Source organism: Pteronotus mesoamericanus, unplaced genomic scaffold, assembly GCF_021234165.1.
Source record: "Pteronotus mesoamericanus isolate MK-2021 breed Mesoamerican mustached bat unplaced genomic scaffold, CSHL_Meso_final contig_182, whole genome shotgun sequence".
Classification (NCBI taxonomy): Eukaryota; Metazoa; Chordata; class Mammalia; order Chiroptera; family Mormoopidae; genus Pteronotus; species Pteronotus mesoamericanus.
The window spans coordinates 33,422,300-33,494,388 of NW_026555078.1; positions in this window are offsets into that span (position 1 = coordinate 33,422,300).

A 72,089-nucleotide genomic window follows, 5' to 3' on the forward strand; every position below is an offset into this window, starting at 1 on the left:
GGCATATCTGAATTGCCACATCACTTCTCTTGTGTTTTTGGTCCATTATTGAATAAAATAAGGGTCACTGGGACTCAAGCACTGTGATACCACAACAGTCAGTCTGATAACCTAGACAACTACCAAGTGACTAACAGGTGGAGAGCATATACAATGTGGGTACAGCCGGACAAAGGGAAGATTCATGTCCAGGCAAGGTGAAGTGGGACAGAGCAAAATTCCATAACACTACTCAACATGGCACGCATTTTCAACTTATAAATTGTTTATTTATGGAATTTCCATTGAATATTTTTGGTCCACAGTTGACCACAAGCAACTGAAGCCACAGAAAGCGAAACCACACACGAGGGTGGACTACTGATCCTAGTAGTTAACAATGCATTTGACCCCTTTTACTCTATAACCTGGACTTTCTCCTGTGAAATGATTTTCTAAATGAGCATCCCCCAACATTTTCGACCTTGAAAAAACTTAATGTGAATTACAGCATAATGTAATTCGTATCTATTTTTTTATATTTTATGGGTCTGTATCAGCAACTATGTATGCTTAGAATAAGAATATGTTTAAGTGGGGACTTTAATGCTTTTTATTGAAAAGAATGAAGATGTATGTTTGGTAATTTGAAATAGTGCAATGATAATGCCATTTACTGAACACATTCTAGGTTCCAATAACCACATTAAATTACATTATTGCACTGAAATCATATAATAATCCTATGAAGCAGGAGCTATTATTACCCATGTTTTATAGATGAGTAAACCAAGAACTTAAAAACAATTGCCAAAAATGACACAACTAGTAACGGTGGAATTAAGATTCGATCCAAAGTCTGGATGGCACCAAAACTTTCTGAACCCACAAAAGGAACAAAAGTTCTCCAGGTGGTGGTACCTTACATGCAATCACCTGCCCTGAACTACATAATCAATCCTCAGATTTTCACCTTTGGAAAATAATCAGAGCGACACATATGTTTCCCTGTTATCTGTCAAGCATTAACCTCTAGAATCCAAGCAGAGAGTCAGAGAGACCCCTCCACAAAATGATTCATATATCAGAAAATCCACTTGCTCAGAAAATTACATAGTTCAGTATAGCATTTGGGGCAGGGGGGCGGTATGTAAAAGGTGTGGTCTCTTAATGAAAATCTTGGGTGGCTTAGGAATTCCGTTCTAAATTTGAAAGCAGTCTTTAAAGGTCGGTTCCCTGATATACAATACGTATGAAAGCCAAAATCTCTGGTTTCCCTCATCAGCTGTTGCAAATCTTGTACTTGCAATGCAGAGTTAGAAAGTACACAGGGTTCACTTTGCTAATATCTGCCCTGGCTCTGAGGGCTGTTGATAGAACACATGACAATTAAGCCACCAGCAAAGGGTGTTTGTTTTAGCCATTTACAATTTTACAAAGAATGTGAGCAGACTGGAATGCAAAGGGCTCTAGAGTACACAGCCATGCACACACTGTGCCATCTGTAGGCAGAGCCCGGTAATCTCAGCAAACACCTGAGACACAGGAAGAGACCTGATTTTTCACCAGAAATGAGTGAATGAGCCAGGAAATCAGTGGGGCCATTGAGACAATGGCACAAGGTCAAGGGTCAGTCTGGGGGGTAGGGGGGAGTGGACAAGGGACAAATCTACCACACACTACCTATGGCTTCTCAGGGCTGCTACCAAAAAGTCAAACCTGTACTTCAACATTCCATGTTTTAAGATCTAAAATATTCTAATGTGATACATTTAAGGTCAACGTATTGAGGTATACTCTCAATGTGGGGGCAAAGTGGGGATGTTTTGATCTTCCTTCAATTTTCACTCTACCTTTCTAAGAAGTAGCTTAAGTTAGCTGTAACTGGCTTTACCAATCCATTGATCATTTTCAATATTTAGTTTCTTTCCTTAAAATATTTAAAATATTTAGTTTCTTTTCCTTAAAAGGGAAATTGTGGATGTATCAATTCAATAGCCACAAGCCACATGTAGCCACTCAAGTTTAAATTAATTAAAAATAAATAAAACTTAAAATTCAGCTTTTCAGTCATAAAAGCCCTCCTTCAAGTGCTCAATAGCCATGTGTGACTAGTGGCTTCCATAGAAAGTTCTGTCGAATAGTGCTGGTCTCTAGTCATCATCATCAGTGTAAGAGATTCCACTGCTAAGAAGTTAAAGTTGTGTATTAAAATAGTAACTGCAAAAAATAACACCTAACTGCCTGACTATATCTGAGTTATACTTTCATGGATTCACAGTTATCTATGAGCTAGTTATTCACTTCACCCATAACTCTCTGCTAGCTACACATAGCTAGAATTGAATTCATTTGCATGTCACAAAAACACAAATTAATAGTAGCTTAAACACATGGTTTTCTATTACATCAAAGCTCCACAGGTCATAAGAACAAAGCTGGTACAGTAATTGAATGAATTCATTAGGAACTTAGGTTCCATCCCACTTCTTTTTGGTTCACCCCCCAGGAAATGGATTTCACTGGCCTGGTCCAAAATAGTGTCTAGAGCTTCAGTCTTCATATCTGCCTTCCAGCCAACTGGAAGGAGAAAAGGGAAGAAGATGAATAGGTGCTCTCCTGTAAGGATATTTTCTTAAGTTGCAAACAGCATTCTTGTGTGCATCCTATTGTCCAAAATATAAATACATAGTCACTCCCAGTTGCACAAGAAGCAGGAGGATATGATATTTATTCTGGTGACCATAAAAGTAGGGGTTTTATTACTATGGAAGAAAAAAAAGAATGACTATTAAAAAGCAACCAGGAGTTTCTGCCAAAATGGAGAAAAGTGGTAAAATGGAGAAATAAAAAGAGATTAAAGAAAATTAGTTTCCCTAAGTGAAAGCAATATTGGTAAAAAGTTGAAGAAAAATTTAAAAGTATTAAAATATGAAAATCTGAGTTTCATTTTCAATGATCTATATATTCTTGGTGTGTACCTAAGGGCTGCGATTTAAGGAAGACCCCTCCACTCCTAAACTCTTCTCCACGGTGCCCAGAATTACGCATTTAATTTTGTCAGATGGCTTGAAATGCCATCAGCTATAGATTTATGTCCATTAATAAGACCTTTACAAAATGCAGACATCCTGGGGATAGTAAGAATATCCATTCCCAATTTATTATGAATTACCAAATCCAACTTATGATCTCCATAGATAGAGGCATTGACTGAATTGGAATTTTGTGGGGAATAAGGAAGGAGGAAGTGATTTTGCAACTTTTTGATTGGGGAGACTTAAGAGGAAAGCATGCTGGGTGTTTTGTAGAGTGGCTGGGGGAAGCTAAAGAGCAGAACCAGATTATTGGGAACTTGGGAGGAAGCAGAAGGAAGGTCAGGGAAGGAAAGAGAAAGGAAAGAGGGTGAAGGGCACCGATATAGAAGTGAGATCTGCGAAAACATCCAAGATAAATTTTATCATCTTGAAATTTTGCCTGGAGTTAACCATGAATAATTACAGTATTTATGTGGTTTCTTAGCAAAATACGCAAGGGTACAAACCCTTTTTTTACTATTAAGAAATTAAAAGGCATATAGGAGGTTAAACTGCAATGCTCACTGAAGCTTACATTTTGTTTACACTCAACAGAAGCAAAATAAGTACTATAACCCGAACTAAAAAGCCTCTCTCTTACCGTTTTGAAATTGTGTTAACTCATTCCCTTTTGATTTTAATTTAGCTGCCATTTTTTAGAGATCCTGCCTAATAACAATAGTAACAATGAAAGCCTTTAACAAGAACGTTGAGGAAAGCACTATCCTAAGTGTTTTATCTCTATTATTCCATTTTCTCTTCACAGTATCTCTTTCAGGGAAATATACCCATTTAACAGAGAAGAAAGCTGAGGCTCAGAAGTGTTAAGTGACTTGCCTGATGAAACATAAATAACAGTGATAGAGTCAGGCTCCAGGCCTGTAAAGCCAAGCTTAAGATTCCGTGCTCTGTCAAAAATATCAATAACACACATTTGGATCAAAAGTGACACCTGAACAGACTATATGCTGTACTTTGCTCAGTAAGGCATTCTTCACCAGAGTGACGTGACAGCTGACTGTTGATCATCCATTACGGAGATGAACTGCCACTTTTTCACACAACTTTCTTCATTGTCCTTCTCCCACCTTCCCTGCCTCAAGCTCCCGCCATCATCAACACCTCCCCAGAGCAACCAAGGTGTTTCTGTCAATGGTGTCATCTAGTGGTCAGAAAGAGGAACTCATAGATTTAATGGCCCTTCTCTATGCCCTATCCTATTTTCCTCTTCAAGGTTTTTTATTTGTTAAGTTTGTTTTATGACAGAACATATTTATCTCTTTAAAGTTATTACTCACAGGTCATTCAATTTTACCCTAAATATTCTTTTTCATTCATATACATTCATCCCCTTTAACTTCTTTCTTCTCCTCTCTCTCTCTCTCCCTCTCTCCCTCTCTGTCTCTCTCTCTCTCTCTCTCCCTCTCTCTCTCTCTCTGAAGGAAGATGTCTGCTCTGCTCATCATTTATTTTCCAAGCCAAAAAGTCAGCTTAATTGTCAGAGGATAGTGGGCTCTGGAGTGAGTCAGAACGGAATTTGAATTTTGGATCCATCATTTATTGATGGTGAGATCTTGAGCAAATTACATAACCTCTCTAAATCTCAGTTTTCAAATCTATAACATGGAGATGAATTACCTACATCAAAGAGTTGTAGCAGGCATGAGATCAATTAAGAAAGGCACTAATGCTTCTCTGTCACATAGTAGGTATTTAGTGGATATTACTCATTTTGATGCCATCATAAGTAAGACATAATAATCATGCCATTGAATCAAAAAAAAGGAAAAGCCATACTTTTTAGCCTAATTCTTTCTACTAGAGAACCAGTGTCTATAATACCTAAGATGACAAATTATGCTTGAAGATGCTCAGTGCTTTTAGAGCAGGCTGAATTTTAACATTTTTCTACAGTGTATCAGCAAACAGATTTCACTCTTTTTTGTGAGCAGACCCACTTAGAAGTTCTGGCCTCCATTAGGGGAAAAAGAAAAAACAAAAAAAAGAACATACTCTCTTTACCTTTCAGTTCATTTACTTTTAAACTTTTCAAAATTTCAAAACCCAAATTAGGACAAATTACCAATTTATAGTTCTTTGAATTTTAGAATGCATTTTTGCATAGAAATAGTGCTTGTTAATGATGGTTTCATACCCAGGCTATCCCATAAATATCTGACTCAGCTATAATGAAGAAGAAATACCAGATACTGATAATAAGGAAAAGGACCAGCAAGTACAGGGAGGCTTATAGAGATCTGATGGGAATTTATTTAAAAGGTTTTAATATGTTGTGTGCCAATTATATCTCATTTAATAAACAATATTCATTATTTGATCTTATTATAATTACATTGCAAGAAAGGATAGAATAGTACAAAATGAGAAATTTCATAAGTTCATATTTCATTATGCAGTCAGTTTATACAGGGCTTTAGAAGGGACTTCACTACAAAAAAAATTAGATACTTGCCTAATGAAGGACAAAAATATGTGAAGATCTCTCAAAATGCAATAACAAAAGCAAACAATCCAATTAAAAAATTGGACAAAAGATTTAAACACTTTGCCAAGAAAGATATACAAACACCAAATAAGCACATTCAAAGATGCTCAGCATCATTAGTCATTGGGTAAATGTCAATTAAAGCCATAATTAAATACCACTACACATCTATGAAACTGTCAAAAAGCTGACAATACCAAATGCTGATGTGAATGCAGAGCAATTAGAATGCCCATGTATTGCTGATAGAAATAAGAAATGGTTAACCCATTTTGGAAAACTCTTTGGCAGTTTCTTAGAAAGTTATATATATATTTGCTACATGATTGGGCAACCCTCTCCTAAATATAACAGAAATAAAACATATGTTCAATGAAAACCTAAAAGCAAATACTTACAGTGCCTTTATTCATAATCATCAAAACTAGAAACAAGTCAAATATCATCTACTTGTAAAAGGATCAACAAACCATGGGGCATCCAAACAATGGAACAACACTCAGCAACAAAAAGAACAAAGTGCTGGAAGCCACAGCAACTGGATGACTGCACTGGGCTGAGTGGAAGATGCCAGACTCAGAAGACTACATAGTCCATTACACTGTGGAAAAGGAAAAACGACAGGGACAGATAAAAGATCGGAGGTGCCAGGATCCGGGAGTCAGGTGCAAGTCAATGACAAATGGACATGACAGAATATTTTCCACTGATAAAAATGCTCTATATCTTGATTTTTGTGGCTGTTACATGACTATATGTTTTTTTAAAAAAGTGCATAAAAAGGGTGAATTTTACTGTTTATAAAGTACAACAATAAAAAATTAATAATGTAAGTGAGGGTATTCAAGTTTAATGTTTCCTTTCAGTAAGTAGATAAAATAAATATTAAAACATCTCTAATTGTGCAAATGTAAAGTATCATAGTTGTTAAATGGTATGCAAAACTATTTTCAATATGTTATTAAGTAAGCAGCAGGTCATAAAACAGCATGTATAGTATATTATGAGTTGCACTGGGAAAAAATATGCAGAGAAAAAGATTATACTCAAAACATTAACAATGGTTATCATTGGGTAGTAAAATTATAGATTTTCTTTTTTCCTTATCTTTATTTTCTAATTCTCATACAATGAACATATGCAATAAGAACAAAGATAGAGCCCTGGCTGGTGTGGCTCAATGGATTCAGTGCCGGCCTGCAAACCAAAGGGTCGTCAGTTTGGTTCTCAGTCATGGCACATGCCTGGGTTGCAGGGTGTGAGAGACAACCACATACTACTATTTCTATCCTTCCCTTCCCCTCTCTGGAAATAAATGAATGAAGTCTTTTTAAAAAAATAGAAATTCTTTCTTACCAATATCAGTGGTCTTGATGTATAAATAAAGAATTTTAGTGTAGGGAGTTAGATTAGATTTACTGGCTGACAAAAATAAACCTCATGAGGTCAAATGACTTCTCTGAATTACACAAGGAAGCAATTGGAATAATTAAAAGGCAAACCAAATTTTCATACAAATATTTTTACATAACAATAACTAGGAAGAATCAATACAAGAGCTAACAGTTATTATCTTAAAAATTATGTCCAAACATTTCCTTTCCAGCCTGATATTGGAGATATAATTCTAGAAAAGATGCTGTCTAGCCATGAAATCTACCTCTGCTTCTTCCTACCCCTGCCACAGTGATAACTTAGACACCACACCTTGGCAAGAATTATCAAAGCAAGAAGTCAACATGCATTCTTGTTGCTTCCACTTGACAAAGGAAACTTTCATTCTTTTGCAAATATGAAAATGATGCTGAAACAATTTTGAAAGCTATTTTCAAAGCATTTTTAAATACACTAAATATGCAATTTTATAGTGCATATTTAATACATTCTAATAATTGAGTATGCATTAAGAAATAATTTTAAAATGATTTATGCTTACCAGCCTTAAGTTCCACACAAACAAAGTAAAGAAAATCAAAATCGAACAGGTGTAACTGCCTGGATTACAGAATTTACATGGATAAGTAAAAAGAGTTATTGACTCAGAATATTAGAGTTGGTAGGAAGTCTAAGACAATTACTCATCAACTCCTATACATTCCTTCATTTAAAAACAAAACAAAACGGAACAAAAGACATAGCCCAAAGGAATTAAGTGCTTTGTCTCAAATTTCATACCACAGTAGGGCCACTAGACTGAAGGCCTCCTGATTCCCACTTAGGGCCCCTTCCAGTGCACCATGGGAGAGGGAAGAAACCACAAGGTAGAACGGAAGAATGAGTTGTGTCTTAGAGAGCTGGATGGCACTTTCTACTTCCTATGTGCTAGTTGAAAGAACAAGGTTATTTCATTAATGTTGACATTAGCTGACTCATGTTTTTTGAACTAGAAGAGAGAAATCTTGGCTTCTAAAAAATCACAGAATATGATGGTGTTTTTGGAGGGTAGCTTTGGTAGATTATATTTTTGTAGCTTTGGTAGATTATATTTTACTATTGAGTAAGCACACTGTTACTTCTGGAACATTCCAGAAGTGCTAGTGTTGATAAATTATACTGCTGTGCTTTAGACACTTTCTAGCCATATTTGCAGTCAACAAGTTGGCTCACATAATAAGAGAAATGGGAGTGGGTGGGAGAAGGAGAGATATACAACTAATCCTAAACCCTAAATGTGTCAAGAATCTTTTGGGATTTATTAGGGTCAAAAAGTTGCCTTAAGGATCCATTTAAGATAATTTCAAAGATAAATGGAGCACAGATAGCCATGCCTCAGAGATTGTTCTTGAATTGCATCAGCAAAATTTGGTGCTGGCCTCAAGATATTCAGCATAATTTTCTAATGAAAATAATTTTTTGATGTAGAAGTAACATATGACAAAAGTAACTAATGTTTTTATAACAAGAAAATAATTTGAAGAGTATTTAGAAAAAAGAAAATAAAAATAATACATAATCTCATCATGCCAAGATAACCACAGTTAAACTTTTGATATATTTCCTTCCAGAATATTTTCTGCATATGTAGGTATGTATATTTGTGTGTTAATTTGTTAATATTTACTTAAATACAAATTAACACATATTTCTCTTTTGTAATTATGCTTTTTTACAAAACAATAGGATCATAGAAACTAATTTTCATATCAATAAACAATAGATTCACATCATTTTTAATCTTAATTAAACCTTTGTAGATGGCTATTTGGGTCAATAACATACTTTTATAATCAAAAACATTATCTGATAAATACATGATTTATATTATTAGAAGCTTGATAATGATTTCCTTTGCAAAAAAAAATCTGAAAGTGAAATAGCTAGATTAAAAAACATGTACCATTTTAAAGATTTTTTTATTTACATGTAAACTGCCCTCTAGAAAGAGTGTGTCAACTTATGCTACCATTAGCAATATATAAAACTGTTTTTCTACTCCCTTCTCAGAAGTAGATATTATTTTTTTTTAAATAAATATTTTTATATTGGGAATGAGAACATGATAGCGTTTTTATTTGTGTTTTTTTAATTATTAGTGAAACTAAGTATTTTTCATACATTTATTGGCCACTGTAGTTTTTCCTTTGCAACTTGACTTTGCCCTATATGAGTGTTGATTTTATATGTATATGAGAGTTTTTTCACAATAAGTAATACAGAGGAATTCTTACTGATACTAAGATAATGACAACTATCTGGATCTGAATCTCTTTACACATCCTCTCCAAAATCATAATTTAAAAAGGAGAACAAATAATCCATAAACATCCCAAGAGAGAATACTTCAAATTACTTAAAAGTGGAGAAATAAATACCAAATTCCAATATAGACACTGCTAGACCTCCTGCTGCCACTACAAGCCTATTAGGGGGGAGCAGCGGGGAGGCAGTCTTAAGACACTCCGTGGAAAAGAGATGCCTAGAGGACGTGGCTGAAAAACAAAAACAAAATCACTCCCTTAAAAAGAATGTCCAACACTAAGCTCTAAAATAGTAAACACAAACTTGGAATTTGATGAATCACAGCACCAGTTGCACAGAATTCAGCAAAACTAGAGGTACTACTCCTGAAAAAGGATTGCTTGTGGAAAGAAACAAAAAAATTAATGGAAGAGCAGAAAGTACCCTTTTGATATGCAGAAGTGAAAGAAAAAAAGTAAGAAGAGAAAAGTAATGATTCTGCATAAGTAAAACAGAATGACAAGACAAGCCAACAGCTCCACTTCCCAACCACCATCATAATGTCATTCATTTATGAAAGCATTAAGAAGTAAAAATTACCAGTTATAAGAAATCAATGGAATGTAAAGCAAAGGAAATACAGTCAATAATATTGTAATAACTATGTGTGGTGTCATATGGGTACTAGATTTATTGGGGTGATCACTTCATAAGTTATATAAATGTCTAATCATTATGTTGTGCACCTGACCAATGTAACATTATATGTCAACTATAATTGAAAATGTTTTTAAATTATAAACAAATAAATTAATTAAAATTGTACTTTGCTGTACTGGCCTTGAACTAGGAACACTATATTAAATACTTAAAAATTGGAGAAATCAGAAAAAAAAATGTTTAAAGCCACAAAATAATAAGAAAACATTTCACCTGATGAACATCCTCCCCAAAAAACTACAAAGTTGAATAAAATTGTAACACAACACTCTAAATGGAACTAAATATTCTCAAACATTCATTTGTAATAAAAAAAAAAAAAGCTAGCCTCCAAAATCTGAAAACAATGAATAGAAAAGTATGAAAAAGGAAAGAAATGGACCAAGAGTTCATTGAATCCTAGAAAAAAGTTAAAGAAAAAAAAAAAACTCCCTCAAAAATGAAGAATAAATTACAAGATTCCCAAAGAAGAATATTTTCAAACGAATAAAGGCAGGGGGTAGGAAAGGATAAAAATGAGATAAAGAGAAGTAAAAATGTTCAGAGAGAAAGTGATCAAAATAGAAGACTGACAAATAAGATCCATCATATGTATAATTGAAGCCCCTAAGGGAGAAAAACAATACTTTCTAGAAATAAAAAGAAAATATAAATAGGCATATTGTATGAGTCCATCATTTACCTGGGAAATTTGATTCAAATTGGTTAATTCTGAGAACACTGACCCTTATTTTGAAAGGGAGTAAAAGTAATTAACTTAATAATTGTTAAGTATGGAGTGAAAAGGAGATGGAGAGAAGGCTTCAATGCAAAAAAGGCTATGAAGAGGGAAACAGAAGCAGAATACACCAAAAGGTTAATACAGATCCAAAAGCATAATAAGATTTAGAAATAACTTCCAAATATATCAGTAATCACAATAGATATAAATGTACTAAATACTCCAATTAAAAATACAAGGATGAGCAAACACCAAAAATTTTTAATACTAAGCTATTTACATAATGCTTTTATAATATAAATTATTAGAAATGTTCAAATAGTTTGACAAGATACTGAATTTAAATATATATAATTAATTGCAATTTTATTCACCAGCAACAATCAATTAGAAAATGTAAATTTTGAAAGCTACCATGCTCAATAGCTACAAAACACAAAAATATTAAATGTTTAGGGATAAATCTAACATAAGATGTTCCTTTAAGAAAAAAAACTCCTTAAAAGACATTAAATGATTGGACAGATAAAACATATGTAATAGCAATTTCATTGTTTGCCAAATCTATTCACATTTTCAATGAAATCCCAATCAAATTCTCAACAGGGTTTTTTATGAAACTTGAAAAGTTAATTTTAAAATTTATATGAAAGAACAAAGAACCAAAAAAATACAAAGACACTCCTGAAAAATAACAAAACAGATGATTTTACATTATCATATACCAAGACAATATAAAGCCATACTCATTAAGAGAGAAAGATGTTGTTACAAGTATAGCAAGTAGACCAATGTAATGTTTTTTAAAATAATAAGAATTCCATTTATGCTTAAGCATTGCACAGCAATAGAGGAAAAAATGGACTATTATTTGCTATTTATACAGGGAAACATAAATTTGATTATCCCTCACAACCGAAGAATTTAATCCAAGTGGATTAAAGTCTTATAGATGATTAACAAAACTATAAGTTTTTTTTTAAGTTAATAAGGAAAAATTCTTGTAATCTTGGGTTAGGGAAAGACTACAAAACAAAACAAACACAAAACACCAAATGTATAAAGATACAAAAGAAAAATGACTTATGAAATTAAAATTCTTAATTCATCACAAGACACCATAGAAAGGTAAAAAGAGAAGCTATATACTAGAAGATATATATAGCACATATTACTAAGAAAAGGCTAGTATTTTGCTATATAAAGAAATCCTACAAAGACAACTCCATGGAAAAATAAATCAAATACATAAACAAGAAGAGGAAACCCAAATGCCTCATAAACCTTAAGAACAAAGAAACAAAAATGGTAGAGAGAGAAAAAAAAATGTCAACCACATTAGGAATCAGGCAAAGGCAATCTAAAACTACAATGAAATATCATTCCATACTCACCGGGTTGGCAAACATTTTTAAGTTGGTTAATATCAAACAACCATGTGGGAAAACAGTTTGTCATTTTATAGTAAAAGAGAGCACATATATTTCAATGAGTCAGCAACTCCAAATAAAACACTTAAACATATGCAACAGGAGACAAAAATGTTCAGAGCACCATTGTCTCAAATGGCAAAATATCCATTAACAATAGAATAAATGAATGTAACATTGTGTATTCAGACAATAGATTTCTACATATTAGTAAAACAAAATGAAGAAACTACAGCTACCACCATCAACATTGATGAATTTTACATCAATGTTAAGCAAAAGAAATGTCTCGGAAGAATATATTCAGTGTTTTTTCAGTGAACTTACTTAAAGCTCATAAATAGAAAAAAATTGAGTGATACATTGTTTAGGGTTACATAAATAGGTGATAAAACAATCAAGAAAAGCAAGAGAATAGTTAACACAAAGTGGAGGATAGTCGTTACCTCTCAGTAGAGAAAGTGGGAAGTGTTTTTGGCAAGGGGCACATGGTAAGCTTCTAAGTTACTGGTAATATTCCAAGCCTTTATCTAGGTGTTGGGTACACTGTTTATTTTAAATTGTACACACATGCTTTAAACACTTGCATATGTGATATCTACTACAATTAAAATCAAAAGTAGAGTAAAGTAGTGGAAGCTTCACTTGGGGCTGCCTTCTCCTGGAATGTTAGCCGGATGAAATTTTGAACATTTTAAACTTATATCTCTTGGAAATCAAACCCAAAGCAGTTAGTCTCTAAGCCTCAGATTTCAAACTAGCTGGATGAATGATTTTGCACATGCTATCTGCTTTCGTTATTTAAGTGACAGATTTTCTTTATTTGCCACAAGTAATTCATTTATGAAGCCTAAAGACAGAAAGTTTCATTTGACTCATAAAGTGCCGTGTGTGTCTCATCTTTTCCTTCTCTGGTTATTAGCTGTAATTGTACAAGTCCTGGGAGGACAGCTGTCACTACCACCTGCGTGCATCAGCACACGTATTTATTGCATTTTAGTGGGGTGTTTATTTATATCAGACTCCTGAGTAACTCCACCAAGCAGAAGAATGTGGGTGTATGCATCTGTGTGTGTCCTGTTCATACACAGTAGACAAATTGTGGGCAAATAGTGAAGAAATAGGAAGATATATACAAAAGCAAATGGGAGCGAGGAGAGAATATGCCTATTCTGATGGAATTTTGATGTGTATCTTCATGTTAACTCTAAGTATCCAATAGCCCAACTTAAAATCAATGTAATTTGAATATTGGATGCAACCATCTCTGAAGCAGGGCTCTGTCCAAGGGCCATTCAGTAACATGAGTTTAAAAAAATGTTCCTTATTTTCCTACTGTTTCTAACTTTGGAAGGGTGGGTTTTTTATATTTAGAAAGTCCTTATTATAGTACAGTATCACTAAAGGCCATTGGATACAGTGTGACACAGCAAAAGCTTTGTGGAATGCAACACGCTAGCTTCAGAGGCCTGAAAGAGTCACAGAAACATTTTTTTTTCAGAGAACATCGAATTTGCAGCAATCTGGGCACTGAGCAATTGGTGAGTGTGTGCAGCAGACATATACATTTAATGAGGAAAGGACAGCCAGATTTAAAATCACACTCCTCAGCCCCTCATTTAGAGAAATCTTTCAATATTTGTACATGTAATATCTTCACTGCCAAATCAATAAAACATGAGTTTAATGTGAATCCGTGTAGAAAAGATTATTTCTCATGTACCCTTCTTTGAACCGATCAGCGGATCCACCCTGAAAATGAGAAACCCAAATAGAGAATGTGGGACCTCCTCCTTCCCTCCATGTTTTCTGAAGAGAATAGAAAACAGCTCCACCTAAGGAATGAAAACTTAAAATGCCTCTGAAACAAGAGCTCGCTGAGATTGGCGAAGAGAGAGGAGGGAGAGGTATTAGGTTTGGCCAAGACTTTCAATTAATGTAATCCAGATGTTGGTCTAAAATCCAGATAAGATTGTCTTGAAACCCCTATTCCATCATTTATGGAAAGTCCAATGATGTTCCCCAAATTTCTGTGAATCCCTGGGTTCCTTATGTTCTCAAGGTCACTGGCAGAATTGCTTCCAGTTTTGAATCATCTTCTCATCTTCTAATCAAGATAGGCTTATCAGCCACTTCTCATAATTTCCATACCAAACAAACAAGCAAAGCAAAAACACTCACAAAAGGCTTTGTGAGTGTGACAGTCTGTAAGCCTAAAATGTACATAGTTGTTCTTTGAAGTCCTTCATCACTGCCCTGAGTCGCTCCCCCTTCTCCCTGTTCCTCACCCCATCTCCTTGGCCATGGCCCCTTTCAGTTCAAGTACAGAGCCAACCATCTGTCTCTTTAGTTGCCTTGTCCACAGCTAACCTGCACATTTCAGTATTTACCCCCGAGGATTTATCAAATGTGTTCCTACACAAAGCAACCAACATGAATTTTTTATTTTGATTCAAGTGTTAGTAGAATAAGGTTTGTCATCACAATATGTGAAAACCAAAGAGGGTGGAAGTGTCCTCCTAGGACAGCATTTTCTCTGTGTCTCCAATCAATGGCATGTTTTCTAAAGAGGTGGAGGCCTTCTGCTCTGGGGACTTGAGTTGTGGCGAGTGCACCAGGGGAGGGCAAACAGGGAGGGTGCCCGGGCCAGGGGGGCTGGAGCAGAGGAGTGCTAGACACTCAAGACACCCCGAAGACAGAGAGCCCCTGTCTCTTCTTAGGGACTAAGAGTGATAATCAAGTTCCTTAGACTTTGTGAACCTCTCTGTCTCCCTACGCAATAAGGCCTAGGCTTATTGATCTTATTTTCTATTCATTAAATCTTTTTCGAAAACGTCATTTGGGGCTGATGGTGGAAGGAAAGGGGGAGAGATAGCTTAAGGTGACCACATATTTATACATACGTTTAAAAGGACATATTTATTATCTCCAACAGCCCTCATCTCACCCTTAAATTCATATGCCCAAAGACAGCAAAAGAAAAAAACTTAGAGTTGTAATTAAAGCTATCTCAACCTCTTTTGGTCTCATTCAGTCTCTAGTGACTTAAATATTCATTTAGTTCAAAGTTTAAACTCTCCAGCAGGGCTGATTATTTCTCCTCAGAATATATTCCTTTATCCTCCTTCTTTCAAGGTTGTGTCTGTGCAGGAAAAGCTCTGTAACTTTGTTGGGCAGGGGGGTGGTGGCGTGGCAGGGACAGTTGGGAGGAGAACCTCAAGGCTGTGGATCTCCTCCACAAAGAAGTGGCTCCTCTTGTGCCTAAAGGTGCAGGTGGTTCCACATGGTCCTTTGAGCACCCGCCTGGCACCCTTTGCTGAAGTCCTTGGTCCCTGTCTCAGACCCTAGCTGAAGTCTCTGCTATGTACAATCTCTTAATCCTAGTTCTTCTGCTCTCAAAACTTTTGCATCTCACCAAGGCAGGCAAGAACATCGAGGTCCTTTCCATGCCCTTTCCACTCTGCAGGACAAAGAAAACTAAGAGGCCCTGACTCATCAAGTCCCTTCCTGAACACCCCAAGCTGCAGTGGCTGTACTGACCTGAGAGACCCAGGAAGACAGTCTTCTCACTGAGTTCTAAACAGGAAGTAAGAAGCTAACTCCTTCTTCATTTTTACCTCAACCTGCGTGAAGCATTGCATCTCTTTGCCACTCTTCCCTTCCCACCTCCAAAGCCCCAGCTGAGACCCATAGGAATGCATGGTGGGCATCAGATAATTAGCTTAGGAGAACTCTTAGGGAGAGTTTTTCGTTCAACTCTTCTTTTTATTGAAAACCGACTCTATGCCAGGCATGCTTCTAGCAGCAGACAAAACTCTCTGAGTTCTTGGTCTCTTGGAGTTTAAATTCTAATGTTGGTGGACACTTAAGAAACACATATACACAATATACCACAGTCAATTTGGTGTAAGCACCAGGAAGAAAAGGTCAAGCAAAAATGGGTATAGAGAGCAATAGAGGTATACTCTAGTCAGGATGGTCCCCAGCAAATAGTTATAATGCAGACAGAACTATAGACTTCTCCAATGTCCCCTAGTGAGTGTGAGTGAGTGAGTGAGTGAGTGAGTGAGTGAGTGAATGAGTGTGTGTGTGTTGTGGAGGGAGTGCTGAGGGGGAAGGGAGTCTGGAGTCTGGAAACCTAACACCTCTCCAGTGAAGAAAAATGATGAAGGGGTATCTATCAAATTTTGCAACAGATATAGTTAGTATACATCTCATGAAAAGACAGGGGAATAGAGGAAAATATCTCTGAAGCTACCAACCCAATGGGCCATCTGTTTAAAAAAGGCAAAGAAGAAGCACAGCTGGCACAGGCAGTGGCATGAGTCCCCCCAAGCCAGCTGTGCTCAACAGGCAGAGCTCTGGAAGCGCAGGAGCCAGCATGTTCAAGCATCCCACATTCCAGTGGTGTGCTGGAATGAACAGTTTCTCCCAATCCTCATTCAAACCAGTGCCAGGCGGCCACCAGCTGGAGGGCCTGCTCACCAGGACCAGACAGTGCTAAGCCCACCAAGGAGAGACACAAGTTGGCCCAACGGTTTCTCCACCCAAAAATCCAGAATCGGTATGAAGTCAAGTGTCCCTAAAAGCTTAAAAGAGTCAAAGGGACTAGGAAACGTTAAATATCAGAAATGACCTCAGAAACCACCCAGCAGAAATATCTCATTTCAAATATCTTTTTCTGGGATAACAAAGGAGAGAAAAGGGAGAAAGGTAGTCCTAGGAAGAGTCAAAGAAGAGGAAGCATTAGAACTCACTCTTAAAGGATAAATAAGCATTTGCTAGATGAACAAGAAGGAGATAGGCAGGTGAAAACATCACAACAATAATATCAAAATAGTACCTTCTTGGATCTGCTCTACCCTAGCCTACCAGACTCTGAGTCCATCAACCTATTCTGAGAAAGTCAAGAGAACTCTTACCATCCCCCTTCACCAAGTCTTTTGGCTGTGCAGTGCCCATCCCTACTGTGTTGCATAAACAGGACACTACACATTTAAAAAAAATAAAAAGGCCCTTGCTGCTGTGGCTCAGTGGATTGAGTGCCAACCTATAGACCAAGAGGTCACCAGTTTGATTCCCAGTCAGGGCACATGCCTGGTGCGCAGGCCAGGTTCCCAGTTTGGGGCGTGAGAGAGGCAACTGATTGCTGTTTCTTTCACACATCATGTTTCTCTTCCTCTCTCCCTCGCCTTCCCTCTCTCTAAAAATAAATACATAAAATCTTTTGGGAAAAAAAAGGAAACCACAATATTTATCAACAATGTCAGGTAATAGTATGAGATTTGTAGTGACTAAACTCCAAATGAGCAGTGATACGTTCAGAGAAAGGAGAAGTCACCTCCCTTCTGCCACCTCCCTAGCTCTGACCTGAGTAAGGGACCCCCTGCTCCTGGCTTCCATATGCCAGTTCACCACAGAGGTCCTGGCTACCGATTTCTTCACCACCTCTTAGCTCTCCTTACCAGACCAGAGAGGTGCTGAACATTGCACCATCAAAAAGGTGCAATTTCTTAATGACCATGGAATTTTCAAGTGTGAAGCTTCTTTAGAAAACACCTCAAATAAGTTTTAAGAACAAGAAAAAAAGCACCAAACAAGGAAATACCTAAAGATGTAGAACTGTAAGCCCACAGACATAAATGCTAGTAGCAACTCTAATCCAACTAACTAAGTGATTTGGGGCCACTCCCTCACCCTTTCTGCTGTTTGGTGTGCACATCTGTAAAATAACAAGATTAGCTGATGAACTCTGAGGTCTCTCCAGGTGTATAGTCGGGAGGTTTTGTGTTTCTATTACAAAAAAATACTAAAAGTACTAACAACTTTGTCACCACCTAACGAACATTGGATTTAATATTATTTTGTGTAATTCCAAGCTACTGGAATGCCAAAGCAACATTTAATCATCTGAAATGACTGGCCCCTCTTATTTCTTTTCACCAAGTCTTAGGACAAGCAAAATCCAAAGCAACACAGTCATTTAAAACAGTTTTGACCTTTTGTCAGAAAATATCCTAATTGTAAGCGTACAGTGTGAGCACGATGCTTTTCCCATGTTGTCCTTACCTGGGGCACCTCCCATAATTCAAGCTAGCAAAATACTTTGAAAATATACATATGTTGGAATTTGACTCAAAATAACTGCCTTTTATGGTTTACAGAGACTACAAAGGGAGTTAACTGGTAAGATGCACGTGTTTTTGGGTGCTCTCTGTGTACTTTTACAAGTGTTTTTTCTCTTTGATGATTTAAACCATATGTTGAGGTATTTAGAGGATTATTTTATCAGGAATCCTCTAGTTAGAAAGGAATACCAGGGCAGAGCCCACAAGTTTATGCAAGATGCGTATGCACACATGCACATGTACACATACGCGTACACACATGCGCATGTGCAGTTGGATGTAAATCGTTCTTTGTCCTCCAGCAGTTGGGCTGCCATATTGATAAATAGGACCTGTCACATTAATTTAATCCCAAATTGCTCTGAAACATAGTTTTGGTACAAATATAAATTCTGTAGAGTAATGGAATGTGTTAAGCCTTTAACAAATGAATGTTTAATGACTGTGAAAAAACATAAATAATGAGAAACAAAAGTTACAGCATTTAGTAAATTTATCCTCTAAGTTTACAAAGTTTGTAAAATATTTAGAGGCAGCAATGTCATGTCATACTTCAAATAATGCCCTTCAAAAGCATTTCTGGTGCTAGACTATGCCAAGGTCCTGATGGAGCTACTGAATAAATTCCAAATAATCAGTGACTCTAAGATACGCAGAACATACTCTCCCAATGATGCATCATTAACAACTGTTATGTAATTTAACACAAGTGTCTGAAGTGGCAATAGGTTTCATCTCTTTCGCCGGTTCTGATAAACAAAGAGTAAGTTTAAGAATGCTGTGTACAGAAGGATCTGAAGCTGCATCTGGAATCTGAGTCCTGACTGACTGTTGAGCTCTGCAGAGGGAAAGGGAGGCTGGGCTGGCTTCCTATGCGCTGCACATCTTCACTCAGCTCCATGGGCATCCAATCCTGAACCACCGTGTGTGGTGATAGAAGCCCAGTCTGCATTTTCACTGTGTCACTAAACTCTTCCAGAATTTAAAGTAGCTCCAGGTTGCATTTCAGATCAACTTTAAGCATTATGTAAAGTTTTGTATCAATTGATTACAATTGCTAACTACCCTACTTACTCCCTTTCTCACCTTGCCAATTAGGTCCTCAATTTCTTTTCTATTGCTGCCTACTACACAACTCCTCCACGTGGCTCATTAGCTCTCCATGGTGTTCCTCTAGTGTCCTTAACTATTCCCGCCTCCTTTTGTAGAAGGCATATTTCTGATGCCTATTTTTAGCCCTACTTCCTCAGTCTTATGCTACAAATTCTATATCGAGTTGTCATACTTTTATTTTGATGTTGATTTATAATTATTCTTTGATTATTTCAAGATTTTCTTTCTCTCTTCTGTTAAAGTGGATGTACTGTAATGATAGATATCATATCTTCTAATTTTCCACACCCACAACTAATGCTTCTCACCTGAATAAATACTATGTCATCTTATTACTGTTATGATATACCAAGTCACACTTTATTTTGAAATATTCTATTTTTCCCTGCATTATATGGAAAAGAAAAGAACTAAGAATAGTATTTTCTCTGTGCTTTCTCTGCCCAGGTCTTATTTGTACTCTCTCATTGAATGCTTACAACAGCACTACGAGGAAGACATTTCTATCATTGATCCACATTTTCTAGGTGAGAAAATTAAGGCTCACAGGGAGTAAGAGACATGCTCAAGGTAACATAGCTAATATAACAGTCTTTCTGCCATCCCTCGCTGTCTCCCCTTTGACAAGATGCAAAGAAGGTAAATGCCTTCTATTACAGAGGAAAGAAATTAGTTCACCTAGAGAGGTCCAAGATGTTGAAAAATGCAAATATTCTGGAATCCTAAGATAAGTAAGAATTTCCTTTTTTTATATAAACAAGAGAAGAAAATATGTCATTATATTACTTTATTGTAACCTCAATAGAGAAGAAGAAAATACTATTGGGTGGACATTGCAAAAATTAGGCATCTAGTTTTTTACACAGGTGAAAGCAGGCACAATGAATTTTTTGCATCCATATGCTTCTCATATTGATATCACTCTTCTCAACTCTCTTGTAAAGTTTTTTAAATCCCCTTTTTGTTGCCTTTCTTATGCTCTCCTGTCACCCAAAACAAAAACAGTTAAGAAATGAATATGGCTCTGACCAGCATTGCTCAGTGGGTTGAACATCATTCCGTAAGGCCAAAGGTCGCTGGTTCTATCCCAGGTCAGGGCACTTGCCTGGGTTGCCAGTTCAGTTCACGGTTGGGGCATGTGTGAGAGGCAACAGATGGATGTTTCTCTCACATTGATGTCTCTCTCTCTCTCTCTCTCTCTTTCTCCCTCCTTCCCCTATCTTTGAAAAATAAATAAAATCTTTTTAAAAAAGAAACAAATATGAACATACCACAAGCAAAAGAAGAAGCAGAGATTTATATTAGTTTTCCTCGATGAAACTAAAGAGCTTCCAATACTGCATGCTTTTATTTATATAAGATTTATTTTGGAAATGAAAGCCTATAGGAAGAGAGATCAGGTCAGTGGTTGCCAGGGGCTGGGAGGAGGCAGAGGGGATAGACTGCACAGGAACATGAGGGAACTTCATGGGTTGATGGAAATGTCCTCTCTCCGCTGTGGAGGAGGTTATACAACCGTTTTCACCCGTCAAAACTCATTGAACTGTGTACCTAGAACAGATGAAATTCCCTTATGTAATTATACCTCACTAAAACTGAATTAAAAATAAAATAAAAAGCTTTGAATAATCTGAAACATAAAATCTGACTACCAAGAGACTACAGGTAATGCTTGTATGTGGATATACATAATTTGCTATTATAATGTACTTAAGTCCAGATAGCAATCTGGTATATGGCTATGGTTACTTTCCTCAAAGCATTGAAGAATGGCCAGAGCATTTATGTTAGACTAACACAAGTTTTTATCGAGTTAAGGGTTTTTCTCTCAAAGTCAAGATCACACAGCCTGAAACTTTTCTGCTGAAATAAAACCATGAGTTGGAATGTCAGTAAAAATGCTGGTGTGATAGATCGATCCTTCTTAGAAGAGTTGGTCTCTGCCAACACCTCTTCCAGTTGCAGTACATTTTGTAATAACAAGACAGATAAATTCTCTCAACCTAGATTTCCAAGTCCCAGGAGACAATGTATCCAGGAGTCAAGAGTCCTTTAAAATATCCCTGAAAAAATTACAAACACAATAGCCCACTTAAAATCATTAAACTTCTAATCCATCAAAATAAAGAAATAAAGGAACAAATATTGCAAACTATCATTAGTGCATTACATATCAGAAACAGATTATTTAGTTAATGTAGTTTATTAACAGTATCATACTACAATATTATAGTTTACAGTGGTTGTATTTCACAGAATGTTCAGAAAGAGAAAATTGGATCAAACCTTTTGTTTTCTTCACTTCCACTGAGATTTTAAAATTGCATATATATTCAAAATGTGTATATTATAAATAATAATAACTCATTATAACTACTAATGAATTTTATGGCAGCATACTTAATCTTTCAGTATATTTTTGGACAAATCCCTCCTTTAGGCTTTCATTATCTTTATTGTAAACTTAATTATATCTATCTACTTAGTAACTATAAAACTGTGACTAAGTTTTATTAACCTATCTGTATTTTATGGTAGGAAAATTTTAAATGTTGTAGGCTATAAACTGCTTGTGAAGAACAGAAAAAAACTGTGATCATTACCTAATTAAAGGAGCTCCTTGCCAAATGCAGAATGATCTGACTTCGTAGTTTTCTTGGGGTGGGGGGGTAGATTTTTTTGTTTCATTGGTTTTTTTATGATCTTTTTTTTAATATGATTAGTTTTTGTTTTGTTTTGTTTTTAAAATGCCACCTATAAGAGAGATGATATGATATTTGTCTTTCTCTGTGTGATTTACTTCACTTAGTATAACACCCTCAAGGCCCACACACATTGTCATAGGTGGCAAAATTCCATTCTTTTTTATGGCTGTATAACATTCCATTATACATATTCAAGTTCTGTCCAGAAGTTACCCAGCCATGTAATATGAAAAATCAGGATACTTATTGAAGAAGATACAAGATACAAGAAATATTGTACATAGGACAATGAGACCTCAGTCCTCTTCAAAGTATACACCTTGAGACCTCATACAGTTCTCCCAATCACCATCAGCTGCCCTGTTGTATTTTCCTGAATCTCATCAATAGTCTGAAATCTCTTCTTTTTCAAAGGTGATTTTAGTTTTGAGAAAAGCCAGAAGTCACAGGGCACCAAATCTGGGCTATAGGGGTTCTGAGTCACCTGGGTGATTTGATGTTTCACAAAAAAATTCTGCATGAGGTGTAACGCATGAGCAATCATGTTGTCATGATGAAGCTGCCAATCACCAGTTGCCATAGCTGTGGCCTTCTGAATCCTCCAAATGGTTGCCGTGGAAGAATGGTCAAGTTTAATACAAAATTCAATGGAGATTCATTGCTCTACTCACTCAGTCATTTTGAATGTGGCCGCCACACAGTGCACATGCTCACTCAATGGTGTCTACCACCCCCACTAATGGGTACAGTGAAGTTGGCATTGCTCGTGCATGTGCATTCCAGTCCACTCTCCTTGGCTGGCAGGTTACATTGATGTCACGGGAACTGTTCTCATTATATTAACAATGGCTGGACTTTTTCTGGACAGACCTCATATGATTATAATTATACACAATTATAATTCATGTATACATATATCACATCTTTTTTATCCATTCATCCATTTGATGGATGCTTAGATTGTTTCCATATGTTGACTATTGTAAATAATGTTGCAATGAACACAGGTGTACATAGCTTTTTAAGTAGTGTTTTTGTTTTCTTTGGGTAAACAACCAGAAGTGAAATTGCTGGATCATATAGTAATCCTACTTTTAATTTTTGAGGTATCTCCTTACTATTATCTATAGTGGCTGCACCAATTTACATTTTCACCAACAGTGTGCAAGAGTTTCCTTTCCTCCACATCCTCACCAACTTGTCTCATCTTTTTGATAAAAGCCACTCTAACAGCTGTAAGGTGATATTCCATTGTGGTTTTGCTTTGCATTTCCCTGATGAATAATGATGTAGAATATCTTTTCATGTACCTGTTGGCCAGGTGTATGTCTCATTTGGAAAAATGTCTATTCAAAAGCTCCTGCCCACTTTTTAATTGAATTGTTTAAGTGGGGAGGGTGGTGGCTATTGAGTTTATGAATTCTATATATATTTTGGATATAAGCCCTTTATCAATATATGATTTGAAAATATTTTCTGCCATTTAGTAGGTGTCTTTTTATTTTGTTGATGGTTTTCTTTGTTGTGCAAAAGCTTTTTAGTTTGGTATAGTTCCACTTGATTATTCTTGTTTCTGTTGCTTTAGCTTTTGGTGTCAGATTCAAAAAGTCACTGTGAAGACCTATGTCAGGGAAGTTCTGACTGTTTTCTTCTAGGAGTTTTATGGTTCCAGGTCTTACATTCAATCTTCAATCCATTTTGAGTTAGTTTTTGTATATGGTATGAAGTAGTGGTCCAGTTTCATTCTTTTGCATGTGGCTGTCCAATTTTCCTAATACAATTTATTGGAAAACTTTCTTTCCCCATTTAGTCATATATTAATTGACCATATATGTGTAGGTTTATTTCCAGGCTTTTTGTTCTGTTCCATTGATCTATTGACCTGTTTATATGTCAATATCATACTGTTTTAATTATTATACCTTTGTAATATAGTTTGAAATCAGGGCACATGATGCCTCCAGCATTATTCTTTTTTCTCAAGATTGCTTTGGCTATTCAGGGTCTTTAATTGTTCCATACAAATTTTAGGATGGTTTGTTCCATTTCTGTGAAAAATGTCATTGGAATTTTGATATGGATTGCACTGAATCTATATATTGCTTTAGGTAGTATAGACATTTTAGCAATATTAATTCTTATAATCTATAAACACAGAATATTTTTTCATTTGTGTCTTCTTCTATTTCTTTCACTAATACCTTGAGGTTTTCAATATACAGGTCTTTCACTACCTTGGTTAAATTTACTCCTAGGTTTTTATTCTTTTTGATGATATTATAAATGGCATTTTTTTTAATTTCCATGAGCAAAATGATTACAACTAAGGAAAATGAATCAGTAATCAAAAACTTTCCAACAAACAAAAGTCTAGGACCGGATGGCTTCACTGGTAAATTCTACCAAATATTTAAAGAAGAATTAATAGCAATTTTTATCAAACTCTTCCAAAAAAAAATAGAACTTATCTGAATTTTATAGTAAGAAATTTTAAATGTTTCAGACTCTAAATTGATTCTTAAGAACAGAAAGAAATTCATCATTACCTAATTAAAGTAGCTTCTTGCCAAATGCATAATGGTCTGACTCTGTAAATGTGTTTTTAATTCTATTTCAACAGAAAATAAAATATTAAAAAAATGCAACTACTTAAAAGGCCTATGACTTCACTTTTAAACCAGGTTTGGTTTTTTGGGTTTTTTGTTTTTTTAGTAACAAAAGAAACAGATAAAAGCACTGGTCCATAGTTTAAATGTCATTTGTGTATAATAATGAGCATAAAAATTTTAAATTATTTTCAAATGTAATATCACTCAAGAGTAACTTTTTTGCCTCTCCTCAAAATTCTAAACAAATTCTTTAATAACAATTAGCTTCAGATATTGTTACATTTTACAAAGACAAATAATGTACTTCTTAGAAAGAGACACTTTACCAAAGGAATATAGAAATTGAGGTTGAAACACATCCACAAATGTTAAAATATCAGTCTACTCAAAGAGAATGAACTGAAATCTAATGGGCTGAGCAAAGGGAGAAAACTGAGAATCTCCTTGAGTTTCTGAGTCTTGCTAATAAGGACCACTTCTAATATGTTTCATTACACTGTTTTAAATAAAGACTTTGGGTATCAGTATAGTATAGTGCTTTTGATACTATGCTGCACTATGGGGCAAGCAACTATGTGCAAAGTTCTTTTAAACTCTTTGTGCTTTATCTATAAAATGAAGTCAGTGGATATCCCATAAAATTGTTATAAGGATTAAATGAGATAACACATATAAATCTCTTAGAGCAGTACTTAAAATATAGTGAGCACTCTGAAAGTGTTAGCTATTGTTATTGTTGCTGTTGCTGTTGTTGTACTAGTAGCTATAGTTCTTGGAGCATCTACCATTTCCTAAACACTAACATATCTTAATTTTCTTAAAATCTGCAAAGTAGTATGTTAACTCCACTTTACAGATGGGAAAACTGACCCTTGAAGTTTAAATAACTTGTCCAAGAACACGTCAATCTAGACAAGGCCTGAATTCATACCAAGATCTAACATTGGAGTCTGTGCTCCGTCTGCTTTGCCACTCCAACAGAATGATGCTTTGTCCTTCATCCTCACACATTTAAGAGCAGAATTATGATGTTGTCTACTTAAAATATTAAAATGAAGCATGGTTATGAAAAAAGTACCACCTAAAGTCTTAGAACACAGTCCATATATCCCACTAAGAATATTCATACTTATTCTCCTAAGTCAGATACTTAATCTTGAAATATCTCTAATAAAAGCATGTGTTCGCCTGAGGTGAATTTTTAAAGCTTTTTTCGATAAAATGAATGTTAAAACCTAATTAAAAGTATGCCCTAGTCAATTAGCCCAATAATTAACCATAAGCATTGTAACTTAGCTGCCACATAAGCAGCCAGCCAGAGGCATTCTATTCTGAAGGGGAGAATAAGGTTCCCCTAATTCTCTCCCCATCTGGGCAGTGGCAGTTTGCCATTAACCTTTCTTGTAAGACTCTCAAGGAGAACACATACTGCTTGTAAGCTATTCTTGCTGTTCTCACAGTATTTATTTCCGATACTACAAACAGAGCATGGCTTATATTTTTATTTTTCTTGAATTACTTTTTTTGTTTACATATGTTATTTTCTCAATGAGTGAAGCAATAGGCAGACTATCATATTCTTTTCTTTTTTTCCCCCTTAAATTAGATCTCAGAGCACATTTTTCAAGTGCAACTGAAATTAACCAGATTCTAAATAGAGGATGGTCCTAATCACATCACTGTGTTTATGACTATTGTCCAGTAAAGTGCAAAGTAGGACAGAGAAGCAGAGTTTAATGTGCTATGATGGACCCATTGAACAACTCTCAAAAGACATAAAGATGGGGTAAAATTGTTCAATACTGACCAAAAAGGTTGGATTCTTTTTTTCTTGCTAGCCAATACAGGACGGGACAAAAGTAGGTTTATAGTTGTGAGGACACAAAAAACAAGAGTTTATTCTTTTATCATTGTTTATTAATTATTGTATTATTTTCCATACAAACAACTGTAAATCTACTTTTGCCCCACCTTACATACCCAATATGATTTTTCCAAAATGAAGAAAAGAGCACTGTGCAGAGTAAAAACAGTTTGTCACCAGGATAATTTCTCATTCTCAATTGTCTAAGTTTTCCAAGTCAACCAGTGAAATAGAAAGTCCTTTAATGGCTATAATTCATGCAATAACCTGGGTAATTTATGGTTTGTAGTCCAAGAGTTCAAAATGGGAAGGGTAAGCAACTATAGTTCCCAGCCAAATTGTGTGTGGGGCTGGGGAGTGGAGGCGAGCCGGCATCTGCACGGCCAATGTGGCTACGGCCAGGCATCAACATGGTGTGAGATGTGCACATTTCCAGTTAGCGTACAATGTTAAAGGTGCAAATTCTTGAATGTAGCCAGTGTGGGAATCTGAGCTCCGATCTGACACATTAGCAAGCAGTTGGTGTATCTCCAGTCTGTATAGTTTCTTACCCTGACATCTTTCATCACTCTCATTAAGGAAGAAGAGGAGAGTACATGTGGTCACCAGATTCCTTTTTGTTTCTGAAAGAAAGCCGCATCCTTTAATTACCCTTTACCATCTTATTGCTCCAATTATTACTGTAACTTTGAAAAAATTCTTATTTGACATAGGCTTTTTAATCAAGAATAAACAAGACCACACACCCTTCTGATTGATACATTAAAAACATATGTCTATTATGATAAAAACCCTCACAAGGAAAAAAAAGTTCAATGAAAGTCCAAAAGCCTAACTAAGTGATGGAACCAGACTTACCTGTAGAACATTTATCACTTTTTCCAAGGTTGCGCCTCTTCAGACTATCAAACCCTTAACGTGCTCAACAGGACATTGAAGTGTGTGCTTTCTATCAGAATATCTCAGTTTGGCCTAGAAGGTTCAGGGTATGATTCTGATTTCAACTTTGCCATACTCCAGGAGTGAAAGTCATAGAACCAAGGAGAAGAGAAATTGAGTTGTGACATAAAACTTGTAAAATTTAGGACCTGACAAACAAGTCTTCAGCTCTGTATCACTGACATTTTAAATTTTCCCACCTGAAATTTTCCAAGCTTAACCAAATGGTATTGAAGAAGAGTTGAATATTTTTTTAAAAGCACTAATTATTGATTGAAGAATTGTAATACCTGGCATTAAATTATCAACTTGTGAAATATGTGTAAAATAATAGGAAGATTGACATAGTCCATACATGTATTTGTACAAAAGCACATAAGAGAGTGCAATGTGAGACCCAGCAGCACAGAATAATGACACAAAAGAATCTAAAATGCAAGAAGCGAGAAGAAAGAGGAAAATCAACAAAAGAGAAAAGAAAATAATAGAAGACAGAAAAATAGCAGGACTAAGAGGGAATTCAGTAAAGATATGAGAGAAAATATAGATCAATCAGTAGCTTTGAAAACAATATTTTATTTTGTGAACCTAACATGGTTGCAGAGTTTTGAGCAGAGCTTTGGTTGGGGATTTGTGTTTTTTATCTCATATATTATTGAAGATTAAAGAAATTCCAGGCTTCTAGGCTAAGAAACTGAAAATTAATGAGGCTACTATTGGAATGGAGAAACCAAATTGTGAGAGAGTCAGTTAGAAGGGAAAGAAGAGCCTTAATATCTCAAAGTGACAAGGTTGGTGGCCAAGGGGAGTGTGTAATTCCTCTGTGTCAGAGCTGGAGGCATAGTGTGGAGGCATAAATCCTCACAGAGAGAGGATTTTTGTGGATATGAGAATTAATAAGTGCACCAAACATAGTCCAAGTGCAATAAATATTTGTTACAATAAACTGAATGAAAAGGAGTGGGTAAAAAATAAAAAGGGGAAGGAGCTAAGAACAGACCCTTCAAAATGTCCTCAGCTATGAAAATAAGTCAACCAAAGAGACCAAGAAACAACTGCAAAAAAAAAAAAAAAAAGGAAGAAAGTGAAAAGGGAAAGCATGGTGTCAAGAAAGTTCATATTAGGGAATATGTTAAAAACATGATTCACGGACACAGACAACAATATGGTGATTGCCAGAGGGATGGGGTTGGGGGAGGTAGAAGAAGGTAATGGGGGGAAAATGGTGATGGAAGGAGACTTGACTTAGGGTGGTGAACTCATGATACAATATACAGATGATGTGTTGTAGAATAGTATACTTAAAACCTGTGTAATCCAATGTCACCTCAGTATATTCAATAAAGTGCTAAAAAATACATAAAAACACATGATCACAGTGTCAAATGAAAAAAAGCAATATAAGGAAACATGGTTACATATTTCAGGGGAGAAATGTGATTCAAAATGTTCTCTGAAAAGAATGTGATCCTTAAAATTTTCTGAAAACTTTGTTGCTGGAAGCAATTTATAATAACAATAATCAACAAGAACTATGCAAATAAAGTTAAAGCCAATTTCAGCTAAAAAAATAATTTAAAGCTATTGAAGACGGTACAACAGGAAAATAAAGAAAGAAAAACTTCCCTTTAACCAATTTTTTTTAAGTCATTTGGAGTTTGATAAGCATAATGACATCATGCTGCTGCATAACATTTATTCTTTTTCTTCTGCTTTCTCAGAAGTAAATCAGTGCTTTCCCAAAGTTCAGGGAAACAAAGACCTTCTCTGTGAATATTTAGAACTTGTCTTACAAAATACTAGGAGTCAACCTGAGATTCTTGGTGTTGGGCTTCAGAGGGCCTGTGACTCCCTTACACTGCATTCTGTTTCTGCTATTCATGTGGTCAAGAAGGTCCATGGTTTCCATCAGATTCTCAAAGCACTGGTTACCCTATTAACTGTTCTAGAGAAATTAATACATTTGGTCACTGGGGGGGGAGGGTTCAAAAAAGCTTTGATGGCAAATAAGGCTGACATCTGGTCATTCTTACTCACCCTTATCACTTTTTATTCCACTCAGTGGAAGTACTGCTCTCTTCTTGGGCTTTCTCTGTGCTTTAAAGCTCAGCCCCTCCCTGTTTCCTCCGTCTCCTTTGCCCCATAAATATTGCAGTTCCCAGGACTCCATGTCCACTCCCCTTCTCTTCTTACTCTATATATTCTATCTGGCTGATCTGTATTCTATCGGGCTCTAACAAATTTCTACAGATGGTTATAAAATCTGGGAACATAGGTGAATACATAAGAAATGATTGATTGATACTATATTATAACACATGACAAAATATTATTATCTGTGTTTTCAGAATTTACGATCATCCTGTATATACTTATGGTTTCCAAATTAATCTCAAGCCAAGAAGTCTTTCTTGAGCTGGATGTGATTTTCAGACTGTGGACTACATATGTCTCTTTGGCACCTCCCAGATTCTTCTCACATAACGTGTCCACCATCACCTCCTCTTGCATTCTCCATCTTAGGGAAAGGTATCCCCATTTTTACCCAACTCCCAAAGCACAAATCCGGGAGTTACCCTCTGTAGCTCTGAGGTTTCTGAGAGTTATTCTCAGCAGATACCTCTTCTTCACCAGTTCTCTTTCCAACCAATCACCAATCCTGTCTACTCTGCTTCATACACACTTTCCATTCTTCTCCACCCCAGACCATCTCCACTGGTATTGTCTCAATTCAAGCACTTGTCATTTCTTGCCTAAAGTCTATATTAGAGCTGGTCTTTTTATCTCTCATCTCACTAATACCTTCCAACGAATACCTCTTCCCAAAAATCTTCCTAAAATGCAAGCCTGATTGTGATAATCTACTGCTTCAAACTCTTTTGTAGCTCCAATTGGTGAACAACATACTCCAGAGTCCTTGGCCTGGCATACAAGACCTTCATCTTCTACCTTTTCACTTTCATGTCTTTGGTGCCACAGCCACATCCACCAACTTGATTTTCCTCAAACATGCCTTGAAGCTTTTGCTTGGATTTCCTTACTTGCTATCCACCAGTGATGAGCTTCTAACCCTTCAAGGCTCAACCCCAGGCTCTCTGGAATTATCCCTTTACCAATGCCACTGGGATTCACAGCAGGTTATCAGGACTAAGAAGCAAGCACAGGGAAACAAGGTGGTTCAATATCTTTGCTTCAACATCTAGGTTAAGGTGAGCTTGGTGTCAGGGACACAGCTAAACTGGGAGCAAAGCCAAAAACAGAGATCCAGCGGGTTAAGACATTGGAGTATTGGGCTATAGCTCCTGAAAGTCCCACCAAGAATGGTGTTGATCCAGAGTCCGAGGGAGGCCAGAGTGGGGCTGAGACGTCACCTTAACACGAGGAAGAGTGCTAGGCCAGGGAGCTGGACAGGCCCTGAAGTGGCTGTGAGACGCCGGATTTAGGAAACTTCACTCTACTCTTAGGAGTGCAGGCCCGATTTTATTCGTTTTGATAAGATATTTTTCTGTTGGCACCTTTTCTAATAAAACATTAGTCAATTTTATTTGGAATAAAAGAATTTTGAGGCTAAATTGAAGTTTTCAAATGCCCTATAAAACACAACTTCCTTCTTTTATAGATAAAGAAATTGAGGCCTATAGAAGTTAAACAAAATTTCAAATACCATACTTCTAATTGGTGGCAGACATTTGATGACGTAACAGGAAACTAAGTAGAAAAAATAGTCACAAGTTCCCTAGAAGTTTTTAATCTACAACAGAAAATCAGTGTCCCAATGCCCATGTTCATAAACCGGACAGAGTGGTATAAAAATATTAAACAAAGACATGACTGGATAAGTATATACATCTATACAGATCACAGTCAATATTTTCAGGTTTATACATTGAAAAAAATCTCAAAGACAATGTGATAAGTTGTCCTGTCTATATAAAACTTAAAATTATTTGAGCTGAACAGACCAGTTGGGGTACAGTCAAGAAAACAAAAGCCATTCTGTATGTTTGAAACAAAATAAAATTGGAACAGAGAATTGGTTACATAGATGATGGAAAAGTTGAGAATCTAAATGAAGTATGGTGAGGCCCGCCCAAGATGAACAAAAGCAGGAAAGCACCACCACTCTTTAGGCTAGAGCTGTGATTTTCACCTGGCATGCTGCAAGAATTTTTTTTAAAATGCAATACCATACTATTTAGTCAGGGGCACTGACCTGTTTTCCCTTAGATTGTCAAATTAAAAAATGACAACAGCTAACACAGCAATAGCCATTCAGTGTGAATGAATCAAAACTATACCTTTTTTTTTTGGCCAGACTGGCCAAAAAAAAAAAAACCAACATTTTTTGGTGTGCCACAGAATTTTAGTAATTAGTTTATGTATGCTATGTGATGAAAAAAGTTGAAAATTGATAGGCTAGAGGGTCAGCAGGAAGATGTGGTATTCTCAGAGTCCATTTAGTAGAAGCTGGGCCAGGAAAGTGGTTTCCAGCTGGGGCTGGGTCCACAGAGAAAAAGGCTGCCTAATATTAGGGTCCTAAAATGCCAAAGGAGATTCATTCACTACTTCCAATAAACTACAACAGACTTTCTTTCAGAGTAAGGGAAAGTCAAGTTAAATTAGGAAGTGATTATTTCCCAACTCCACCCCATCTCTCTCTTTCTCATTTTTGCTTGCAATCTGATTCATCATCCTCACCCCCAGGGGCAGCTCTGAGAGGAGAGAACTTTTCCAGCCCACAGTCCAATGGAAGGAAGCTGTCCAACAATGCTGCTCTGAGCCAACTGCCCATATCTTTTGGGGTTAGGAAGAACGGCCTGAGGAGTGAGCCATCCCAAGACAAAGTGACCCAGAGAAACATACTTCCTGAGCATAATGAAAACACCAAGGTTAGAGATGATGACTAACTGCAGTCAAATCACCTTCCAAGTTCTACTATGCTTAATTAATCCTTTCTTCACTATCTGACATATAGTGGACTCTTAAAGGAACGTTTTAAACCTACGCAGTCAATTGCCTTCTTCAAGCCAGCAAAAGCACCATCCAGAAAGAGAGTAAGCAGGGAAGTAATCTCTGCTGTACTAGTGAGATATTTCTGGAAACCCATCATTTTTCCTATCTATTCCTTTAGAGCTGGGGATAACACCAGAGAGGGTCTCTAGCCTCGAGTTAATCATTTGGGGGGAATATGCAACAAGGGGTCATGGATCCTCACTCTCTAGGTCACCCTGACTCATGGAGGATTTCCAGTATTCTGGAACCTGATTCATTCCCGCACATTGCTTTGTTATGGGGTCAGCTGTCAGTGGGCCACGTAATAGAAGGTGATTGGCCGTCTCTGATCCAGACAAGCCTGAGGACATAGATGTTGGAATTCAAATTTGTCCCTTCTTCCTTCCAATTAACACTCCCACCTGGGACACCCAGGCTACCCCTGATACATCCTTTTTTTCCCAATTTATTCATTTTTCATTCATCAATTCCTTTAATAAACATTTATTGGTTTGTCACTATGTGTCAAGCACTGGGGATAGAGTAGAGAAAAAAACAAGCAAAAATTCCTGTCCTCCTGGAGCTTATATTCTAATCTGGGGTAATAAACAAGCAGGTAATATATATAGTTTGTCCAATGATCATATGGGGTTATAGAAAAAATAATAAACAGGAAAAAGCCATATTTCTTCCTAGGGTAGGAGCATTGAAATTTATAAAGATGGGAGTCCAAGAAAGACCTTTTTGTAAGGGTGACCTTTTGAGCAGAGATCTGAAATTAGACTGTGCTAGGAAAGAGCATCTGAGTCAGAGGAAACAGCAGGTACAAAGGTCCTGGGGATGAACCACTCGTAATGACATGATCCAGGACCAGCAAGAACACCTCTGTAGTTAGAGTGGTGTGAGTATAAAGAATAAATTGTAGGCATAGGAGATGAAGTCAGAGATGTGAAAGAAAGAAGTTTTGTAGGGCCTTGTGGGCCTTTTTAAGATCTATGACATTTACTCTGAGTTAGATGGAAAGCCAGAGAAGTGACATGATCTGACTTGCTTTCTAAAGAGGATCACTCTGTCTGTTGGATGGAGATGAAAATATAGAGGGCAAAAACAAGGAAGCCAGCTGCAATAATGTGGGGCGAGATAAAAGTGGAGGTGGCAATTGTTGCATTCTAAATATCATCTAGACATATTTTTAAACTCTTCCAAGGTATGAATTTGTGGCCACTCATCCTCTTTACTTGAGTATAAACCTATGATTTACATTAATCTAGGGTAATCTAGGGGGAATAAGAAGCTCAGTTATCAAAGCTTGGGTTAGTACCTCTCACTGATTTAAAGAATCTGTGAAATGGGGAATAAATATAACAAAGAGGAAAAGAGATAAGAGGTTAATATTGTCCATGATGAGAAACATCAACATCAATGTTGAGTTCCTAATACTGTTAAGTCCCTATACTAAGAAAATGATATATGCTATTTTATTTATGGTTGATGTATTAGTCTGGAGTTCAGAGGAGAGGAGCAGGCTCAAGATAAAAATATAGAAATCATCAGTGTATACATGGTGTCTAAAGCTCTGAGTCTAGATAAAATAACAGAGGGAGTGAGTTTAGCTAGAAAAGTAAAGATACCTGAGCCTGGGGACTCTCTGGTCTTTAGAAATCAAAGAGATGAATAGGAGTCAATAAATAAAACTGACCATTGCAATTTGCAGAACTACTAAGTCATAATCTTGAATCCAGAAATCTAAATAGAGGTTTAGGTGTCCAACTACATGAAGCTCACAGGTTCTCCAAACAGATTCAAAAAGAGATCTTCTCCAAAACACATTATAGTAAAATTGTCTAAAATCAAAGACAAAGAGAGAATTTTAAAAGCAGCAATGGAAAAAGCAGCAATGGAAAAAGCAGCAAAGGAAATTTCTCACAAGATAGCTTGTAAGTGTATAAGTAGATTTCTCAATAGAAATCTTGCAGCAAGGAGAGAGTGGGATGATATACTCAAAGGGCTAAAAGAAAAAAATCTTCCACCCAAGAATATTTAACCCAACAAAGTTGTCCTTCATAAATGAGGGACAAATAAAAATTTTCTCAGATGAATAAAAGTTGAGGGAGTTCATCACCACAAAACTTGTCTTACAAGTAAGTCCTTACCTATCAATAATTACTTTAAATGTAAATGAATTAAATTCTCTAATCAAAAGGGAAAGAGTGGCTGAGTGGATTTTTTAAAAACACACACACAAGATCCAACTATATGTTTCTACAAGAGACTCTCACTTCAGCTTTAGAACTCACATAAGCTCAAAGGAAAGGGAAAATATATTCCATGCAAATAAAAAACAAAAGAGAGCAGGGGTAGCTATACTCATATCAGACAAAATAGAATTTAAGTCAAAAACTGTAATGAGATAAAGAATGTCACTATATAATGATAAAGGGGTCAATTTATCAGAAGGATATAACATATACACACAAACACATCCAACATCATAGCACCTAAATAAACTAAGCAAATACTAACAGACCTGGAGGGAGAAAGAGACATCAATACAATTATAGTAAAGAACATCAATACCCCACTTTCAATAATGAATAGGTCATCCAGACAGAAAATCAAATAGGAAATATTGGGTTGGAACTATATTTTCAAATGGACCTAACAGACATATACAGAGCATTCCATCCAATAGCAGCACATTACACATTCTTCTCAAGTACATTTGGAACAGTCTCTAGGATAGACGGTGTGTATTAGGTCACAACACAAGTCTTAGGAAATTTTCAAAACTTGGAATCTTACCAAGTAGCTTTTTTGACAATTATATGAAGCTAAAAATCAATAACAAAAAAAACTAGAAAATTCATAAATGTGGAAGTTAAACAACATACTTCTGAACAACCAATGAGTCAAAGAAAAAATCAAAAGGGAAATTTAAAAAATATCTTAAAACAAATGAAAACTGAAACACCATGTACCAAAACGTGGAATGCACCAAACACAGTTGTAAGTGGGATATTTATAGCAATACACATTTATATTAAGGAAAAAGAGCCTGATTGGTATAGCTTAGTGATTGAGTGCTGGCCTGCAAACAAAAAGATCTCAAGTTTGATTCCCAGTTAGGGCAGTCAGGGCACGTGCTTGGATTGTGGTCCAGGTCCCCAGCTGGGGGCGTGCAAGAGGCAACCAATTGTTTCTCTCACATATCAGTTTCTCTCCCTTTCTCTTTCCCTTCCCCTCTTTCTAAAAATAAATAAGATCTTTAAAAAAGAAAAGAAGAAAGTTCTCAAATATACAACCTAATAATGTAGTAAACTACTTTTAATTGCTTAATTTTAAGTAATATAATAAAGTGCTTATGAGATGAGAATTATAAAGAAGGAATGGAGGAAGAGTCAGGAAACCATGACCATTACTATAGTTTGTGCTTCTAAACAAAAGACTTAATTTTTGCTAAACTCCAGATCATTTCATTCAATTCCAAAAAAATACATGTATCCTAAATTTCCATCTCTCATGTGGTCTTAGATATGTTCCTAGTTTTTGAAATGAGGAAGTTGGGGAAATATTTTTAAACATGCTATCTGGGTTTGTTCGTTCACAGTTTCATCACACAGGGTGGCCAAAGAAATCCTAGTTTTTTTCTGTGTGCCTATTTAACAATGGAGCAGATGATAGAAAAGATTAAGAGCAATTTTCATGCAAGTTAGAGTTATCCAGGAACATGCCAATAGCAGACACCCCAGACAGGAACTCTAATAGGTGGTACATACCACTGAATTGGACAAAGCCATGAATCTGATGGTGAAATCAAAATTGAAATTCAAAATCCAAAGGCTAACAAAAGCCAAAAGATCCCAAGAGAGTCACTGCAGCTGACTGTACATTTCTATTCACGTATATATTGCTTGTTACGGCAACAACTACCTATACAAGGACTGAAATTCTAAGTGGATGATAAATATCAACATAAGATAAACCAATTGAGGGAAATGGAGCTAAAGTTAAGGCTGCATAAATCTACAGTGTTTAGTACTGTTGAAAGATAAAATGATCAGAAACTTCCACCTGAGGATTCAGAGAGAAAAAAATAGCTAGAGGTGTTGAAAGGCTCAGTAAATGTTTGGAGAATTCACTCCCTAGAGCTTTTTGTATTACTTGGGATGAAGTTAAACTTTAGCTCTTAATCTGCATACCAATAGCATAGAAATCACCTGGAAGCTTGTTAGAAATGCAGATTCTCGGGCCAATTCCCGACCTGCTGAATCAGAACCAGTAATTTAATAAAGACCCCAAAAGATTTGTGTGTACACTAAAATTTGCAAAGCTCTAATGTGGGGTTTTGGGGGGTTTGGTGTGGTGGGGTTTGTTGTTTATGTTTTTGTTTTTAAAAGTATCGCTGATAGAGGGGGTGAAAAGAAAGAACATAGTGGCCAGCTCACCACCAGACTATGATAGAGAACTCATAGACAACTAAACTTTCTTCTTAAATTTCAACAAAAAATCCAGGAAGCCCCTCAATTTGTTAGGCAAATGAAGATTGGTGAAGGAGGAATTTGGAAGAAAGGTATGAGCCCTAAATTAAAGGCAGTCCCAGACTAGCTACCACTAAAGGAATGGAAATTACAGTCAAAGAGCGACAAATCAATTTTGGTAACTGGAATTTCCAGATGCATGGAAAATATGAACTTTAGAGGACTTCACAAACATTAACATTTCTGCAAAATCTTCAGCAGCTATGAATTGCAGTCACTTGCATAGCACTGAATTCTAACCATCTCCTATAGTGAACTCAACAGGCCTGACCAAGTCCACCAAAAGCAGAATCCAAGAACGTTGTGTTCTAAGACAAACCAACACGCGTGCTCTTGCCATCCTGAAAGTGCTTTCTGGAGAGGCCTCTTCCTTCTATACCACAGTGTTGAGTAAAGGGTGGAGAAAAGTCATATCATTATCCCATATATTTTCTTCGTCTAACCACAATTACAGGGAGTCTTGTGGCATGTTACACAAACCTGTCATCGAGGCTGAAGCTGAAAAATGTAAGTTACACAACAGTAAGATGGGCCTGCACAACCTCAGAGCAACTTACTTAAGGTGCTTCTGCCTTCCATGCTAACTGCCATTAACACTGGAGAGTTTAGGCATACATCCATGCTGATAACTTATAAAAGGAGCAGAAAAAATACTCTTAAATCATTGAATAGTATTAACTTCATGTCATGTGCTGTGTTATGGCATTCTATGCATTTTCACATTTGATCTTCAAAGGTAGTGCTCTCAAAGGTTATGATTATTTGTATTATTTTTATGTTAATACAATAATATCTATATTATTATATCATGATTATCTATACTATTTCTAGTAAGTATATAAACAAGATTCCATTTGATTCCAAAGCCTTATACTTCTCTACTAAAGGGTTAGACTTCCTATTATGATCTGCCCAATCTCCCCACATAAAGTATAACCATCATAGATTTTATGAGGCAGCCTCATTACCATCTACTTGAAGAAGACCTTCTTGCCTGGACAAGGACCTACTTGGAAAGGAACTTGATAAGAATACTTTTGTGTACCTACTAAGCATGGGAAATCATGGTAATGGAAGTGAAAATTTTAGACTGTTCATACTGATCCGGTCTTCACAGGGGCTGATTTACAACTTTCAGCACATTCTGTACCACAGATGGTGTAGAACCATCTGCCCTCCCAAAGCCAATTGGATCTCGGTTTCCAGCTCTTCCCATCACAGGGCAGAGATATGGGAACATGGACTCAGATTTGGAGAACATTCTGCATGAAATAATAAAATGGCGCCTAGAGAAGAATCAAGGTGGTCTGAATAGACACAGCAGTCACCAAAAGGGGCAGGCATTCAGCTTTCAGAAAATCTTTCCAATCCTAAAAGAAAGTTCTACCACAGTTACTACATCCTAGGGGAAGGATCAGGAGTAGTCCACCGCCTTCCCTGGAGGTGGGTGGTTAGCAGCCAGCCCTAATCCAGGCTTCCAGGAACACACCAAGGGGCAGTGGCAGATTTATATGTCAGCAGGAAGCCAGCTTGCCACCCAGACGCTATTATTGGAACAGGATAAAACTTGGCGTCTGGCTGGCAGAGCTGCCAAGCACACCTTGCCAGTGACTGCAGGTGCTGGCTGCTGCTCCAGCAGGCTGGAGAATAGGAGAGTGCAAGAAAATATGACATGGACATATTTTCAGCTTAGGGCAGCGATTTTACCAAAGTGGCTTGTCATTATGTTGCTATACAGAAGAGCTTTAGTATCTTATCATGAGCTTGTTGTAAGCATTGATGCATAATCAGCATTGGGGAAAGCCTTTCTCATAGTTGTTCTCAGTCAAGGGAGATTCATCACTGAGAATACACATACATACCCTCCAAATAAATATGTTTTAGAATCAGCAAAAAAGCTTTCTATGAGTCTAAGGAGGCCATATATAAAGGGTCACAGTGGGAAGCAGAAAGCATTAAGCTATTATGGAAAGAAAGGATGATCTCTTCAAGCAGCCAGATGAAACAGCAGCCCCTCCAGCTGGGTATTTGCAGTCTTAGGTTGAGCAGTGTGTGGCAGGGGAGGAGGTAGAGGGACAATGGCAGGAGTCTAAATAGAGCGCAATGTGGGTTTTTAGATCTCCAGGATTAAGAAACCTGACTGGAAAACTATTATTAAAAAGGAGAACAGAAGGTTCATAAGCAGAGGTTCCCATAGGAAGCCAGTGAAAAGACCCAAGACAGAAATGTTTTTTAAAAACCTTCCCATTCAGAAAACTCATTAAAAAGGTGGCCGTTTGTAATTGCTTCCAAGAAGTCATCTATTTGGTCAGGAAGATTTCTGGCCTCCACTCTGCTACCAACAGGTCATGGATTCTGGGGAGCAGTCTCATCCTCTTTGAACAGGACATACTCCACTTACTCAGAGAAACTAATAATGCTTCCAGGCCCTGCCTGTCCACGCCTGAAGACAACACGCCTGCCAGAAGGTGCCCAAGACTCTCCAGGCCATGATTAGCTGCCTTCCCCAGAAAAATAAATAGTAGGAAGGTGTTAGGAGAGGATGTCATTTCATTTAATTCACCAACATTCACTGAGCTGTATATGTCCAGCACTGCACACTAACCACCTAACCAAAACCAGAAAGTTGTTCCAGATTAATTTCACAGGTAATTATTAAGCAATTAGTCAATGTACAAACATTATATCAGGTGCTGAGAAGGATATCTACCCTGTATCTTCAAGATGCTTACTGCCCAGTGGGGAATCTCAAAAAATACGCACAAATCACTGTGACTCAGTATATAACTATGAGATGGCTTTAGCTGGATTTGTTAACTCCTTACTTTATAAATACATTATTCTTCTTATAGTCAATTTTGCCAGTTAAAAGCCTAAAGAGTTTTTAAGAGTGGTTAGTAGAGCAGGTTTAGTAATTAGTTCTGCGTGAATCCTATCATTTAGAAACCAAGGACAAGGACTGGATGTAGGAAATGGGTAAAAAGAGCTCAGGCTCTAAAAAAAGCCTTTGGACTCACTTAGCTGGAAATTATCCTTTTTATTCTTGGGCTAAAAGAGTCACTATGAGTTTTGAAGAGTTCTTACACCAATTGCATGAAAATGCTCAGTTCTTAAATACTAAGCAGCTTCATAATTTTTTCCAATTCTAAATCTTTTTTCTTTATACTGACAAAACAATTTCAGTTGTACTTCTCCCCCCACCCAAAAAAAATCAAGGTGAGATAACATTACCAAAAATTTCCAGCTCCTTGTGCAAAGGAGACAGAGCTCTTTCCTACAGCAATATATCATTAACTTGCCAACATCTGGGCTGGGAGGTGTGTGATGTTTTGAATCAAACTTCAAAGGTCAAGGGTAAGCAAGGACCTAGAATTGCATCTAAAATTATTTTATTGCCTTCAAAAGGACATGGAAAAAATGATTGCAATTCTTAAAATTATATGCTGCCTTTGGGCAAAACATACATCTGAGTCCTTGGGAGTGCATAGGTAACGTAAGCAGGGCCAGGCCATTTTCCACTTCATAGTCAGTGCCAGACAGGAGGCATGGAGGGCAGGGTACCGCCTTAGAGTCCCCCACCTGTTGTCTGAAATTAGCATGTGGGTATCCATCATCTTCTCCCACAAATAGACACCCCTTCCCATTTTTTCCATTACCTCCTTGTTCCCTAAGCTTGCAGTTTTGACTCATTTTCACCCGTCCTGTTTTCACATTATTCATTCACTTATTTGACAATTATCTAATGACTACCTGTATGGTATCAGACCCTGCGCTGGATGTTAGGATTATAATGGCCTCTTCCCTCCTAAAACCACAGTCCAGTCTAGAACTCTAATAAGTAAACAACCAATTATAATTCAGCAGTATTTCTAAGAGTGTGGGCTCAACTAGGCTCCAGTAAATCAGAGCCTTTGGTCTGGGGCCTAAAAGTCTACATTTAGTAAGCACCGCAGGTGATTTCAGTGCCCACCAAAATTTGGACAGCCATTCAGTACAGAGTCGTTTGTGATAAAGTAAGAAGCTATCACCACAGGGAAAGAAAGTTAGCCCAGGTAGATGGACAAGAAGGTTGTCAGAAGAGACGTTCTGCAGAAAATGATGTCTGAATTGAGATCTCCAGTATGCAAAAGGATTCTTCTGCTTTGGGGGAAAAAATGGAGAGCATGCACAAACAGGAAGAATACCATAGGAGAGGCATTCCTTACAAAACTCCAAGTGGAAATCTTCATTCAGAGTGGCTGGGGCACTGAGTTCAAAGTAAGGAATAAGGAGAGATTGATTGGTGGGGTAGTCAGAAACCAGACCGTAAAGACGTTTATACCATTATTGTGGAATTTGGACCTTATCTTGAAGGCACTGAAGAACTACTGAAGGAATTTTAAAGAAGGCAGAGGAGAGAATGAAATGAGCAGAGTAATTCCATCTCCCAATGATTATGGGTCTGTGCTGCTCAGAGACAACCACCTTTAAGGTGGAGATTCTTTTGCCACCATCTCCCCTAAATTTGTCCCTCTATATCCACTTCTGCATACACAACCCTTTTCCAATATTCCTAAATCCAGAATATGGCAGCATCTTTCAAACTAGTTGCTTGTCACTTTTTCCCAATCTCATCTGTTGAACAAGCTATCAAAATGGCTTCAGCCCTTGATTTTATCATGTTGGTATCCTGCTCAAGAATATCCCTCTTTTCTTACCTGTGACTACATATCTTATCCTAACACTCAAGACTTGTTGCCTTCTTTTCCCACCTCTGCCCCTTCTGCCCTAGGGTCTTCCTGCATTCTCAACCATTCAAGGAAGCAACAACCATATCCATTGATGAAAACATTTAAGTATTAACTCCCATTTATATCATTCATTTAAGTTTAATTAGCTTTAATTGTAGAGTGAAAACCCCCCTTTTTTTTTTTTAATCAACGGAATGTCCAGCATAGGCAAAGTAGGTTGGAAAGATTTTGTAAGAACAAAGCTTCTCTTGACTTTGTGGCCTTATATGTGGTATGAAAATGGACCAGTGAGGCACAATCTAACCATGATGGCAAGAGATGACACTTGTATTTGGTTTTTATCCTCACCCCTCATGTCACTTTGCATTTCATAACTTACAGGTTTGGTTGTTTTGGGTTTTTTTTTTTTTCATGAACCATCAGGCTTTATGTTTTGTTATATTTCAGGTAGTTACAAAGAAGCCCCCTGCCATTTCTGGAATGCTGGATGTCATTCATAATGTTTCATCGCAATACTGGGGATTGAGCTGCCACTATGCTAAACTCCCTCCTGAACCCCTAACTCAAAGGAAGAAACTCAGAATCTATTCTTGACAGGGATGGCAATGTCTCATCCCCAATCTCTCTACCAGTGCCCTTGTCTGAGCCTCTCACCTTTTTTCGAGGTGATGGATCATGCTGCCACCAGAATAGGTGAGTAGTTTGACCAGTCTACTTTCAGATGAATTCTGGTATTGAGACATCTGCCACCTCTCTTGGCAGATCTATGGAAATTGTGTAAGGAACATTTTTCCTGACTTCTAGGTTAAGTTTTCCTTTTCTCAGTTTCATTAAGTCAGTCATCTAAAAGTCAGGGTCATTTATGAGTCATAAATTATGTCTTTTATGGAATAAGTCATAATAGAGACAGAGATTGAGACACAGGGAGAATTCTTTTAAGATTAAGAAAATATTTCCATAATTAGTTTTAGTAATTCCCAGTATCATAGAGTTCTTTTTCTTTTTAAAAACATATTTATTAAGATATAATTCACAGATCATACATTTTGCTACTTAAAGTGTATAAGTCAACAGCTTGTAATATATTCATGGGGTTGTGCAAGCACAATTTAATTGTAGAACATTCTACTACTCCCAAACCCCCACCCCCTGGCAACCACTAATCAACTTTTGTCTCTATAGATTTGCCTATTTGAGACATTTCATGTAAATGTAATTATATAATAGGTGGTCTTTAATGAGTGATTTTTTTCACTTAGCATGTTTTCAAGTTTTATGCACACTATAGCATATATCAATATTTCATTCCTTTTTATTGTTAAATAATATTTCACTGTATGTATATACCACATTTTGTTTATCTATTCATCGATTGATGAACATTCAGGTGTTTGCACTTTTAGCTATTATAAACTGTGCTGCAAAGAATATTTGTATATGAGTTTTTGTACAGATGTATGTTTTTAATTCTCTAGAGTAAATATCTAGGAGTGGAGTTGTTGAATCATATGCTAGCTCTATATTTAACAGTAAAAGAAGTGCAAAATTGTTTCCACAGCAGCAGCACCATTTACATTCCCACTAACAATGTGTGAGGGTTTCAATTTTTCCACATCCTCACCAAAAGTTATTATCTGTGTTTTTTATTATAGCCATCCAAGTGAGTTTTATCTCATTGTGATTTTGATTTTCATTTCCTTGATGACTAATGATGTTGAGCATCTTATGTGCTTATTGACCATTTGTATATCTTCTTTGGAGGAAGGTCTATTTGGCTCCTTTGTTCATTTCTTAACAGGATTATTTGACTTTTTATCATTGAGTTGCAAGAATGCATTCAATATTCTGGATACAAGTCCATTATCAGATATATATCAGATAAATGGGAAAAATAATTTGCTATTATTTTCTCCCATTCTGTGGGTCCTCTTTTAATTTATTGATGGTTTTGTTTGTAACATACAATTTTTTAATCTGAATGTAGTAAAATTTATCTTGTTTTTTCTTTAGTTGTTTGTGCTTTTTGTGTCATTTTAAAGACCCAAGGTCATGAAGATTTAATAGTTTTATAGTTTTTGCTCTTACATGTATACCTATGATACATTTTGAGTTAATTTTGTATATGGTGTGAGGTAAGCATCCAACTTCATTCATTTGCATGTAGATATCCAAAGGTCGCAGTACCATTTGTTGAAATGACTACTTTTCCCCCATCATATTGTCTTAGCACCTTGTCAATTGTCAATTGACTATAAATATAAGGGAATATGTTTGGTTTCTTGATTCTATTTCATTGATATATCTATCTATCCCTATACCAGTACTATACTGTATACATTTCTGTACTTTCCAGTGAGTTTTGAAATTAGGAAGTGTGAGTTCTTTAATTTTGCTCTTCTTTCTCATGATTGTTTTTGCCTTTTTGGGTCTCTTACAATTCCACAAGAAATTTAGGATTAGCTTATCAATTTCTGCTCCCCACACCGTCAAAAAAAGTGAGCTGCAACTTTGACATGGACTGCATTGAGTCTCTAGACCACTTTGGGAAGTATTTTTGTCTTGACAATATTAGGCATTCTAACCTATGATTATGGGATATCTTTCTATTAATTTAGATCTTCTTTAATTTCCTTCAGCATGTTTTATAGTTTTCAGCGTACAAATTTTATACTTTTTAAAATTTATACCTATGTAGTTTACTCTTTTGATGATATTATAAATGGACTTGGTTTTTTTGTTTTGGTTTGGTTTGGTTTTTTGCCCATTGAGTATGATGTTGGCTGTAGGTTTTTCATATATAAGGCCTTTATTATTGTTGAGGTATGCCTCCTTTACTCCCACTTTGCTGAGTGTTTTTATCATAAATGAGTGCTGTACCTTATCAAATGCTTTTCCCCATCTATTGATATGATCATGTAATTTTTGTTTTTCCCTTTGTTTATGTGATGTATTACATTTATTCATTTATGGATATTGTACCATTCTTGCATCCTTGGGATGAATCCTACCTGATCATGGTGTATGATATTTTCAATGTATTCCTTGAAGCAGTTTGCCAATATTTTGTTGAGGATTTTAGTGTCTATGTTCATCAGTGATATTGGCATGTAGTTTTCTTTCTTTGTTGTGTCTTTATATGGTTTTGGGATTAGGATGATACTGGCCTCATAATGAGTTTGGGAGCCTTCCCTCATTTTGGACTTTTTGGAATAGTCTGAGAAGGAAGTTAGCTCTTCCTTAAATGTTTTGTAAAATTCTCCTGTGAAACCATCTGGTCCAAGGACTAAAAGGACAATTCAGAGGACCAATAAGTCCAGAATCTGGTTCTTTGAAAAGATAAACAAAACCAACAAGCCTTTAAAGAGACTCATCAAGGAAAAAAAAAAAGGAGAGGACCCAAATAAATAAAATCAGAAATGAAAGAGGAAATATTACCACTGATATCATACCATAGAAATACAAAGGATTGTAAGAAATTACTATGAACAACTATATGTCAAGAAATTTGAAAACCTGGGTGAAATGGCAAATTTCTAGAAAAATATAATCTTCCAAAACTAAATGGAGAAGAAGCAGAAATCCTGAACAAATCAATGACAGCTGGTGAAATTGAAGCAGTAATCAAAAAACTCCTGGCACACAAAAGCCTTGGAGTTGTTTTCTTAATCTCATTTTTAGAATGTTTATTGCTAGCATATAGAAATACAATTGATTTCACATATTGGTATTATATCCTACAATCTTTGAACTTACTTGTTATATCTAATGTCTTTTTTTTATTGTAGTCCTTAGGACTGTCTATAATCTATATATAAGACCATATTATCTGCAAATAGAAATAGTTTTACCTTCTTCTTCATTATCTGGATACTCTTTGTTTTTCTTTCTTGCCTAATTGCCCTTTACAACAAATGTTAAGTAGAAGTGATAAGGCCCTGGCCAGGTAGCTCAAGTGCTTAGAGCATCATCCAGATACACAAAGGTTGTGGGTTCTATCTCCAGTCAGGATACATACAAGAAGCAGCAAATGAATGCATAAATAAATGGAACAACAAATCAATCTCTCTCTCTCTGTCTCTCTCAAATAAAAAAAAAGTGATAAGAAAAATAAATGTCATGAGGATGTAATCTATAGCATAGAAAATATAATCAATAATATTGAAATACCTTTGTGTGGTGATAGATGGTATACACTTATTATGGTGATCATTTCATACTGTATATAAATATTGAATCACTATGAAGTGTACCTGAAACAAATAGGATATTATTGCCAGTTATATTTCAATTTTTTTAAAAAAAGTGATCAGAGTGGACATCTACACTCTGTTCCTAATCTTGAAGGAAAGGAATTTTGCCTCTGTATTGATACACAGTTTTATTTTCTTGTGGTATCTTTACCTTGTTTGATCTGTTATGTCTGTCTCTTAAAATGAGTTAGAAAGTGTTCTCTTCTATTTTTGGAAGTGTTTTTGAAGGATTAATATTATTTATCCTTTAAATGTTTGGTGAAATTTACCAGTAAAGCCATCTAGCTCTGACTTTTTCCTTATAGGAAGGTGGTTTCTTTTTCTGCTAATTCAATCTCTTTACCTATATATTATTTAAATTTCTATTCATTCTTGAGGCATTTCAGTAACTTGTGTCTTTCAGAAAATTTGTCCATTTTCTCTAAATGACTTAATTTGTTGGTATCCAGTTGTTCACAATGTTCCCCTTAAACCTCTTCATTTCTGTAAGATCAGTAGTTATTTCCTTCTTTCATTCCTGATTTGAGTGATTTTAGTCTTTTTTTCCCTTTAGCCCTACTATCTAAAGGTTTATTAATTTTGTGTATCTTTTTGAAGATCCAAATCCTGGTTTCATTGATTTTTTTATTTTTTTCTCTCCTCTGTTTTACTTAATTTCCCTCAAGTCTTTATTCCTTCCTTCTACTTGCTTTAGGTTTAGTTTGCTTTTCTTTTTCTAGTTTCTTAAGGGAACTAGATTTAAGATCTAGTACTGACTTAAGATCTTTCTTCTTTTTTAGTACAGGCATTTAAAGGTATAAATTTTCCCTGAGCACTATGTGACTGTGTCTGGGTAAGTTTTGCTATGCTGTTTTTCTTTTCATTTATCTCAATGTATTTTCTAATTTCCTTTGAGATTATTTAGGAGTCTGTTATTTAGTTTCCACATACTGATGAGTGGTGAGTTTTTCAAGTTCCCTCCTACTATTGATTCCTGATTTAATTTCATGAGAGTAAAATTTTTAAGCACTTTAAAGTACTCACTCAAAATTACACCTGTTGCAGTTCCATTCTAAATGTAAAAACAACTAAAGCTTGTCCACAAATAAGCTTAGACCAAGCAATTTAAGGAACAAGCCCTGGAAGGAGGGAAAAAATTTAATAAGCACCTGGTGATTTTTTTTCCTAGTGACTCTAACTCTTTATATCTAAAAAATAGATATAAAATACCTTTAAGATTCTCACAGGGAACACTTAATTTAGAGAACTCACACATACCAGTGAGGACAAACAATTCATAGATTTTTTTAGATAGAGAGATGGTGGGAGAGGACTAAAAAATATTAGTGGTTTCTCCAATCTAGTTTTAAGTGATTTCAAATAACAAGACTTCTACCACTTCCCTTGGCAGATTTATGGAACTTGTATAAGAAATATTTTCCTGACATTCAGGCTGAGTTTTCCTTTTCTCAATTTCATCATGTCAAGCATAGCCGTGCCTCTGTACACCACCCCAAACAATTCCTCTCCTTATTCAGTTTGAGTGTCAGCACCTCAAAGACCTACGGAAAGCTATTCTATCCCCATTTTACACCCTTCATCCAAGTCAAACATATTTAGGCCTCTTAATCTGTCTTCTTAAGCCAGCTATTATACTTTTGAATTTCTGTTCTTTGAATTTAGTCCAGTACATTCACTCTTTGTAATTCATGGGACCCTGAACTGCGTGTGAGTCATGAGGACTCACTCTTGATGTCATATAAGCAACTGTCTACCTCCATGCCCCTGGCATTTTATTTGACCTATGAAGCCCAAAATAGTACTTAAAGATAAAAAAAAAAGAAAGAAAAGAAAAGAAAGACGTTTGCTTTCCATTACCAACCACAGGTGGTTTTCAGTCTCACTGCTTTCCAAGTACTGAACCACCATCCTGTTGGATGTCTGTCAGTTGGATTATTTTTCCCTCTTTTGGGCGGCAGAAATAAGCAAGTTCTTTCCCTGGCTCTCTCAATAGTCCCAGCAGTTCATCTGGTCTGGTTCAGCCATTCACAGCTCAGGCCTGCCAAGTTTACAAGTGCACAAGTTCTCTCAGAGTCCTGCTAGTGTGCTCTGGCTATTTCTGAAACCCTGGGGCTAATCTATACCTTTATATGCCTCCCAATGGCTCAGCAGATTCACAAGCACAAAGTCTGATTATTTCATGTGCTTTTTAAAAACCAGACAAAAGTGTAAGGTTTTTTTTATGTAATTTTTAGAATGCTGCTCTCAAAATGATCCAATAGTTCTTAGATTCTAATGGTGTATAAGTATTAGTATTAGTCCAAGGAGGTACCAGTACACAATAAGTAGTAGTATTAAACACAGAGTATAAGATTCACACATACAACCTCTCAGAACTATTAATGACTGAGCATTTTGCACTGGTTCTCATCCACTGATTCTTATGAGCAAAATTGACTGACATCTCATTCACTTGAATTCCACTAATGGAGGATGTAATGTTGCCTAGGCAAACATTTATCTTTGCCCTATGGACAAAGATTCTCCGAGCAAATAAATACTGTTTAGGCAGCATTGGTACAATGGGTGCATCTAAAGGAATAATGGTGCTTAAGAAGTATAACATACAAATTATTGGGTATTTTCTTGATAAATGTGTCTTACATGTTCATTAAAGCAGGTTTGTAGCATCTCTGCTTGAAAGGGTATGTTAAAAAATTAATTTAAGTTATATATGAAATAGAGAAGACTATATCTCTTTTCAAATGAGAATTCAGATTTTTCTTTACTTCCTATACCATTGGAAAAATGATGTGTGTCATTCCTTTAAGTTCCAAACACAGATATGAAGCCAGGATCCTGAAATGAAATCCATCTCTCACTGTACTGGTTTACTTGCATTTAACATTTTGCCTTCAGTGGTCATTCCTTTGCTCAGAGATAACTCTAGAGGTATTACATCATGTGATTCCTTTCAGATAATGAATATGTTAGATTGTAAGCCCCTAAGAGGAGAGATTGGGTCTGTACTTCCTACCACAATGCATTTCATAAAACTGGCCTCAAGTAATGTACATTAACACACAGGCAAGACATGAATGCCTTCAACCAAAAGAGTAAATAATAGAAATTTCAGGCATTTTGGGTGATCTTTTGAAATGAGTGGGACTTCAAAAAAAATTTTTAATTATACCACAAAGACTTTCTTTGCTCTCCTACAGATGGGGTGTCACCAAGCAGTGTTTGGAAGACTGGAGCAAGAGATTGGCTCAGATAACTGGACCTAAGGCATAAACATTCCCTAGCAAAAAGCAAAGAAGGATCAGCAGTAGGATTAGATTCTCAGCCAAATGAATCCAGGACAGTGGCATGTTCAGGTCAGGTAAATGACAAAGCCAGATATACAACCTATATCCTAGAGCTAGAAGAGACCTTATAGAGTACTTTGTTCAATTCTTTATTTTCCAGATCTAGATACTGAGACAAGAGAGATTAAAAGATGTGCCCAATAACACAAAAGCAGTACTAAAGCCAAAACCAAAACACACTTTTCCTGTCCTCCCACCCCATGCTCTTTCATCTATGCCCCAGGTTCATTATTTGTATTGCCAGTCCAGTGGATAATCTTCCATATAAACCCAAGAACTTGTCACTGACTCAGATTTTTTAAGTTTAAATAGGAAAAACATTTGCTCATATCCAGTTCAAAGGAAGCCTAAATCTTATGCTTTACATAACATTAGTTCATTCTTCCTTATGCCAGGTGTCATAGTTAATTATTCTTCATGATATCCTAAAATATTTTTGCTTTAAAATAGTCATTACGCTACCACAGGGCAAAAAAAAGTATGTGAAATAACTATAACTTAACTCCCCTAAGATGGTAAATAGGATAACAGGCTGTCTACAAAGGAAGACCACTCAATGAGCCAATTCAACTGTTTATGTAAGTAGATGAATACACAAAGTTTCCCAGGTACAGGGTTGCTCTGCTGTGTCTTGGGGAGCCCAGAGGACCTGCAGGAGAACAGTTACTATTGTTCCTGGACACGGTCTCATTTGAATGCTATGTCTGTGCAGCAGGCAAAACAAAAGCCCAAAAGTAGATTCCAGAAAGAAAACATCAGATCCTAATGATACAATTTCCCACATTTCTAAGGAGCAATAGCAGGATTTTCCTATCTTTTCCTAAACCCCAAGGTTTCTTACATTTCCTAGAACTTTACCAGGTGCAGGTATTCATGTTGGTGTCAAGTATCAGAAATGTATATTAGAAACCAACATGGCAGGCCCCAGGAAAAACTGTGAGATGCTTTCTCACACCTCAGCACCTCCTCAACACCTTTCTCCTTTTCCAGGGTTCGGTTTCCTTCAGAAGTATCTCATGTCTTGAGGATCCTGATACAGGCTTATGGCAGGGATGTGTGCCCTACTTCTTTCCTGCTGTACCTATGGCAGACATTACTAATCATGATTCTTTCCCCCAATGAATGTGGTCTTCCAGTTTATCTCAATGCAGAATTCCAAACAATCGCTCTTAATAAAACATGGCACACAATATAAAACCTGTTTGCCATTCCTGGCTTAAAATATCATCACAATCCAGAAAAATCAGCCTGGAGGGAAAACTCTTGAATCCCAAAAGTCTGCAATGGTTCAGTGGACTTAGACAATAATATATAAAATAACAAGCTGCAAGGGCTGACATTTCTCCCCTCAAATCACACCATTTAATGAAGAGGTAGTCTGTGTTTGTCAAGATAAAATAAGGAAGTCTTTGAGAATACTGTACCCTACATCTAGAGACTCCATTAATCAGAGTTAACAAAATGCTTCATCATACATTCCTGTAACAAAATGATTCTCCAACTTTAGCAGCCATCAGAATCACCTGGAGGGCTTGATAAAACGCAGATTGCTGGTCCCCATACTCAAGAGTTTCTGATTCTGCTGACCTTAAGCGGAGCTCAAGAATTTGCAGGAAAAAAAAGTAATGATGATGATGCCCGTCTAAAGACCACACATCAAGAACCACTACTGTAATCTGTTGCACAAAACATTCCATCCTGAACCTTATCCCTAAATCCACTCACTTGAAGCCACATATTTAGGGTCTCAAAGGTGTAAAAAGGTACTCCTATTGTCTCCTCTCCATCTCTAGTCTCCTAGCCTATCAGCCATATTTTATTTTGATACCCACTCCTCTCTTAGCTTCTTTAATGCTGAAACACCCAGAATTTCCTCCTAAATATAGTATTAAATAAACCTTCAATATCTTCTTACATCCATAAAAACCCAAGATTTGGTCCTTAGTTCTTCTGTCTTTCTGAACATACTTTACCTTACCTGTTTCCATAAATGACTACAGCAGCCACATTCTGAATCTCCCAAATACGTGTCTTCATTTTTCACTTCTTCCATCTTTATATTATCACTGCATGTTAGGTACGAGGCCAACTCTCCCATTCAACATGGTCCACAAAACAGTGGAATCTACCTTTCTAGTCTTGCTTTAACCCCCTTCCCCAAAATAAATTATGTACTGACAGCTGTATTTCCTATATGTTTTGCCTCTAAACTTTTGGGTTTCATTCATCCAGTGACTCAACCTGAAAGGTCCTTACAACTTTAGCTCCTTTGTTCAAATGTTATACAATCACCAAAATCTAATTATGTGTTGCTGACTTTGTGAAGTTTTCCCTGATTACCCCAACTGGAAAAGCTCTCTCCCTTTCCTAAACTCCTCTTGTAAGCACCTGTCACCTTTGGCTTCTATTACTTTCCTATGTACATACCCTCTCCCCCTTATTCTGAGGGAAGCCCCGAACTACAGGCATATCTTGGGGACTACATAGTCTCCTATTTTTTAAAAAATAAATCCTGATTGCCAGTATTTTATCCAATTATCCTCATTGGTCTGCTCATATTTGTCACACCATGTGTCCTAATTTTTGGTTCAGAGCATATAGATCCCAAAATAAATAACTGATGGTTTATTCTGGGACATTATCATATTTCTCTTGGTATAGGAGCCACCCAGAAATATCACAAATATACCCTTGATAATAATTTAATTCTTTCCATATTAGCACTAGCTATTCTAAGTCACAAAGGCCTTTTATTATCTCCAAGAAAAGAGTACCTGCCCCAACTCCATCCAGCTAAATGTGCTAAATATTTAAGCTGCACATTCAACCCCAGCTAGACCCTGAACTAGTTCTAACCCTTCATCGTGGTAGTCTATCAAGAGTCTCATTCCCACCAATGCATAGAGCCCAGGATTAGATTTGCTGTTGCAAACATGACATCCCGTATTCCTGAAGGGAGCCACTGCACCCACAAGTCTGCTGACTGCAGTCTCCTTACCAGACCCTACTGAAATCTACCCAGTCTATATGATTTTGTTTTCTTCCTCAGTTACCAGTTTGCATTCTAATAGTTCTTTCTCTGAGCTACATTCTTGACCTGGTGTCTATAGCTGACCTAGTCCTCACTGGGTACCTCTCCACAAGGGTCTGGATGCTGTCACTGTTCCTCCAGACCTCCAGACAGGCCACCCTTGGAAAGGATGCTAGCTTCTAGCTGTGAGTATTGCCACTTCCCAGAGATCCTTGCTGTTTACCTCTACTCGCCAAATTAGAGCCTCCCCAGGACTTCCAAGGACTCCTTGAATGTAATGATTTGGGCAGCCTTAGGGCCACATAATTGTCACTAATGATAGTGGTCACACGACATCATCTTTCCAAGAACTCCAAGGCCTGGATGACTGCCTTCAACTCACTCCTAATGGCATCCTCTGGCCCTGGGTTCTCTTGAGTCTCCCTTAGCATGGAGTTGAGAAAGGGCTCACTGGTGCTCCTACTGGCTGCCATATGTTCTTCTGTGGGTAACATGAGTTTGGGCCCTTATTATCACTAACCCAGCCCTTCTAGTTCTAGCCCAGCTATCATGGCATAGGGAGTGAGACACAGCACACCAGTCACAGAGGGCAAGCTCTCCTTGAGAGCTTCTGCTCAGACTCTTATCCTCTGATCAAAGTGATGTAAGGCTCCCTGCGACCCTACCCTCCTCCCATCTAGCTTCAGAAAAATTGAAAGAATTATGTTGTGGGAGAGACAGAAATGGTTCCACCTTCTTGAGCTATCTCAAAACCTGAAAATTCTTACTCTAAAACTTTCACTCACCCTCTTAGAACCAAGAATTGAATGCCAACCAATGACCATAAAGAAGCTCCACTGCTTGGGGTTGGGCCAGATGTCTGAACAGTTGTAGCAAGGGTAGTTTTTATCTTCAGCTCAAACTTCTCATGTTTATACACTGGATTTGTATAATTTTCAGATTGTCCTGAAGAAAACTTCAATAGCTTCTCAAAATAATGGAATTACTAATGCAAGTTTAGAGCACATAGGAAACAAAGACACACTCACCCTATAATCACCAACAGTGACATTCAAATTCAACACCTGGCAACCATTCATTAATTTGACTGGTTGCCAACATCCTTAAAAGAATTAAACTTCAAGACCATGTTGCTAGAATATACTGTTCTTGTATCTGGCAATTTTTTTTCCATGCTGTTGCCAATGAAAATAAGCCATCTGCTGATCCAACACTGCTATAAGAAAAGTTTAAGATGGAGAACACTAGTTGTCAAACTCTTCAACCTTCTACTTGTACTTATGACTTACTATTTGTCCAACTACTCTTTGATTTGATTTAATATCACTCAGCAAACTCTGATTTGGGAGCTATTGTATAACAGAAGCTGCTTCAGATATTATAGTAATCAATAATAGAGAATTTGAAAATTTACAAAACATTTTTCTGATTATTTCATTTAATCAGAAAAATCATCTCATTTAATTATATAAACCTAATTACCTTATAGATCAAGTCAGAAAAAAACTAGTTAGTTGTCTTGCTTCTTCCCTCCTTCTACCCAGCAAGCTATTCTAGAGCCCCCTCGAGTCAGTTCTCTATCCAAAAAGGGGGGGAATTGGAAATAAGAAAAATAGGTCAGGAGGGTTCTAACAACCAGTTTCTATAACCAGTTTATCTAACTGCCCTATTTGTCTCCATAAGGCCCCTAAAGGTTTTTGTCCTTGTCCCACCACTTCCCAAAAAATTCAAATTCATATATTAAAATGTCACCCAAATAAAAATGCCTTAAATTATGACTCTTACTAAAGTTGGGGACTACATTTAATGTTGATGTTAAACTAAATAAAACGAGTAGAATTTTGTTTCCAACTTCTAATGATATGGGCTGTTAGTCATGAACAACCCATACAAACAACTTTTCATATTGACCTTTCCTACTCTTGCCACTTCCACTTAATTCATCCATGACTTCTGGTCCCTTCACATACTTTGCACTAACAAACACTTAATTTGCAAATGGAGATGGGATGACTTAGATATTTTTTCATTTAAGTAGTAATATGTTTGGTAAGTGCTGTCTACTTAAGTTAGGAACTGAAGTTAAATCCACAGGTTAAAAAAAAAAGCTTTGTTTACCAAAAAAAAGAGAGAAAAAAATCTTGTTCACATCATTTTTCTACAATGCATCTGAATAATGGCTGGGCTATAAATAGAAGATGCAAGAATGACTAATTCTGTTTTGATTCCATCTCTTCGATGACAAAGGAAATCCCTCTGTACAAACATTAAGCTAAATCATAACAGCTGGACTTGAGGAATTTTATTTAGAACATCTACATCAAACAATTAAGAATGCCAGCCTTGAAGATGGACAAATAATTCCCAAAGGAACAAAGTTTTATAACTATCTACTCAGGGAAATGTGTGTTTTAAGAGAAAGATTTAGGTACAGCCTTGTTTTGAGAGAATACTCACTTGAAATCATCACTGCTAATAAAATGCAAGAGAAATTCACCCCCAATTACTTTATCCTAGAAAAATCCTCCTGTCTTTTGAGACTGAGAGAGAGTGTATGCATCATTTATAGTTAGAATATTTCTTTTAGAAATTTAGTTATATCTTCAGAAATTTGTCAGCTAAATTAAGTCTCTAGCCATACAGAGAGAATTGTGTTGGCACCACACCGGGAAGGGAATGAATGAAAGACTGGATTGAATTTTCCATGGAAGCCGACAATTAAAATTGTTTTCTTTGGTATATCCCTTTCTGTCAGTTGTTTTTGAGCTCTCCAAGAGAAGAAAAAAGTTAAGAAGCCTGGTTCAGTCATTTCCAAATCTCACTTCCAGTTTCCATCTTATTAAAGACATGACTTAACTTTAATGTGTGTAGCGTAAACAGAATCATAAAAGGGAAAGAATTAGAACAGTCTGAAAGAGTCAGTGTCCAAGGCAGGAAAATGCCACAGCTGATTTGCTCTTTTTATTGTTGTTGTCCTTTTGCATTGTTTACTGCAAGTAGAAATTCCCTGATCCTCTGCTGCTGATTCCTCACCCTTCATTACAATCGTTGGGAATTCCAATTTCACAAAGTTATTACAATATGGCCACAAATAATCCATCTTGTCAAGTCCATCTTCGGGACTGAAGATAAAGTTGGAGCTGAGTTGCTACACACATCTGGAGAAGGTTCGTTACTTGTAATCGTGAGCCGCTCTGTTAATGCACCCATGAGAAAGGGGCTGACAGGCTGCATATTTCTGCAAACTGTTCCCAGAAAGAACCAATTTCCTGACTTCCATGTGGTGTCAATAATGGAGGCATGAGATGGAGCAGTGCTTATGAAATATTGAATCTGCTTACAGAACCAGCTAGCAGCAAATTCAGACCACCTGTGAGAGGAAGCCTTGCCGTGGGTACTCATACTTTGGCACACACGTGGCACATGTGAATGATATGCTCTAATCTACATATTTGGGCTTATTTGCCACAAAAGTCCCTGACAGTGGTAGTACAAGAAAGAGAGAGGAGGTAAGGGGGAGAGATATGCAATAAAACTCATTTCTGCACATTTAGAATTGAAACAGTTCAAATCACTGACATTATTAAATTTACTATCATAAGCAGCCAAAGTTCATCTTATTCATCAGGAAAAAAGTGACTGATGTTTCATGGCATTAGTATTAGATCATTTTGGTTCTTGCCAATAAAAACAAAGCATTAGTGTTTCAATGTTTTAATATCATGATTTAATTCTCTCAATGATATTAAGACCAAGAAGCTCAACCAACGTGAAGACCCCATCAAAATTCTTGAGTCAAAACTATGGTTCTAAAATGAGTTCACCATCCTGACCTCCCATTTCACAGCATATATTTTATGCTTGCGACTTTCCAAATATGGGTTCTTCACATTGCAAATGTAAAGTTTTATATCACTAACTTGTGTTTCAAGGGTTTGCCTAAGTAAATAGAAAAACATCTGGGCTCTTTTTACTGGCAAAAGCAAGAGATATTTGACCTAAGATCAGATTCTGAGACTTGAACATTAACTTGGTCTTTCCACAGAACATCTCTAATTTTCCACAACTCTCTGGTAAGAGGGTTCAACCCAGTACTTCCAGGGGAAGGATAAGACTAAGCACATGTCCCAGTTAGACATATGTCCCAGTTGGCTTCCTTTACCCACGAACTTGACCCACAGGTCTCAACCATTCTAAAACAAACCTTCAAGGTCTCAACTAACCTGTGAGCATCTAGATCAAGGTCTCTCCAGACAGAAGGGTGCAGGATACTGCGTTAGCTGTGAGTCTGTCAGAGCTTTCAGTCTCTCCCATCAGCAATTCAAGAGCACATTGGATATACTAACCTGAGATTTCCTAGGGCTTCAAATAAGCCCCCTTCCTAAGTCCTGGAGCTACAGTAGTCTGCAGAGTGACATGCTGGGCCTTCTCTCCTCAGATGACTTGGCACTGCCCTCTACAAGCAGGACAGGTCCCGCCTCCAGGGACAGAGTGTAGAGGACACAGGCTCAAGAGGACTAGCAGTATGGCCATTTGTTCCAACACAGCTCCGGGGAGCACAGTTCCCATTAAACCCCCACATGACTGGCACACCTAGACACAACTCTGATGAAAAGATGCCTGTTGTAGTTGTACAGTATGGTAACCCTTTGATTCTAGTCTAACTCTTCTTGAAATTTTAATTAAAATTCAAGAATAGAAAAGCTATTAACTTTTTACTAAATATCTTGTTAAAATTAACTTTTTTCTTGTTTAACTGAAAAGTCAAATCTATGATGAATATAAATCATTGTGCTTCTCCAAAACACCCTGGCAAAAAATATAGTTATTACCTAAGGTTAGGAACCAAGGGCTGTTTCAATAGTCATCCTCCTCACAAATTCAATGTCTCATAGAATTTTAGAACTGAAGATTATATATTAATATGTTCACACAAAGACTTATATAACAATGTTCATAGTTGCATTATTCATAATAGCCAAAAAGTAGAAACAATCCAAATATCCACCAACTGGTGAATGGAGAGACAAAATATGGTACGCCCACATACTAGACTACTGCCCAACAGTGAAAAGGAAAAAAAGTACTGTTCTATTCTACAACATGGATGAACCTCAGAAACATTATACTCAATTAAAGAATCCAGACACAAAAGACCGCATACTATATGACTCTATTTATATAAAATATTCCAGAGAGGACAGAGTTATAGAAAGAGAAGGTAGATTCATGGTTGCCCAGGGTTGAGTGGGAACAGGGTATGACTACAAAGGACACATCTTTTTAAGGTGATGAAAATGTTCCAGATTTGGATTGTGGTGATGCTTGTCCAACTCTGTACGTTTATTTTTAAAACAACTGAATTGTATACTTTAAAGAAAAGATTATATAAAACAATAATGCTTAACATGTATTGAGCATTTACTCTCAAGAGCTATAATAAATTATTTATGTACATTCTCTCATTTAGTCTGCACAAGAATGCAGGATGCGGATAAGTACTATTATCTCCACTTTACAGATGAGAAAGCTGAGGCTTAGAATCACAAATCATTCTCTCAGAGTCACAAAACTAGTAAATGATAGAATGAGGATTCTTGTTCAGACTATCTGACTCAAGAGTTTAACCACTGTGCCAGGGTTTCCCAAAAGGTGTTCTTCAGTGTACTGACTTTGTTAGAAATATGGTAAAACAGGGATTCTTCTCACCCTCTGGTATAATCAGGCAGGACCTAGAGCAAGCAGAACACCAGGCCAATCCTCTTTAAGACACCAGTAGTGTCAGCAGTTTCCTCTAAGTGCCATGTAAGTGTGTTTATTTTGTACATGTGCTATAACTCAAAGACCCACTGCAGTTTGTCATCATATTCTCCTGCTCTACTTATCTATGCATTCATTGGCTGATTCTTGTATGTGCCCTAACAGAGGATGGAACCCATAACCTTGGCATATCAGGACAATGTTCTAACCAACTGAGCTACCTGGCAAGGGCTATGAACGTATTCTCTTATATTGTAGCTATTGACGCCCCCTGCAAGGAGATGGCTGGCCAGGATCACATTTGGGATTTGTAGTAGACGTGTATCTGGCCTCCCAGAAAGTGCTCTTTCCACAATGCATGGTCTCTTCTGTGTCATGATAGAATATTTGACCAGAAGATATAACAGCAATTGCTCTTAAAGGCAAAATAATTTAATAATTTAAGATAAAAAAGAAACTTCATTTCCAAGAACATATAAATACAGAATTAAAAAACCCTGGGCTTCATCCTTAACTACTCTCTTTCCCAAACATGTGACTAATAATCAAGTTCCAGATCTTCTATCTTCTAACTTCCTTTTGATTCCATCCATTTGTCTCCATCTTCACTGCTGTTACCTATCATCTCTTACCTGGATTGCCTTAATGGTGAGACAGTGGCCTCCACGCAACCACTGTTGCCTTAACCATTGATTCTCTATGCTGTAGCATAAGTGGTTTTCCTAACGTATAAATCACGTCATGTCACTTCCCTCCTTAAAACATTCAGTGGCTCCTCACTGACCACAGAGTGAGATCATCACCTTAATATGGACCCCTTTCACTTTTAGACTCTTCCTGCAACCTACAGAGTACATTTAGCTCCTCAAACCATAGTGTGCAGACAGTAGGTCTTTGCTCATGCTGCTCATACAGCTTTACCTGAGTTTCACAGGTTTGCCTAAATAAATAGAAAAACATCTGGACTCAGTTTCTGGCAACATCAAATATTTTAAAGACATGACATTAAGCCCTTCTCCCCTCTTCGCCTGGCTAACTCCTATTTATCCTGCAGAGCTCATCTTAGAACATACTCCAGGGTGTCTTCCCCTAACTATCTCTAGCCCCAGCCCCAGGCACAAGCCTAGGTTAGGTGTCTCCCTCTGTTATGGTTCTTCCATGTCTCCTCATCACCTGTCTCACCTTCTAATTTGCAGCTCTGAGAAAGTGGACCTGTGGTCTGCTTTGTGCTCAAATACATCCCCAGTTTCTGGCACGTGGCACATTAAAGGACTTCTGTACATTTTCAACAGATGAAAGAATGACAAAAATAAAAACCATAATAACACGGAGCTGGATTAACTTTTTCTCCAGTTTACTACATCACATCTATCACATCTATTAAACCAGTCAAGTAATTTGTATGCTAATTAAAAAATATAATTATCCTCCATCATCCTATCAAGGATCCTGAGTGGCTGGGTCACTGCATTTTTCTCTCGGCATACCAGCTTGGCAGATGAACTGTCTAGATGTTTTGCATCCCATTGCTTTCCTACAAAAGGGCAGTTGAAGGACAAAAGCTTGTTAATATCTTAACATCTATTATGTTCATTGTAAAATAGCAAACTGCAAAAATTGATCTACCATGAATACAGTTCTGTAAATAATATGCTTATTTGTGAATGGGTAAGAACTGGCAGAGATAATGGAATAATGAACATGGTTGCTCTGTCAGAGTGATAGATTATAGGTTATATTTTATCTTTTGATTATTTTACCTTTATTGTTATCACGCTATTGTTCATGATAAGTCATATATATTTTTCACATTAGGCAGTTGATGTCTATATATCAACTTAATATATAAGTTTATAAGGGTCTTCTAGCAAATCAATAAACATAACAAATGGAATTGATTGCTCTGTTTGATTTCCAATATAGAGAGCTCCCTTGAGACCCATTATGTAAATTTAGTTGAGCGCTTGCCATGATCTTAACAACATAGCCAATATGTATTGACCACATTTTCTTATTTACTTTCTTAATCTTATTATTTTATTTCAGCTTAATCTTATTATCTCCATTTTACAAAAGAAAAATTCAACTTAAAGGGGTTAAGTAAACTTGCTAGGAAGTTAAAAGCTAGGGTGATGGTTGATTTTATGTGTCAATTTGGCTAGACCATGGTGACCAGTTGTTTAGTCAATCACGAGTCATGATGTTGCTGTAAAGGTGGGGTTTCTTTTTTTTAATGTGATTAATGTTTATAATCAGTTGATTTTAAATAAAGCAGATAACCCCTTCATAATATGTGTGCCTCATCCAATCAGTTGAAGACCTTAAGAGCAAAAACTGAAATTTTCTGAAAAAGAATTCTGCCTCTAGACCAAAACATAGAAATTCTGCCTGAGTTTCCACCCTTTTGCCTCAAATCAGCTTTTCCCTGAATCTCCAGCCTGTCAACTTGCCCTCCAGATTTTAAACTTACCAGGCCCCACAATTACGTGAGTCAAATTCTTAAAATAAATTAATTGATCAATTGACCAATAAATAGATATACAGACTGGTATTCTGATTAGTTACAGAAATGGAAATAGAGATAGAGAGAAACTCCTGGTTCTATTTCTCTAAAAAACCCTAATACAGCCAGTAATTAGTGTTACCAGGATTTGAATCCTGTAGAGCCACTGCTCATAACCATTACAAAAATAAGGTAAATTACCAAGTTGCATGTAAGAGCACATCTACAGAGCAGCCATGTTGCAGGAGGACAGGGTGGCATGTTTTGGGCATCGCCGGACAACAGAAAGCCTAGCACGCCTTTCCCTGTGCTTCCCTCAGCACAACAGTGCTTCCTTGTGGCTTTCCACTGGGTCCCTAGTCCCCTTCCAGTGCCCCTTTTAACAACAAATACAGACTGAAGTGGAACTCTCTGCCATATTCCAGAGACACCAGTCATCTGCATTTTCCTTCTCTCGCCCTCTCAGTAGCTGCTCTTACTCCAAAACCCTAAGTTTCGATCACCGCAGGAACATAGACACTACCTGCAGCTCTCGGAAAACATGTGCCATTATGGGAAAAGAGCAAAGAGAACTAAATTACAGCAGGAAAGACTTAAATTCTTCTCATAAAAAATTTTTTTTGAGAAGAAAAAGTATTGCTGAGTAAAATCATGAATGTTCCGACCCTGAAAAAAAAATGTTGAAGAACACGGCTGTTTTTTTAATGGCTTTCTGGGACATTTTTAGGTGTGGCTCACCAAAACAGCACAAAGATGTAGTTGATGTCTTTGCAAGGTTCGTTCTGGCCCTACCGCCCTGCTAGTGGGACCGGCGCCACAGTAGGCCCAGAGCACGCACAAGCCTCCGTGGCCGGCTCCCAGCGTAAATGGGCACTGGCAGGACCGGGGAAGGGGGTGCGGGCCAGGCCGAGAGCACCTCCTCCCTCGACTTCTGAGCCACACTCACAGTTTGAGAGTCCTGGCACTTAGCAAGCTTCCTGCTGAGTTGTAAAGTCATTCCAGACAAATCTCTGTGTTTACAGAGATTCCAGAGCAGCAGGGAACATCTCAGAATACCAGTCTGGACGTAGAAATTCGTATATCTGCACTAAGCTGCTCTCCACACCTGCCATCGCCCTCAGCTCCCCCTTCCATCCACACCCCCTCCTCCGCTTCCTTCTCTGCATCTGCTGTGGTTTCCTCCACACTGAGTCATTCTGGGATGTTAATAGTAAAGTCCTTTAAAAATCAAGTTAAGCCAAAGGGAGTGAAGTGGAAAGAAAACTATTACTTGAGTAAATGAAAGAGAGGCGAGAAAGAAGAGAAAGAGCAAGCGGAAAAAGTCAACTTTGGGTAGGAGTGCTGGTCTAGATACTTTACTCAGTGCCTGATGAAGACGGAGTCAGAAATGATCTGTTATAATAAACTGGTGGTTCCATAGGCCATGTAGCAGCTCAGGCACATTACCTGATCTTGATTCACCTATATCCTTAATTTGAACTGAGACTTTTTTAACCAGACATAGAGGATTCAGTTTAGAGTAATGAGTCAGGTTTGAGATCTCACTTCACTACTTTCCAGGCACTTACATTCTCTGGGCTGCAGTTTTCCAAATCCTTAAAAGAGGAATAACAACACTGTTCTGTATAATCTCAGGGCTGATAAGAGGATAAAATGACATAATGTATGTGAAAATGTCTTTTAACTTTTCCAAATTATAAGCCATTTTTATTCAACTCAATAAACACCAAGTGTTTCTTATTCGTTGTTCTTTCTGCTTTCCAACCCCTAAAAAATCTTTCACAGAAAAACTGCCTTCCAGCCAGCCTAACTGGGTTATTTTTAAATCTCACACAAAAGCTCTAAAATAGAAAAGAAAAACTAAAAATTGCCATTCAGTAAGGTTTCCAAGACAGCATTCAGCAATCCATAGTCATTCCAGAAGCAATATTCATGTATACCAACAATAACCATCTCTCTAGAGTCAGGATATATGTAATTCAAAACTGGCAGGTAGTCTTTCTAATGCTTTGTTTAGAGAGATCAGGAGAAAATTTTAGCACACTTACTGTTATTCATATCTCAGCCAGTTCTCCTTAATCACAACTTTTCCTCCTTAGGTCCTTATGTAAGTGTAGAAACTGTTCTCAAGAAGCTTAAATAACATGTCAAGTGAATCCTTATATAACCAGGTAACTCAGGATGAGGCTACAAACTCCCAGGTTTCAGAACTTTGATGAGAAGAAACTGAAGAGAAAATCTCCAGGACTGTTGATATCCCACATGTGGTGTTATTTAAGACCAAATAACCTGGACTTTGAGGAATGCGCTTATGTCAAACTATTATATGTCAGACCACACCCCTGTGGGTGGGGGTGGGGTTTCCCCTAAAGGGAATGGATATTCCCATTGTCAATCATCCTGCAGAAGGGTCAATGATGGGTCAGAAGATGAGGGTTTGACAAGTAGTCCTAAAAATGAAGTCAGGAAAACGTTTCCTTCTCTCTCTGTATCCAGGAATTGGTTTGGTCAGGACTGTGGTGCAGGGAGCTTTCTGGAGCTATTCCAGTGGTAGGCATTCAGCCATCCAGGCCACAGCAGAGGCAGACCAACAGAGGGGCAGTAAGGTTATAAAATATTCTAACATCCCCAAGTCAACAGGTTTTGCTAAAAGTTGCCATTTGGACTCTACCAAGCTTCCTTGTACTTGTGGAAATGCAAGTTTGGAAGAAATGTGGCATTGTCCCAGATTTTGATCTGACAGTGATTCATCAGTCACCATCAGGAGTCAGCTGTGGCACATGGACAGAGATCTCTCTAGGATCCTCAGAGGCGACGGTGGCAGCAACTACAATCAGCATCCAGGCCTGAATGTGATGTTAGAGTCACCTCGGGATCTTATTACATAGCAGGCTCTGATTGAATAGGTCTAAAGTAGGGTCCAAAATCCTCCATTACTGGCAAGCTCCCTGAGGATGCCAGTGCTACTAGTCCTCACACCACACCTGTAAGTGGCAAACGTCTAGCCTTTCACCTCGAGGAGCAAATCTGAGAACCAGTTCCATCACCAAGCAGAAAGACAAACCACCGGGACTGGAGGTAAGACACCAGGAGGCAAAAACAAACTCATTCATATCCAGGGAAGAAGGCCCCAGAGGAAGACTAGCTGGGGTCCTTAATGATTAGGGAAACATTAACTCTAACTTGCTATACTCTGGAGAACAAACATATGGTGAGGAGTTTTCAACCCCAAGTTGGTGAACAATTGGCATAACTACACTTAGAAATATCTAACCATCTCAAAAGCAGAGAAGAGTAAGAAAATGATCATCTTTTAATACTTAACTGCTAGAGTGGGACGGGCTTGTTCCAGAAAAACTCATTGTATTTTCCTTTACCCTCACACTCCTGCCACACACACACTTCTGGCACCACATGCATGAGGTTTCCTCACCAAGCAATTCTGACGCTAACTGCCTGGAATTAGTGCAGACCCCACAGGTTAAGGGCTTAATTCCAAATGAATAAACCTTTAGAAGCAGTGCAGGCAAAGGATGTAGCAAGTATAGAAGTCCTGAGAAAAAGAAGGCTCTGGTGTGTTTGAGGAAGGCAGGCAACGGTGGCTGAAGAAACAGACAGAAGCCACATCACTCATGGCCTGGAATCTTTTGTGGTGCATGGAAGACATAATGATGGGTTAGGCAGACTTTTTCTGCACAGAATCAAGAGGCAGAACCAAAGATATTATGTAGGTACTTACATAACAAGAGAGGAAAGAGTTCCACAAATTTTCTGTTAATGAAATTCAAAATATAAAAATAATTATTGTTAGAGGGTAGAACTATTCGGGGGAGGGCAACATTTCACTTAACTGTGGCTCGAAATTAGTGTTGCCTGTCAAAATCAGTCGAAATGCTTATGTGAATGCTGACCTGTAAAAAGATTTTATGTATTTCATCTTTGAAAACATCTTTCAGAAAGATGGATACTGATAAACAGTGACATCAGTCCACAAGCTATGGTTTTCATTGAGCATATTCGTTCACTCAAAAGGCACTTGTGGAATTCTATTCTCTAGATATTTGCCTTTTGGCATGTCATTCCATTGCAAATTAATGATTTCCAACTGAAGTTTAGGTGGAAGCTCCTCAATTGCACAGTTAAGTGGATTTCAGAATATAGAAATTTCCTTCACCCGCTAAAATCTGAAAAATGCTACTGGACTGCAGTTTGTGTTCAGAAAACATATCTGCTGCAAATTTGAGTGGGAATGGAAATTTTCTTCTTCTTTTAGCTTTTGACAGTATGGAAAGTATATTTGAGCATGATATTACTTGTGATTCAAAAGTTAGTTGTCATCAAAATGACTTTTTCACATATAAGTTTCACATGTAAGCACTGTTTTATATTGTGATTTTAAGTTGACTTAATTGACAAACATTGTTGTGTCTGCAACAAAATTGCCACAGTCATTTAGTGTTCAATAATAGTGGTTAAAGACACTCCTTGTTCAGGAAAAATTCAATTGCAGTTTGAAAAATTGCAGTAAAACTATGCCACTGCTAAACCATCAAACTGCTGTGTGGTGAGCAAGTCAGGATACATAACTTCTATTACAAAATTTCAGAGTGCCAGGGTGGAGCCCCAAAGCCCTCTGACGTTTAGTCATCAGGTCGAGAGGAGAAGCCAACCAATAGGCTTTGGGGAGCATGCAGTGGCAGGAGGAAAACCAGAAGAGGGAAGAGTGTTAAAGACAGAAGTTGCTGAAAGGTCAAGTAAGCTAACTAAAAGTATTCGCTGGTTTGGAGGTCATTGGTAATGGCCTTGCAAGTACAGTTTCCCATTTTATGGTAGGAAAAAGCCAAATTAAAGTGAGCGAAACAGTGAGTGGAAAATAGAGAGGGCAGAAGTCTCAGTTGAAATGTTTTTGTGTGATAGAGGAGGTCATAGTGACAAGGATGTTTATTGTTTGGGGTTTTTTTATGGTTCAACTTACATATATTTTCAATGATTACCACAGTAGGCTCAGCTAATATCCCAGCTTCCCATATAATACAATAAAAAGAAAAGAATACAGAAAATAAAATAGGAGAAGGATTTTCTCCTTGTGGTGAGAACTCAAGATTTACTCTCTTAACATTCCCATATACCATACAGCAGTGTCAGCTATAGTCATCATGTTGTACATCACATGCCCAGTGTTTACTTATCTTATAAATAGAAAGGTGTACCTTTGACCACCTTCCTCCATTCCCCCTCCCTCATCCCCCTTCTCTGTCAATCACAAGCCTGATCTCTTTTTCATCTCATTTTATGAGTTTTTTTATTTTGTTTTGTTTTCAAATTCCACATTTAGGTGAGATCATGCACTATTTGTCTTGCTCTGTCTGATTTATTTCACTGAGTATAATGTCTTCAAGTTCTACCCATGTTATTGTAAATGGCAGGATTTCCTCACTTTGTATAGATGAATAATATTCTCCACACATTGTATACACAATGGAATATTGTGTATATATTTGTGGAATGGAATATTCCATTGGGTATACAATGTGCGTGGAATATTATTCAGCCATAAAAGTGGGGAAATTCTGACATATACCACAACTTCTTTATCCATTCATCTACTGATGGGCACTTAGATTACTTCCATGTCTTGGCTATTGTAAACCATGCTGCTATGAACGTGGGGGTGCCGATATTTTTTCAAGTTTGTGTTTTCATTTTCCTTGAATATATTCCCAGAAGTGGAATAGTTGTGTCATCTAGTAGTTCTATTTTTAACTTTTTAAGGATTCTCCATACTGTTTTCCATAGTGGCTGTACCAATTTACAACCCCCGAACAGTCCAAGGGTTCTCTTTTCTCCACATCCACACCAGCATTTGTTATCTCTTGTCTTTTTGATGATGGCCACTCTAACAGGCATGAGGTGATGTCTCATTGTGGTTTTAATTTGCGTTTCCTTAATGACAAATGATGCTGAGCATATGTGTATGTACCTATTGGCCTTTAGTGTATCTTCTTTGGAAAAACGTCTATTCAGGTCCTTCACCCATTTTTTTATTGGGTTATTTGGTTTTTCACTTTTGAGTTGTATGAGTTTTTTAATATATAGGGTTCAACACAAATAATGCCCCTTTTTATTACAAAATCTTTTATTACAAAATCATAAGCATGCAATTCTGTAACATAGCAATATCATACTCAAACATACCATATGATGTTTTAGGTGAAATGTTCAAATTAAAACTATAAACTATTACACCCATATTATTTATTACCCTACCAACCACACTCAAGCAAGCCTTACTTCTGCCAGACCCTGTATATTTTGGCTATTAACCTTTTACCAGATACATAGTTCACAAATATTTTTCCCATTCTGTAGGTTGTCTTTTCACTTTGTTTATGAATTCTTGTGCTGTGCAGAAGCTTTTTAACTTGTTTTAATCCCACTTGTTTATTTCTTTATTTTGTTGTTTATGCTTTATATGTCATATCCAAAGAAAATCATTACCAAGACCTATGTCAATGACTCTATTCCTATTTTATTCTAGGAGTTTCATGGTTTTAGGTCTTAAATTTAATCACCTAATCTATTTTGAGTTAATTTTTTTGAGTAGTGTAAGATATGAGCCCATGTTTTTTCTGTTACACATGAATGTCCAGTTGTCCCAGCACCACTTATTAAAAAGACTGTTGTTTCTCCATTAGGTATTCTTGGTTTCCATGTCAAATATTAAATGACTGTATATGATTGGATTTACTTCTAAGCTCTCAATTCTGTTCCATTGGTCTACTTCTTTGTTCTTATGCCAGTACCATACTGTTTTGATGACTAAACCTTATAGTATAGCTTGAAACTGGGAAGTTTGATGCTTCTTGCTTTGTTCTTTCTTCTCAGGATTTCTTTGGCTTTTTGAGATCTACTGTGGTTCCATATAAATTTTAGGAGTTTTTTTTTTCCTGCTTCTGTAAAGAATGCCATTAAAATATTGATAAGGATTACAATGAATCTATAGATGGCTTTTGGTAGTATAAACATTTTAACAGTATTAATTCTTCCAATCCATGAACATGACACTTTCCATTTATTTGTGTCTTCTTCAATTTCTTTCACCACCATCTTGTAGTTTTCAGAATAGAGATCTTTTACCTCTTTAGTTAAATTTATTCCTAAGTATTTTATTGTTTTGGATGCTATTGTAAATGGGATCGATTTCTTTATTCTTTTTTCAGAAAATTTGTCATCAGTATATAGAAACACTACTAATTTTTGTGTGTTAGTTTTTGATTCTACAAATAGACTGAGTCCTGAATCCTTTGGTACAAGTTTTTTGGTTGAATCTGTAGAATTTTCTATATATAAAGTTAGGTCATTTGCAAATAGAGACAATTTTACTTCATCCTTTCCAATTTGGACACCTTTTATTTTCCTTGCCTGATTGCTCCAGCTAAGATTTCCAGTACTATGTTGATGAGAGTGAGCACCCTTTTCTTATTCCTTATGTTAAAGCAAAAATTCTCAACCTTTCACGATTGAGTGTGATGTTAACTGTGGGTTTGTCTTATATATAATTTATTATGTTGAGATATGTTTCTTCAATGCCTAATTTATTAAGAGTTTTTATCATCAGTAGATGTTGAATTTTGTCAAATGTTTTTTCTGTATTTACTGAGATAATCATATGATTCTTTTATTTCACTCCATTAATGTGATGTATCATACCGACTGATTTATGTATGCTCAATCATTTTTTCATCCCTGGGATCCCATTTGATCTTGGTGAATATCCTTTTCATGTGCCACTCAATTCAGTTTACTAGTATTTTATTGAGAATTTTTGCATCTATATTCATCTATATTTGCATCTGGGTTATTGGCCTGTAGTGTTCTTTTCTAATAGTGTTCTTTTCTAATAGTGTTCTTTTCTGTTTTGGGTAGATTCTGATGCAATTAGTATGATATAGGGCCTGGGCATTAGGGAGTGTTAAGTTCTGCAGGTGATTCCAAGATGGCACAAGGGTTGAAAACCATTGCTATGGCCCAAACTCTTCCCTTTAAGGTGAGGAAACAGATATCCACACAGGTTGGATGAATTAAAGTGACTTAATTTTCAGTAGTCAGTGTACTGTGCCTCTTTAAGAGACCCTCATTCCTAAGTTTTGTACAGGCTAGGAAATTACTTTATTCACCAATGCATTTGTTGGGTTCTTGGCATGTACTAGAATCTCGTCAAGCTATGTTAGAGACAAGGGTGAATAAAACATAATATTTAGTGGTAAGTAGTTCAGAATCTATTGAGTTAAAACTACAAAAATAAAATTACAGTTAATATGTTATAATCATTATTTATACAGTGGAGTAGACAAGTGAGTGACTAAAAAAAAGTCTAAAATAAAAGAAAATTAGTTCTGGGAGAGAGCTTGCATAAAGAAGATAAGCTTTAGAGGAAACATAAAATTTCCAGAGAAACCACAACATAATAGGCATTAATCAGCCTGATTTTTTTTTTTTTTTTTTTGCGTACTAACTAATCCTGCGCTAGACTTTCCTAAATCAACTGATTGCTTTTTCTTGTAAAACATTGAGGGTTTAGCTTTTTACAAACCCCATTTTTGCCTTTGTTCAAGGGGACAACCTTCTCAAAAGCTGTTCTGCCTTATATATACCAGCAAATCCTCAGTGCTTCAAACGGCTGTCTCAATTATTCTTTGACCCACCTATTTTATATGCTGACTTTTCTTCTCATTTCAACATCTTCACTTATGTTCTACACACTTAGAGTCACAACATAAGTAACTTCTGAATGTGACAGCTACAGCTAGGAAAAGAGCACTTAACTTGAAATTTATAGTGTACTTAATGTGTATTAGAAATGTTGTAAGCGCTTCTCATGTACTAATTTATTATTTTTTTAAGATTTTATTTATTTATTTTTAGAGATGGGGGAGGGAAGGAGAAGGAGAGGAAGAAAAACGTTGATCAGTTGCCTCTCTCACACGCCCCAACTAGAGACCAAACCCACAACCTGGGCATGTGCCCTGACTGGAAATCAAACTGGACACTTGCTTTAAGAGACGATGCCCAACAAACTAAGCCACACCAGTCAGGGCTAATTTATTAATTTTTAAACCAACTCTATGAAGTAGGTACTTTTATTATCTAATCCCCATTTTACAGAAAAGAAAACTTTCTGAGGCAACCAAAGTTAAGCAAATTTCTCAAAGTCTCATAGTCTCAACTTACTCATAGTTGGTAAAAGGAGCAAGGCTTCAAACCCAGGCATCAGATTTAACCATGCATTTGTGCTACTTCTATACTGACACTTGATAAGATCCTATAGGAAGACAACAACAAAGCTTAACTGAAGGACATAAAAGCAGACTGGTACATTGAAAATCATACTACATTCCTGGAAGGAATACTCCATGCTAACTTTTCTTCCTTCCTACCTCTACTAGATCAATTTTTAAATTGAATCAAATTTCAATTAAGATGCTGGAGAGTTTTCTAGAGCCAATCAAAAACTTATTTTTTTAAATATAAAAGTCAACATATGAAAAAAATATTCAAAGAGTAATAAAAGACTAGTCAATCACATAATAAGCTGTTCTATTAGACTATCATAATTAAGATGGAATGATAGATGAGAAGTATAGAACCTGTATCGAGGGAATAAGACATCCACAAGTAGACCCAGGTAGGTATGAGGTATATGACAAAGGCTACATTTCAAATCTGTGGAAAAAATAAATTATTCAATAAATATTGCTAACATAATCAATAAATTATTAATTTATTTGGGATAAGAATTAAGATGGATTCTTACTTTACACTTAATACAAAAAAAAGAATCTTAGATATACTTTTAAGTGTAGAAAATGAAGCCACAACAAAGCTAGAAAGTAATATGTGAGGTTTTGGGGAGGTTTGTCTGCGCGTTTATTTGTTACTTGTTTATTTTTGGAATCAAGGATTAAGGAAGGGTTTCCAAATCATGATACTAAAGGGGATGAGAAGATGCTTGATAGATTGGGATCTGTAAATATGAATAGACATATTTCCTCAAATAAAATTTTGCCAGATGTCTAATTATAAAACAGATAAAAGCAGATATTTTGATTGACAACAAATGGAACCTATACTGTAGTGCCTGAAATATATCCACAGCACCCTGGGGGCAGGACAGAATAATCTTAGTTGATTACAATGCAGACTCATGGGCCCCATCTCATACCTACAGAAATAGAAACAATGGAGTTAAGATTCTGGGCTCTGCATTTTTACAAAATCCCAATCAATATCCATGCACACTAAAGTTTGAGGGTTATAATACTGTTCTGAGCTCTGGGGAGCACCATTTTTAATGAAGAACAGCAATTTAGAATCAAGGAAGTAACCATAGCTTCAGGAGAAAGGGGGCCCTTTGCAACCCTTCAAAGTCCTCCCAAAACCATCACTAGGGATTGAAGAGCCCAAAGACTGGGAAGCAGATGACTGAAGATGGGGAGGTTAAGTGCTAACTTGAGAGCACTCATGTGGAAAGTGAGTAGCCAAAATAAAAATAATGTGGTATTTAACACTTGTATTCTAGAAACTAAGGGTAAATTGAAACAGGATAGCTGGTAATAAGCAACAAAAATTGCCTGAGGTAGCCAAAATATTAGAAGCACTAAACCAAGTGGTAGAAGAGAAAACTTAAACTTATGTCAATAACAAAAATACCCTATTTCTGCTGAAACACCTTCTGCATTTTACATGAGTTGCTTCAAATAGATAGTTTACATGTTTTTAATATTTGTCATTTTTATAATTTCAAAAATAATATCTCCTCACTGCGAAAATGCAATTATAAGTCAAATATTTTAATGCAAAATGAAGGTGCCTCATAATGCCCTCAGAGAAATTCACCATGAAGTTTGTGTATTTTTCTGATTGTTTTTCTATAGTATACAAATAATGTGTTTTATTATACTTACTATAATTCATTAAATGACAACATACTATAAAACTGTTATATTAATTACCTCATAGACATCTTTCCACAGCAATACATAGTAGTTACATCTTAAAAGGGCTAACAATATGTCACCTAAAATATCCCACATTGAAATAAGGATAACTTTGAGCTGAAGACAATTAAAAAATAGCACGTGGACTTCCAGGCAAGATGGCAGCAACAGTAAACACAGCTTGCCTCCTCACACAACCACATCAAAATTACAACTAAAATATAGAACAACCATTACTCAGAACTGTCATAAATCAAGCTGAATGGAAGACAGACAACTGTGGAGTGAAAGAAACCACATCCATCCAGACTGGTAGGAGGGGTGCAGACATGAAATGGGTTGGTCCAGCATCCACATGTGGTGGATAAAAATTCCAGAGGGATATCTTGGGAGTGAGGAGTCCCAGCCCCATACCAAGCCCCCCAAACCCAGGGTTCCAGTTCCAGGAAATACCTCCCCATAACTTCTGGTT